The sequence below is a fragment of the Temnothorax americanus genome, unplaced genomic scaffold (genome assembly GCF_048541705.1).
Source record: "Temnothorax americanus isolate GAGA-0224 unplaced genomic scaffold, ASM4854170v1 Scaffold57, whole genome shotgun sequence".
In the NCBI taxonomy this organism is placed as follows: domain Eukaryota; kingdom Metazoa; phylum Arthropoda; class Insecta; order Hymenoptera; family Formicidae; genus Temnothorax; species Temnothorax americanus.
The window spans coordinates 576248-648336 of record NW_027509721.1 but is presented as its reverse complement, the minus strand read 5'-3'; the positions used below and the strand labels follow the sequence as shown (position 1 = coordinate 648336).

At 41.4% G+C, this 72089-nt stretch overlaps 4 protein-coding genes across 6 annotated transcripts in view; 2 read left to right on the top strand and 2 right to left on the bottom strand.

The window, feature by feature from the left end:
• Positions 1 to 23230: 23230 nt before the first annotated feature.
• On the top strand, positions 23231 to 25636 carry LOC143904740 (uncharacterized). Of its 2 annotated transcripts, none has more exons than XM_077419620.1 (6): positions 23231 to 23407; positions 23602 to 23785; positions 23978 to 24171; positions 24353 to 24670; positions 24747 to 25011; positions 25320 to 25636. In XM_077419620.1, exons 1-3 carry the CDS (start codon positions 23294 to 23296, stop codon positions 24163 to 24165), a joined length of 486 nt encoding a protein of 161 aa, XP_077275746.1. In that variant the 5' UTR covers positions 23231 to 23293; the 3' UTR covers positions 24166 to 24171; positions 24353 to 24670; positions 24747 to 25011; positions 25320 to 25636. The 2 variants fall into 2 exon arrangements, with proteins under 2 accessions (XP_077275746.1, XP_077275745.1); XM_077419619.1 differs by having other exon boundaries at positions 23233 to 23407; positions 23978 to 24161.
• Positions 25637 to 34696: 9060 nt separating this feature from the next.
• On the bottom strand, positions 34697 to 44988 carry LOC143904738 (uncharacterized). The gene is made up of 17 exons (XM_077419616.1): positions 44834 to 44988; positions 44458 to 44577; positions 44245 to 44362; positions 41510 to 41771; positions 41263 to 41424; positions 40999 to 41089; positions 40483 to 40619; positions 39968 to 40139; positions 38991 to 39230; positions 38717 to 38839; positions 38462 to 38579; positions 38128 to 38389; positions 37574 to 37744; positions 37238 to 37328; positions 37034 to 37170; positions 36842 to 36974; positions 34697 to 36711 (listed from the first exon to the last, which is right to left on the bottom strand). The coding sequence occupies exons 1-17, from the start codon at positions 44975 to 44977 to the stop codon at positions 36661 to 36663; spliced, it is 2532 nt and encodes an 843-aa protein (XP_077275742.1). The 5' UTR covers positions 44978 to 44988; the 3' UTR covers positions 34697 to 36660.
• A 6706-nt stretch (positions 44989 to 51694) lies between these two features.
• LOC143904736 (uncharacterized) lies at positions 51695 to 56899 on the bottom strand. Its single transcript, XM_077419615.1, has 4 exons — positions 56256 to 56899; positions 53482 to 55051; positions 52646 to 53438; positions 51695 to 52572 (listed from the first exon to the last, which is right to left on the bottom strand). Exons 1-4 carry the CDS (start codon positions 56897 to 56899, stop codon positions 51695 to 51697), a joined length of 3885 nt encoding a protein of 1294 aa, XP_077275741.1.
• A 14588-nt stretch (positions 56900 to 71487) lies between these two features.
• Positions 71488 to 72089, top strand: part of LOC143904724 (uncharacterized) — a 2120-nt gene continuing 1518 nt past the window's right edge. The window contains exons 1-2 of one of the 2 annotated variants that reach the window (XM_077419592.1): positions 71488 to 71556; positions 71872 to 72072. In XM_077419592.1, the coding sequence (XP_077275718.1) occupies positions 71889 to 72072 (184 nt within the window). In that variant the 5' untranslated portion in view covers positions 71488 to 71556; positions 71872 to 71888. The other variant, XM_077419591.1, reaches the window with a different exon arrangement.

The window sequence follows — 72089 nt, the reverse complement described above, 5'->3', positions numbered from 1 at the left end:
TTTATGAAATTATAAGATATATTGTTTATAAGATTAAGTTGCGTAACACTACAAAAAGGCGTGATATCCGTACAAAATTACCTTTTTAAAAAAAAGGTAAAATGAGCGCCAAGTACACGCATAATAGTGTATATGTATTATGTTGTTACCCTGTTATGTTGTTACCTCGAAAAAAACAAAGTGGTAGTATTATACCTCCAAATAGCTTTATCCTGTACATACTGTTTATACAATGCGTAATATACTACAAAAAGGCGTGATATCCGCACAAAATTACCTTTTTTTAAAAAAGGTAAAAAAAGGCGCCAAGTACACGTATGTAGTGTATATGTTGTTACCTAAAAAAAAAAGAAAGTGGTAGTATTATACCTCGAAAAAACCTAAGTAACAAGTGGTAGATCTTTATATCTCGAAAAATCTCGAAAAAATCTAAGCAGTAGTATCTTTATTTCCGAAAAATTATAACCCAAGTGATACACGTCACAAAATTATGTTACCTTATCAAAAAGAAGAGTCGCGCTTCAAGTGATCTATTACAATTACAAAAAAGAAATGATATCTCTTTAAGTTAGAGCGCCAATTACAGAGAGAACATGTATATTGCCTCAAAAAATAATTGTTGCACTACATTAAAAAATCTTTACATTGTGTCAATTAGAAAAGAATGTATAATAACAATTTTATAAGATTAAAAAATTTTATTTAAATTTAACAAGGGAATACAAGATATTTAAATACAAAGTTATTTACATGTGTATTTTTTAATGGCCACAAATAATTACAGAGGTAACAGTACAAAATAAAAATATTTTATTAAAATACATAAATTTTTCTTGTAAAGAAAACTTAGCGCTGCTAGACCTCGAAATTTTAAATAAATAAGGACAACAATAAATAAAAATAATTCAGAGAAGAATGCGATGGGAGTAATATTAAATGATTATCAGCGTGGATGTGGGAGTGAGTGATATGGGTGAGCGTGACTACGCGGACGGCGGATAATGCGGCTTATAATTAAGTATAAAATAAGTTTATTTATTTATTTAAAATTTTGAGGTCTAGCAGCGCCAAGTTTTTTTACAAGAAAAATTTATGTATTTTAATAAAATATTTTTATTTTGTACTGTTACCTCTGTAATTCTTTGTGGCCATTAAAAAATACACATGTAAATAACTTTGTATTTAAATATCTTGTATTCCCTTGTTAAATTTAAATAAAATTTTTTAATCTTATAAAATTGTTATTATACATTCTTTTCTAATTTACACAATGTAAAGATTTTTCAAAGTAATGCAACAATTATTTTTTGAGGCAATATACATGTTCTCTTTGTAATTGGCGCTCTAATTTAAAGAGATATCATTTCTTTTTTGTAATTGTAATAGATCACTTGAAGCGCGACTCTTCTTTTTGATAAGGTAACATAATTTTGTGACGTGTATTACTTGGGTTATAATTTTTCGGAAATAAAGATACTACTGCTTAGATTTTTTCGAGATTTTTCGAGATATAAAGATCTACCACTTGTTACTTAGGTTTTTTTGAGGTATAATACTACCACTTTCTTTTTTTTTAGGTAACAACATATACACTACTATACGTGTACTTGGCGCCTTTTTTTTACCTTTTTTTAAAAAAGGTAATTTTGTGCGGATCTCTGATTTTACGTCAAAATTTAGCGCTTTGTGCTTCAGATTTCTGTCCGTAAGCAGCCTTCAGGTCTTTCAGGGAAATGAGAATGTGTGGTGTCGATTGATCAGTAACGGTACAATTTCCAAATTTTGGAGGTTTTATTATGCTGTACATCGATAACAGTTTGTAGAGCTGCAAGAATGTTGGGCAGTTTGGGTGATCATTACACCCTGCAGCTTGGCGAACGATACCGAAAAATTTCTGGAACGAATCGTAAGGATGCATATACTTAATATTAAACATAAGCATGATTTTTCTGTTACAAAAGTAACTGTAAATAGCAAGAATAGTAAATTAATGCCTTTCCACTTGAAGATATGCCAGTACTGAAAATCTATAGTATATGTAACGTAAACTATAGATTTTCAGAATGCAGCCGGGAAAATATTATTAACCCCGTCTGTACCTCCAAGTTATCCTGGTTCAACTTTCCCGTTAACAGATACTAGAAATCATATTTTTCAATAAGATAACGGCACATGTCCAGTGATGATTGTAGGGTTAATCGTAATCCTTTTGAAGTCTCTTGTGTGAGATATTCATCTGGAGTTATGTCGCCTTTTTGGGCAGCTGTCTCCCACTTATTCAACCACTCCAACGAATCTTGCAATACCTGAAAATGTCGAACAAACTTAGATTAGTGACAAATCGTCACAAGCCGTATTCATATTCGAATCTTATTTCAAGACCGTCTTAAGTAATGTCTTAAGACGCTAATACGGCTCTGTAATTGGTTCATGACATCTTAAGATTGTACTTAAGACGGTATTAAATATACGATCTGACTATAAATACCGGCCATAAAATGCTGTATTATACATATTTTATTAATGTTATTTAATTATATACCTTAAAGTCCTTGCTGTCTGGAGTAAGTCCTTGATTCGGGGTTTTTCGATTCAGCGCATCGAACATATCATTGATACGTTTGCAGAATCGAATTGTTTCTTCACACCCTGTGAGACAATCCTTTATATGTGATGCGTAAAAAGCTAATCCATGTGCCACAGAATTACTGAAAATCTAATCAGGTTCAACAAGACAAAGTGTTAGTCACAAAACAGTAAATTTTGTTTAATCTAATGTCTATTATTTGCTCGTTTATTGGCCTTGACATTGTATTATTGTTTGAAATATACAAGCTAGTTTATTTTATTTAATTTCGAAAGACGTTAAATTACCTGGGTTGCAAGGCGAACACGCATTTTTGAGGGATTATCTAGCACAACATGCCTTTGTGTTAATTTGGGACAGACCCTGGCGTTTCCTGCGTGTTGAGTATCAAGATCGAACAAGATCTTCAAGTGACTCCAATAGACGTAGTTATCAGACGATTTTATCTGCAGAAACCAAAGAAGAAACATTTTTTCACGTTATTTAATATCTGTCTCATTTTTCAATCTTTCCATTTCAGGTTTCAGTGAGGTAAGTAATAATAAAGATAATGTGTTAGGGAGAATTCACACCTTAACAAAATAGCAGAAAACCAGAAGCCAATTAGAACTCGCGCTGGTAAAAGCAGAATGTACTGCTTACTATCAACGCGAGTTTTGATTAACTTCTGCTTTTCTGCTTTTCTGTCAAGGTGTGAATTATCCCTCATACTTTTATAAAAATTTTAAAGCATTTGTTCAGGTCAATTTTTAAGCGAAAGTAAATTATTTTTTATTTATGTCAGAGTTTATAAAATTACAATTAAAAGCGATAATTAGGATAATGGATAATAAGTGATGACGCTCGTATGTCTTTATATTACTTTTCTTTTTCAGGTGACTGTCCCAGAAATGAATAACTCAGGTTCTTTACTTTTACATTATTTCAAGTGTTATTAAGGTAAGTGACAAGAGGGATAATGTCAAAATAATGGAAATATCCCGAGATGCAATGTTCTGGCATGACATTCTTAATTTTTTTCACGTTTATTTTTTCAATTGTCCTGTTTCTTGTTTTATTAATTACAAGTGCTATTTGTGATCATGTTAAAACAATATAAAGTCATAAATACGAGGAACTTACCCGTAACTTTTCTTATTGTACCACCGATTCCGTATACATTTGATGAGGTGCGGTGTATCCGAAAAGACGAAGACTTTTCGTTCATCATCTTCGGGATGGGTGAACCAGTTCTTCGTGGCGTTCATTAAACCCGATACGCCCAAAACGGACCACATTTTCGCGTTCGTCGCCGCACCGTCGGCAATGATGCCGTGAATTTTTGCGCCAGTCATTTCAAGATACGCGATAGCTTTAATTACTATCTTCGCGAGTTCGTCACCCTTGACTGAGTTTTTTGAAGCAAACACTGCTATTGGTTGAGTGTACGTATCTGCAAGTGGCTGGAACATTAAGACAAGACCATGTGTTGCTTGGTCTTCGATGTTAATAGACTGCGGCCCGTCATCGCCGAGGTCAGTCAAACCAATATAAGTCAGGTTCTTCGAACAAACAGCCACAGACTTGCGTAAACTTATCTCGTCCAACAGAAGCACACCATGTCACTGCAACGAAGATTTTGTAGCAAAATGCTTTTTGAGCAGGTTTGCAAACTCTTTATCAAAACCACACTTCATGTCGATAAGAGAAAAGTAACTACGAATTGTTCTTTTACAGGGGAGTGGCAAAACATTATTTTTGCGGAGAAAGTCGTAATACCCCGGTGATCTTATATTCATTAATGCACATAACATAATCCACTCTTCACTGTAGCGCCGATTGTTATCTCTTTTTCCTGCAGCAGATATTATTTCTCGAAGTGCGGTTTTTTGTGCGGATGGAACATCTAGTGCCGAACATTTTTGGTCCAACGTTTCGGCATGAATTGAAGCAATTTCGTTGGCCTTACTTTCTAACGATAGTTTCAATAATCGGACACGGCGCACAGCCTTATTCTTTCCAACTCTTTCACGATGGCTTTTTTTCCTCAGAGCAATCAGCTTCCTTTCATCAATTGGATTCAAAGCTTTATGTACGCGTGTAAATGTTCCATTTTTTTTAAGCCTTGCTTCTTTCTTGTGTACCAAATGCGTCATTTTTGTACAGCAATCACACCTTTTTCGTGTTGAAATCATAGTGCAATTCTTGTGACGCCATTGGTCAACATAATCTTTGACTACATCATGAACCGATAGGAGGTGAATATTGACATCACCCAGACCATTGCACATATTCATATTTTGAAACGCTTCCAAAATTTTCGGTAGCAATCTTACGTCATCCAAACGTCCGTTAAGCTTATGTTTTTCAGCAGCGACAGCACGCCCGTAAACATAGTAACTAACTGTTCTGTCACTGGTAATTACTACGTTCTTTTCAGTTATCGGGACTTTCATGCCGTTTTCCAATTTCATAACTGAATATGAGAACAGAATAGTCAGTCCCTCATTATTCTTTAACTCAGCAAAACTCCACGACTTCGGAATAGTGACGAGAGACTTCTCACCCATTGCATAGATAGAGTCAAAAGCAGAGGACTCGCTGTCCATGTTTAAAGTATCTGCTGTGACAATGTCATCATTGACAATCCTCTGACTTAAGCAATCTTGTGGGATGTGTTCACCGATACAGTTAAAGGCAGAGAACTCGTTCTCCTTGTTTGAAGTATCTGCTGTGACAATGTCATCATTGACAATCCTCTGACTTAATAAGCAATCTTGTGGGATGTGTTCACCGATACAGTTAAAGGCAGAGGTCTCGTTCTCCTTGTTTGAAGTATCTGCTGTGACGATGTGATTATTGACGATCCTCTGATTTGAGCATGAATCTTGTGGTGCGTTGTCACTATCAAATATTGATGGAACAGCTGACAGGTCAAGTCGAGGGCGTTTGTATAAAACCTTACGAGCCAGCAAAATGCATTAAAATAACGTAATAAAAAATTCCAACGTTATAAGTGTTTTTTAGAACGAGATAAAATAGTATATCAAATGAGTTGCTTAATAATGTAAATGACTGACAATGAGGCAAATAAACTTACTTCAGCAATTATTCGACCATTGAAGTCCCGTTTAATCCATTTTCTAAGAATAAATCGATCTTCAAAATGTTTTTCGCACACAAACTGCGTTGGCTTTAGCTGAGCAATGCCCGGAATTGCAGCTAGCCATTCTTTTAATCTTTCAATGCTTGACGGAACTTGAAAAACTGAATACTTCTTTTTCATACTTTTATAGCCAGTTCGACATTGTGGTACAATACACCCTTTCGTCATAATAACAATTATAGATGAATAAAGATGAACACACGTGGCACAGAAACACACGTCATAAACACGTACGAAGCTCGAGAGAAACTGCCGCAACTACGCTGTGATTGGGTGCGTTCAGCCGATACTCTGCTAGCCTAGCAATCGCGAGCAGTCGCTCGTTTTCGCTCGTTTCCTCTCCTTTGATCCAATGGATTAAAAGGAGAGGAAACGAGCGAAAACGAGCGACTGCTCACGATTGCTAGGCTAGCGGAGTATCGGCTGAACGCACCCATTGGCTGATTGCGCTACATCTGTCGATTGCTGCGCCGCATAGTGGCGATGCCAAGTCCTAAAACCGGGGACAATAAGCGAAACATCCCCACCCTCGAAATTTGATCCCGTTTCAAGACCTGTATGTAAGACCGTGGTTTGGAATGCTAAAAAAATATCATTCCAGTGCTAAGAAAACCAATTACTCTATTTCCCTTCTTTTAACGGTCATGCATCTTCGCAAAGAATATTTTATTTTTATAATAATTTTAAAATACACTCATCACTCTCTTTACTTAAAACAAATAATATTTTAAATTCTAATTGTTTAAATATTCAATTAAAAATATAAAATTAAAGAAAAAATTTGATTTGCTTATTATTTTGACTTTTCTTTGATAAAATAGTATAATGTTTTTTGAAAGAGTATAAATTCTTTTTTCCAGTACATGATAAAGACTTTTTCTAAAATTTGTGATAAATACATTTTAAGATTATTATCAAGAAAATATTCTTTCTTAAAAAATCTCGTTACTTACCAAAAGAAAAAAGTAATTCCAGAATTACGATTGTGTGTACATAATAGAAATTCAAGTATTAAAATTGCGTACATAAGTAAAATTTGGGAATTACAATTATGTACATAATTTTAATTCCCGAAAATTTTTTATGTCATAACGTAAAATAAATTCAGAATTAATATTTTGTTTAGACATAATTGTAATTCTGCATTTTCAATTATAGCTTAATAATAATTCGATAAATTATAAGTATGTCTAGACATAATAATAATTTCTTTTCTTTAAGTGTCGATTTAATTTGATAGAATTTTTATGATGATATTAAATAGTAAAATGGCGTGCCGTATACACACACGTAAAAAAATATCATTCTAGTGCTAAGAAGACCAATTACTCAGTTTTCTCTTCTGTTAAGTAACGATGATCTTTACAATAAATGTTTTCTTGATAATATTACTTAAAATAAATAATATTCTACATTATTATTATTCAGTTCTTTTGCTAAGAATAAAAAAATTAAAACAAAAATTCAATTTGCTAATTATTTTGATAGGAGAAATCAAGGCTATGAGGGTCAGACGCAGATCACAGTGCGTAATATCAGAAATAACTGATTTATTCGTCGTTTTGATACATTACATCAATCCGTACGTTTCGGCTTAGCTTTGAGCCATCTTCAGCAGTAGTTACAGAAATTAAGTTACACGTTCTTTGTACAGTATGGTGAGTTTACTGATTCAAAGTATCAGAAACATAGACCAATTGATCCATATCTGTAAATTTGTTTAATTAATGTTGAGATATTAAAAAGATCTTTTAGGAAACTCACCATTCGGTCTGAAAAACATGGAATACAGAGCCATGCGTACATAATGAATATCTACTCTCTGCGAGAAGACTTGACGATCTTGTCGACACGACACACAATAATATGAAAGGTCTTGCAAGAAGAGGCATGTCGTAGGTCAACACACCGGCGAGGATTATAACAAAGCACGATTTGACACCGTCACAATATTGCATGTACCAATAGTAAAACCCCGATTTGCCAACGACCAAAGTTCATGAGCATGGATTACAATTTGCACAAAACCGTGACATATGCATGATGCAAAAAAATCCGTGTCATTTTGAGACGGTGTCAAATCGTGCTTTGTTATAATTCTCGCCGGTGTGTTGACCTACGACATGCCTCTTCTTGCAAGACCTTTCATATCATTGCTGTGCATGTGTCGTGTCGATAAAGATCGTCAAGTCTTCTCGCAGAGGGTATTCATTATGTATACATGGTTCTGTATTCCACGTTTTTCAGACCGAATAGTGAGTTTCCTAAGAGATCTTTTTAATATCTCAACATTAATTGAACAAATTTACAGATATGGATTAATTGGTCTATGTTTTTGATACTTTGAATCAGTAAACTCACCATACGGTACGGAGAACGTGTAACTTAATTTCTGTAACTACCGCTGAAGATGGCTCAAAACTGAGCCGAAACGTACGGATCGATGTAATGTATCAAATAAACGACGAATAAATCACTTATTTCTGATATTACGCACTGTGATCTGCGTCTGACAGTCATAGCCTTCTCCTATTTTAATCTAGAGGGTCCTCATATTATTTTATTTATTATTTTGATTTTTCTTTGATAAAATTTTATTATGTTCTTTGAAGAAGTATAAATTCTTCTTTCGAGTACATAATAAAGACTCTTTCTAAAATTTGTACATTTTAAGACTGTTATCAAGAAAATATTTTCGCTTAAAAACAACCGTTACTTACTAAAAAAAAAAAGGTAAATTGAGTAATCGCTTTTTTAAGCAGTAGAATTGATATTTTTCTGGTGTATGCATGCACACATATGTACATACGTACGCACAAAAAAATTTTCTATGTTGTTAGGAAATTTTATTTCTATTTAAAAAAGGCGAAAATCTATCATCGCTTATAGGACAGGGGCCCGGCGTTACTTGCCGCTCGTGCGTAATCATCGCCGCTTATTGTAGTAAACAACTGCCCGCGCGCCGACCGCGGGGCGGCCGCATCTCGCCGCGCGCTTGGATTTGGCGGAGGGCGGGCTAATACGTCGATTTTTAATCATTAATAACTCGTCAACTATTGCAAAAATTGCAAAACGGTACATGACTTTTCGACTCAGTTTGGCTCGCTCTATCTAAATATGAGAAAAGTACCAAGAATTCTGGGGCACCCTGTATATTTACGCATTTTTTTGTCAAACAATTTGTCGCTTTGGAATAAAATACGTGCTAATACGTGCGGCGCAATAAAATCTCGATCGACTTCTAGATATATTTCCATAACCAAGAAGATGTCGTAAAAATGATAACTTTCCTACATCGTTTTAATGACGTCAATAACGCCACTACAACATGATATCTAATTGGTGACATCTTTTGGACTGCAACAAAAGGCAGAAACAGCGCTACCGATAGATACCTTTTGGACAACTTTTATAAAGATACTTTTGGATAACATTAAATTGATGATTTTTCGATGCCTTAAAACAGCCATTTATCGGATAAAGTAAAATGGTGACTTTAGGATAACAGGTTTTTCTTTCCACTAAGATATCATAAAAAAGACATCATTCGGATAACAGTAAACGAGATATCAATTTAAAGGCATCCATTGGTCATCTTATGGTAAAATCATAAAGGCAACCTTAAAACGACAACTTATAGATGCCTTTTTGACATTAATGCTACCTGGGTTAATTATTATTATAATACTCATCACCTGACAAAGTTTGAAGAATTTGGCATTTTTTCTTCTAAGGGGTCATACAACCTTAACCACATCTCGTTAATTGACTTGAATTAAGATACTGACAGAAATATTGAATACCATTGTCGTTCTGGATCTGTTACAGACAGTAATTCGAAAGTCAATGTTGTTTTTTGGGATCTTTCAATCTCGAAACTCACTGATCCAACAAGGAGAATGAGAGTAATTATTAATTTTTTTATATATTTCACTGAAGAGATGGCTCAATCCGGAGCCGATTTGAATATATACTCGAGTGATGAAATCGCTTAAGTTTTTTTTTTACGCACTGACAACTGCGTCTGACTCCTATAGTTATTCCTGATCTTTATTTTATATTTCGGGAGTCCATTACTCATTATTATAATTTATTAAAGCAGAGAATAGTTGGTATACTAAAAAATATACATACCTATAATTTTATATTTTAAAAAGTATAAATACAAAGTATTCTTTGCTTTAACAATGGCAAATAAAGCATATAAACTGTTGTTTTTTATTATGGTACGGTTCCACATGGGTTTGCGACTTTCCACGCGTCTCACGTATATGCGGAACGAGGTCTATAAGAGAAGTAATTTGCTAATATGTGTGTATAGACAGTACACATGTAAACTTGTAGGAATGGACCTCGGTTCGCATGGAAAGTTGTAAACCCCAACTGGTACATACAGTAATAAACCTCGTTTCGTCTTATAAGCAGGAATGGGATAAGCTGGATTTCGTTTTGCGTAGAAAGTACAATGGTGTTCAGAGAATTATCCACGCGAAGCGAAGTCCATCCCATCCCTGCTTACAAGGCGAAACGAGGTCTATCATTGTACGGTTCGGATTATCAACTTTCCACGCGATCCGAGGTCCTCCACCTACCCCCGCCTACATGTGTACTATCTATACAGTATACACACATATCAGCAAATTACTTCTTTTAGCACTAAAACACAAACTTATATTTCTTAAACTTTTTTGCTGATAACTTTTTAATAAACAACGAGCGACGGCTAAAATCTTCTGAAGGTTACTCAAGATGGTGACCTCTGTAATATATGTCAAAATCAAGATCATTGATGGAGGCTGTGTAAAGTAAACTTTCATCAATTTTATTTCCTCAACAAAAAGAAACAATAAGGCCCGGCTGGCCCGGTTTCACCAACGTGATTTAATCTAATCGGTCGATTACTCACTCTTTGTCTCTTTCTAGGGAAACAGTTGGAAAGAGATGAAGAGTGAGTTTAATCGACCGATTAGATTAAATCACGTTGGTGAAACCGGGCCTAGTAGTCTCGTATAAGCGCGATACAATTTGTGCGGAATGTATCAAAATACAAATTGAAATTACCTCCCATACAGCACAAAAAATGTTTTTAAAATATTTTTTAAATATTTTTTAAGAAGATATTAAAATAATTCACAAAAATATTGTTAGAATGTTTCTATGTCCGCCAGATCATGTCGGAAAAATATTTTCAAAAATATTTTTATAAAATTGCAAATAAATATATTTAATAATATTTGTAAAATTTTTTAGAAATATTACTTCAAAAAATAAAATATGTTTAATCTAATAAGCAATAATTGTGTGTTTCATGTTTGAAAGTTCTTTTTAATATTTATAAAATATAGGTACATCTTGATAATTGAAAAATATACATATCTTGTGAATGTCATGATTTTGCTTCGCCAGAGACTTGCTTATATTAGCTCTCAACTGAAATTTGTTTACGAGTTAGTCTTACCATTATACGCCGCCTAGCGGCGTCGTTCCAAACTAGCACGGAAAGATGCGCTATCACGCATCTTTTAATTAAAAATATTTTATAATATTTCAAAAATATTTGAAAAAAGATTATAGAATCAATAATAGATTTAAAATATTTTTAAATATTTTGAAACAAGATATTATAAAACAAAAAATATGTGTTGATTTAAATTATTTTAAAAATATATTTCAAATATTTTTAAGAAAATATTGCCTAGGTGATAAAGAAGAACATTTTTATAAATATTTTTAAAAGATTCTCAAAATATTATTAAAAATGTTATCACAATGTTTTTAACTTTTTTAAAATATTTATAAAACTATTTTAAAATATTTCTAGCAATATTTTTATAGAAATATTCAAAAATATTTTTTGAAAACATTTTGTGCTGTGGGACATTACTTATTTCTTTGAACAAGTATATTTGATTTTATAGTGCCTTCAGCACCACCTTTGGGCTATATGACACTGTGTATATGTATGAATGTCTGTGTAACTGTGTGTTTATGTCCGCGGTGTATTGAACTCGGTAATGCCGTAGGTTTGTTAAGCCCAAGGAACTGTGCGGATCACTTCCCCCTGCGGATTCCAGACCATTTTTTTTTAAGTGGAGGAAATCTTCGAAAAACTTTCCGCCCCATTCGGGTCTGGGACGAGGGTGTGCCGGATTCTACGGGCGCATATCGCACCGGGTAAACTCGCGGGGACGTCACTCATAGCCTACCGGCTAAAACCTTCACTTAGCCCCTCTTGTACGTGCGTCCGAGTGGGGGGAAGGGCCGGAAAACGCACTGATCACATCTGGGCCCCCCCCCCCCCCCACGCCAGCCCAGTTGGGGCACCCTCCTTGGGGAGTTACACCCTCCGACACCGTTGAAGACGGTGAAAAAGCTAACTATGGCAGGTCAAAGGAGGCTAAACCTCGGCCCGTCACCCCCCTCTGGGGGTGCCGCCCCTCTTATCGGGAGAAGATAAAAACTCTCCCTTCAGGGGTCGGATGTGACGCATGGCAAACCCGAACCATGCGCCACCACTCCCAAGCGGCGGGAGGGAGAGTGACAGCCACCAATCGAGGGCGGACCATCGGGGAGCGCCAGGAGTCCCGTCCGGCACTTGCTTTCCGTAGAGGGTAGGGAGCCCGAACCCGAGATCAGAGTCCCGAGTCTCTACTCCCAGCCACCCCGCCGACCTAACGTCGGCGCGAGGGACGTTGTGGGAGCTGCTCCCAATCGAGAGCCACCGCTCCACTATCGCCCCCCAACTCCCGCGCATCTCCTCCTTTTATGCGCGCGCGAGAGAGGCGAGGAGCCCCCGAAGGTCCTCCCCCCCTATTACCCTCCGATCCTTCCTTACACACCGATCCTTACATTTTTACATCCTTACACCTCGCCCCCCCTTAATGGCCCGGATTTCAGACCAGAGATTGTAACAGGTTATGGGCCCAGCGGATAACAGGAAGAAACTAACGTTTTTGGAGAGCTTTTCATAATAAGAAAGAACGATGGCGTCAATTGGGCCGACTTCCCGTATCACGATTCTGACAGGGCCAGGTAATTATAGGCTCTGCAAGTTCCAAATTCAGAATTATCTTCAAGTAAAGAACGCTCTAAAGATCGCGATTGATCTGACGGAATGCATTGACTCGGCTGAAATGTGGATCAAGATCGCAAGGAAGTGTGACGATCAAAACGATTGGATCGTTGATCGACGCTGTTCAATGTCTCACGATGGGCGATATGTCCATGGACGAGTACGTGAAGGAAGCTAAGATCTAACTAATTATTCTTCTTTTCAGGTTCCTGCCATGGATGGATCATCGCCGCTGCTGACCGGTATCGCCGCTGCCACCGCTGACCAGGATCAACGAGGGACTTCGATGGATCGATGCCGATAGATCAGGTAAGTAGAAGGTAAGTAAAATCGATAATTCTCAAAATTATTGATGCTATGATTCAACAATTTATTCAATATTATTGATTTGTACACAGATGGTTGTTCACAAATCTTCAAATTGTACAAGTTGCTGTTCACAGGTATCGCAGAGCATAAGTGCCCTTTCGTTTCACGGCGCACAATGATTATTGGTAATTTTATACCGTTCGCTATTGTAAAAGCGAATGTTAACGCGTTTCGCGGGCGATCCCGGTTGTTTCGGATGTCGAAAAATGACAAACTACGCACTCGAATTACGTTCGCGGGACTTAGCGCGACGGCGAAAGATGTTGCGTGTTACGTGTTACCGCTCGTACGATCCCCGAGAGACTGCTTCGAGTCGCCCGTCTCTCTCCTGTTCCCCACTACCGAACTCGGCCCCCACTCCCTCACGGGACCAACTTTCTCCTTCGAGAAAGTTTGCAACTACGTAGATGATCACGCGATTTTTTCGTGCGAACGTTCTAGAACGTTCCCGTAGAAATTTCCATGGGTTTCGCGTTTGGGAGGCTTCCCTTCCTTGGTGCTGATACAACAGGTTTCACCGCTGGCAATTTTCGTTTGCCGTCGACGCCGACCTATGCGCAAGCCTTATAATACGCTTCTCTTCGCGTTTCCGGACGACTTCCTTGAGGAAGATGTCCAGGTGCATTGTAACGCCATTGACGCCGACCCTATATGACCTTTCCTGGGGACCCAGTACGCTCGATTCTGGCCCCTTTTCTCGGCGAAGATGTCTAGGAAGCGAAATCGCGGACGGTCTGCTATTTCGTTTTCTGATCGTCGGACCTCGACGCCGACCTGATCTGGCGTTGTACTAGGTACCACGCTTCGGTCAGGTACCACGCTTTGTTCCCGTGGATGACGTACCGTCCCCGATTTTCTCACCCGGTTTCGGGGCACGACGCCGACCTATCCTGACCGTATACTAGGTGACGGTGACGCGTCATAGGGGTTTTCCACTCACGTCTCGCGCTTGGTCTATTATTTTGTGGACCGGTTGTCTGATTGCGACGCTACCTTGCCCTGATCATATCTCACGTCCTAGTGACGCGTCAGGGGTGGTTTTTCCCTCGGAAAAGTACTTGGTCTGCTACTTCGTGGACCGGTGATCTGATCGCGATGCCGCCTTGCCCTGATCGTCTATCGCGTTCCGCTGACACGACGCTGAAAAGTGCTCGGTCAGCTATCTCGCGGATCGGTTGCCCGCTAGCGATGCCGACTCGCTCTGACCATTTGTCATGCCTCGGGCACGCGTCCGGGGTGCCTCAACCGCGTGCACCTTTTTTCCTGGAGAGTGTGAGTGGCTCAAGCTGACGCGGCGCTCCGCGTCGGCCCGCTCACGAGCCAAACGGAAGAAAATGAAAATAAATTACGCCTGAGGCTTGAGCCGGAAAACTGAAACTAAAAGACTGCGCAGCCTGCAAAGACTTAACTCTATTCAAGCGTTCGTTCGTCGGAACTTTTAATTCTACTATTGCGCCGGATGGGATTGTTCGCAAAACCCAATACAACGAAAATGATAGTGACAGTCAATAGACCAATGAATTATGGAAGCGAGAATTCGACCCGGATCCGTCTCCCATCCTCGGAGCGCTTCGCGTTCCATACTGTTTTCGGGTATCCTGCTCCGCTGTCGGCGATGTGGCTCTCCAGCTGCCGCCTCCGGTCCCGCCGACTGCCTCATAGTCCAGTCAAATTAGACATTTGAGCTCAGAAGTAAAGCGGTATCAATGAAACCTTTCCTAAAAAGGTTTCATTGATACCGCTTCACTTCCGAGCAAAAGCCTTCTTTTGTCTAATTTGACTGGATTATTAGTGACGCATACGGCTGCAAAGTATGCTGCAGCGCAAGTATTACGTGGCGTGCCAGAAACGTACAAACTTTACAAAGTCACGTGGGACAATAAAAAAGAAGGGATAAGAAGACACTTGAATCTCTATGGCGCGGACTTCTGAGAGCCGACGAACGAGAACAGGAAACCGGAACTAATTCAGCGTTTACTGCCAAGGGCGGTAAGGATAAACAGCAAAAGAATTCGGCGAAGACGTCTAAACTGAAAAGTCAAAAGAAGAAGGGATCGAAAGGCTGTTTTTTATGTGGTAAGACTAGACATTTTAAGGCTGAATGTCTCCAGCTCAAGAAAGAACGAAAAGGAACGGGTGGCGAGTGGCGATGCAGCCACATTCGTGTGTCAGTAAGCTTGTGTGATCGAATCGGACGGGTGGATAGCAGACAGAGGCGCGTGACCTTTCATATATAGTCAATGATCGGAGTCTATTCTGCAAGCTCGAAGAAAGCAGGGGCGGCGAATCTATCAAACTAGCGGATAACAACAAGATCGTCTCGAAGGGCATCGGCAAGGTTAAGGTCGAGGTATGGTTTAGTGGGAGATGGAAAGAAGTCACTATCGAAGAAGTTTGATGGGTGCCTAGTTTAAAAATAAGGAACCTTTTTGCTTTCAATGCCGCAATCAGACATGGGCATACAAAGTGATCACGATCAAGGACAAAATCAAGGTAATGTATAAGGGCCAAGTTAGTGCGTTAGGTACCTGGGACAGAAGTCTCTATCGAATGAAGTTTCGTTTGAAACGGTCTCAAGCTTATCATCGACAGTAATTTCGTTACAACTTTTACATGAAAGGATGGGCCATGCAAGCACAGAAATGCTGAGGAAAATGATCAAAAACAAGGCTGTAACCGACATCGAACTGAGCGACGTTAAAGAGTTCGAGTGCGAGGCTTATGAGTATACAGGAAACAAACAAGAAGATCTTTTCCATCGGCTACACTCAGAAAAGTAGAGGTCGGAGATCTTGTACATACAGATGTGAGCGGCCCACACGAGGTAACCTATAATGGAGCACGATGGTTCATGGTATTTAAAGATGACTCAAGTAAATACCAAATGGTGCATATTCTAAGAAGTAAAGAAGAGGCTGCGAGAGTAAAGTGCTCGAATATTGTGCTTACGTCAAAACGCAGCTCGGGAGGAATGTCAAGGTTGTAAAATGTGGCAATGGTCGGGAGTATGTTAACGAGAAGTTGAAGAATGCTCTGGCCAAGAACGGGACTATGTTAGAACTGACGGCGCCTTACAATCCCGAGCAAAACGGTAAAGCCGAACGCGAGATTCGTACGTTGAGACAGCTAAGTCAATGCTACATATGGACGCATTGCCAAGGATACTTTGGGGCAAAGCGGCACAAACGGCAGCGTATCTCAAAAACATGATTTGCACATCCAAAAGCGGAAGTCAGACACCTTTCGAGTTTTGGTTCAACAAGAAGCCCGACTTGTCGAAGCTGGAAGTATTCGGTTCGGATTGTTATGAAAATATTCCGAAGATCAAGTGTCGAAAATGGGATAAAAGAGCTGAGAAACGAATCTTCGTTGGATATCAAGGCAGCAATAACTATCGTATCTATGATCCCAATACGGTAACATTTAGTCACAAGGAAGGTAATTTCCGTTTTTCAAAGGTATCACGTAACACCCATAGAGATATAAGAATATAGTGCTCGAGTCATATGCTAGCACGTAGGCTGCGATATAGGAATAGAAAAAGAACGCTGCATGTGTGTAGGCCCTTTCTGTCTTTGTCTACGCGCGCATGCGAAACAAAGACAGAAAGCTTTAGAACTTTCTATTCCTATATCGCTTTTTCAGCTCGCTCGCGCACTCTATTCTTATATCTCTATGCGTAACACCGGTCGCAAAAGTGGATAAAAGCGAAGACGAACTTACGAAAAATTCTAGCGAGGCAGGCGAGGCGGAAGAAACTGCTGGACAAGACAAAACAACGGCAAAGCAGTTCTGTCCTCGGCTACACCTAGAAGAGTCACACACGAAGATCCAGTGAAGTTTTGAGATCGGAACACGCTAAAGCAACCAGAGATGAGGTATGTGCAAGCTCACGCGCTTGTATCAGTGGTTGAGCTGGCAAGTTATGCCGAAGCTATTAAGGACGTTCTCTTGTTATAATCCCTCTCAAAGTTCCGCGCGCCGGGCGAAAGAAACTGCTGTACGTAGTGCCTCTCTGGAGAGGGGAACTTTTTGCTATGGTTGTACGCGCACGCAGCGACGATCTATCTGTATACGCGCACTCTAGCTTACGTCGGAGAGAGCATGCACACTGTTGCCGTCGCCTCTGCGCCTCTCCCACTCGCGTCATATACGAACGAGAAATTGCAGACTTTGGATTAAAATTACTCACAATCAGTAACGATGAGGCTAGGCTTCCTTGATCTTTTTTAAAATATTTGTAATATTAATGTGCGCCACATACTCGTTTTTTGACGAAATCTGGTAGAAAATTCTGTCTACAATCAATGAAAACGTTACTTTTGTGAAGCCTCAGTATAGGGATTACGTGTTAAATAATAAAACTTTGGAGCTCTATTTCTCTAATTCGGTGAGGCTGTGACTTCTAACAATCCAACATGTTATAGATCTGCTGTCATCAAGCTGTACACCAAGTTTTAAGGAAATATGTAGAAACGTGAAAATCAAGAGAACGTACGTACGTCCTTAAAGGACCGGACGCCGAAAGTGGGAGCAAGCCATCACTGAAGAAATTGAAGCCCACAAGAAGAACATGACATGGAAGATCGAGGGAAGACCGGCAGATCGTAAACCCATATCCTGCAAATAGGTATTTAAGGTAAAACAGACACCAGGAGAAGAAGATCGTTACAAAGCCAGGCTGGTAGCTAGAGGCTTTACACAGCGAGCAGGTGTCGATTACGAGGAGACCTTCGCTCCGGTTGTGCGCTACGAGAACGTGCGTGCACTATTGGCGAAGGCGGCGGTCGAGAATCTTGAAATAAAGCAATTTGATGTAAAAACGGCGTTCTACACGGAAAACTAAAAGAAAATATCTGGATCAAACTACCAGAAGGTCCATGGCCGAAAGACAAGAGGATCGTGAAACTGTTGAAGAGCTTATATGGCTTGAAGCAGTCGCCGCACTGTTGAATTGAAACGTTCGATGATTTTCTCAGCAGCTACGAGTTCGAAAAATCTCCGGCGGACAATTGCATTTATATAGGCAAGAAAGATGACAAGTAGTGGATTTACTTGGCACTTTACGTAGATGACGGGTTAGTCATGAGCACCTCTCTAAAAATATTAAAGCAGTTCTTACAAAAACTAAAAGCCAAGTTTGAAGTCAAAGTAAACAAGCCGCGTACTTCGTTGGACTAGAGATAGAAAGAGACCGGGACAAGAGAACAGTGAAAATCCACCAAGCCAGTTACATCGAAAAATTAGTGGACAAGTTCAGGCTGACGGATGCGAAGATTGTCAGTGTCCCATTAAATCCAACAATCAAGTATTCCAGCGACATGTCTCCAAAACTAAAGAAGGAAGAATTGGAGATGGCGTCGAAACCGTATAATGAACTACTATAGGTTCACTGCAGTTTGCGGTTAATCTGACGCCTCCGGATATCGCTTACGCGGTAAATCTGCTGAGCTGATTCAAAGTAAATTCAGGGAAGCAACACTGGGAAGGAGCGAAGCATATTTGTTCGCTATCTAAAAGGAACAGTCAGACAAGAACTCGTCTACAGCGGATCAACCGAGGAAATCTCCAACTTCAAGGCATATTCAGACGCCAATTGAGCAGGCGCGATTAGGACGATTGCAAGTCGACGAGCAGTTACATCATGGTGATGTGCGGAGGACCTATTTTATGGGCATCAAGGAAGCAAGAGTGCAATGCGCTCTCAACACTGGAGAGCAAATACACCCAGATAGCAATGCTTGATGATCAGATTTCATCACGTCATGATCTTCTGATATTGATCGAAATGTGATGTATGTCTTGTAATCATATTGTGATGATACACATCATGAGTACAAGTTAACATGTATATGAGGAAATATATGAGCTCAGATATTGACACGTTACTTAGCCAACTCATGATAATCACATGCTGACGAGCGCTAGTACCGCACGCTGCCGCGACGCGGCTATACCACGCGTCACTTTCTTGTAATCAAAAATCATCACGCACTAGTATAACAGGCGAGCTTGTGAGAAGCCTAATTACAATGTTCTTTGCTGCAGATCAGCTTGTGACTTGTGATACCTTTGGTATGCGAAGCAATTTTTGATAAATTGTTGGATACGTCTTACTTATTTATTTACATGTTTTTAAATAATTTTATTAAGTATGAAATATTTAAAATTGTTGTCATTTCTTGAGCTTTATATGCACACAATATGCAGTATTTCATTGAACATTTATGTGTTCATTACGTGACTATTTTGTAAACTTTTATAGATTTCATAATATGTCTGCATTCTGAGCAACATATGAGCCCGCATCTGTGTCTATTCTTGCCATAATGTTTTTAATAAACGTGAGTACAATATGTACTCAGGACGAACACTTGTTGATTGCTGTAGCGGCAGCAGTACAGGAGGTGAAATGGGTACGGCGAATCGCTGAATAGTCAGGAGTGCAACGTTGAGTTGCTGGTAGACAACCAAGGGGCAATCCGTTCAGTTCATCCGTTCGACGGAATTTTATCGCCGGACCAAGCATATCCACAACAAATGGAACTTTGTGAAGGAGAAAGTCCAGGATGGTCGCATCAAACTCAACTACGTATCGTCAAAGAAGCAGTTAGCAGATCTTTTGACAAAGAGCTTAGCAAAAAGGACATTTAAGGGTCGGCAAGAGTCACGGTGGAGACCTCTGTCAGCCTATGTGCACTTTATGCACTAGTGCAGTTTAAACTGCACTTTAACTCCGTATTTTAAAAAAAATTCACGAATCTATAGATTACGGATTTGTATAATAACAAGATTTCTCATAAAATAAGTTACATAGATTCTGAATTTTTTTTTAATATACTCTTTATATAATAATGCAGTGCGCTAAAGAGCCCGATTTTGCATTTTTGCTTTTATAAATTTATAATAAATAAAATACGAAGTTAAAGTGCAGTTTAAACTGCACTATAGTGCATAAAGTGCACCTGAGTGCACCTGAGTTTGCCTGGATCTCCTGCCGACCCTTAATGTTTTAAAGAACAAGCTAAATATCTCGAACTAATTAAGTGGGAGTGTTAGGACGATGGTAATTTGGTTCGAGAAGTAGAGATGGCGGTTCGTTCACCGCAACGCGCGCGCTTACTGTAACGATAAAGTATATTAGTTCTCTCTTATGTCTTATCGAGTCGAGTCACATAAATACTTATTTCGTGTACATTACTTATTTCTTTGAGCAATTATATATTTGTGCTACCAAGAAAACAAGTCTTTATCTTTTCTTTCCTTGTTTCTTCCGAACGACTCGTGCTGAGAGCATGGATCGACGGCGACAACGCGGATTCCAAACCAGTAGAGATTGCAACATATGTTTATAATAAATAAATAATGATGTATAATTCTAATTACAGCAGTTAATATGCAAGCAGTACCCTTACAAAAAAGTATTACTAGCTGGTTAGTAATAAATACTTATTTTGTGTATTAATAATACTAAAATTAAGTATTTATTAGTACTTGAATCACTGTGATCCAAGTATTGCATAGTATTTTATTACTGGTCAGTAATTTATGAAAGTAGTATTTAATACAGGACGAGTATTGAATACTTAGTATTAAATTTCTGATGAGAAAGCATTTAATACTAGGTGAAAAATACTTGTGTAATAAATACTTGTGTTGAATTACTGATGAGTATTTCAATGTTAGTACTGAAGTACTGAACCAAGGATTCCATGTGTAATAAATCACTGGCCAGTATTTTAATATTAATACTCAAGTACTGAACTGAATATTCCATGTGAAATTAATCACTGACCAGTACTACAATTTGTATAGAAACATTATAATGGGTGTAATTCCTGATAATATTAAGGAAAAGAGATAAAAGTAAGGCACAAATACATTTTATAATATATGAAGGTCTGTACTAATTCGTCGTGATAAAAGTGTACAAGTTTTGAAATAGTACTAAAGATATCATTTTAATATCCAATTCAAAATTTTATTACTCTTTTTAAACTGAATTTGTTTCCTAAGATGATTTTTGAAAAATTATATATTTGTGCTGGTTATGACACATGTAGACTATATATAACACTTACATCAAATTAAGAAGTAGTCTACCACGTAAGGCAGTTGGCTCACGATCCAGAGGTCCCGAGTTCGATCCCACCAAGGTAAGTGTTTTTTAAATACGAGAAAATATTTATAATTATAGACTGCATCTTAAGAAACAAATTTAGTTATAAAATAGCAATAAAATTTCGAAAAAAAATAATTTTTTTTTATGCCGGATAAATATCGAAAATCGAAATATCGGTGAGTAATTCAATACTAAGCACCAGTAGTTCTGTGTAGTATTAATCACTACCTATAATATTTATTACTACCAGTATTTTCTCAGTATTTCCCAAATAAATATTGACAATATTAAATCACTGAGATTTTAAGTATTTAGTCAGTAATACTTTTTTGTAAGGGTAAATAGAAAAAATAGCAATTTAATGAAAACATATATGTATGTGTAAATGCTTAGAAAAAAAATTATTATAAATTTATCTAATGCAAAATATGTTTTGTTAATAATAAATATTTAATATTATAATGTTAATATGTTTGTATATATTTATTATATTTTAATCCAATTAATATACATAAAAGATTTTAAGAAAACTCAACATGCCACGCGCACTAAAAGAGTAAAAAATGTTTTAGAATCATAAACAAAATCTTGGTGTTTTCTGTATCACGAATATATATGGTGATATAGAAAAAAACCAGTTACATAAATGAATTTGAATATCCGATTATAATATGTATATACCTGTTAAAATTAGAAATTGAAGAAACTGTTGAAGAAGAGAAAACTGTTTAACAAAATATTGTTAAGAAGATGGCACAAAATGGAAAGAAGAGATTTCTCCTTAAAATATCCTTACTAGATCAATAATTATAATATCAAGAGACACGGTAGTGTCTCGCGCCAAGTACACGCGGAGCGAGACCGACCGTGACTCATTTACGCGACGCGCGGCGACGGGTTGCGAGTACCCGAGATGTTGAGATCTCGATAACGAGTGAACGGATCAAGTTCTAAGTAGGCTCGATCGATAGCTTGGGGTCCAATTAGGGGGGGGGGGTTTCTCTCATAATATTCCGCTACGTGCCCTACGAGCGGAGATATTGCGACGCAAAGTCCAAATGCAAAAATTTATTTTTAAGATACGTCGTCTCCGTCAACCGCTTTTCTTTATAACATACATGTAACAAACAGAGAACGTCACTTTCACTTTTTCGACACTGGCGGCTAGCGGCGTTAGTGTCGCAGTGCAGTGCAGTGCAGACAGTGCGTTCGTTTAGAGCGCTATCCTGTCAGTCAGTTCATCATCTGATCAGTTAACCTATCTCGATCGATCGAGAGACACGGTAGTACGCGCGGAGCGAGCAGGAGCGAGACCGATCGTGTGACTCTTTATAACGCGTCGCGAGGTAAGGTGCGACAACGCGCGCATACGCGCGTACGCGAAACGGCAGTAACACCGTAATCGTGCCGGCGATATACTGAATTGAATTGCTTCGTGCTTATCTAAAGATTTCGTATCCCTACATTGGGTGCGTTCAGCCGATACTTCGCTAGCCTAGCAATCGTGAGTAGTCGCTCGTTTTCGCTCGTTTCCTCTCCTTTGACCCAATGGATTAAAAGGAGAGGAAACGAGCGACTGCTCACGATTGCTAGGCTAGCGGAGTATCGGCTGAACGCACCCATCTACTATCGCTGCCGGAAAAGAAGGTTCTCTACGCTTGGCAGAAAGTGACGACTGACACGTTCGATCCCGACTTCGTTGATCGCAGAAGAGCTCTCTCGAGGTACGTTTCCGATTTGCAATTAAAAAATTTTGTGCGATGAATGATATATAGGCTACGGTCAACGTGATACAAATGCTTTGGAGCGTTCTTCTTCTCCTTCTTTCTTCATTGAAAGAAAAGAGAAGAGGAATGCTTCAAAGCATTTGTAGTGTCACGTTGACCGTAGCCAATAATATCATATTAATACATTATTTTATTTTTTAGGTCAAGGATTGCCATTTAAAGCTGGAACGTTTGATGGGGCTGTCAGTATTTCTGCGCTTGTGGTTGTGCTATGCAAGCAAAACTTTGCACAATCCTACAAGACGTTTATATCGTTTCTTATCAACGTTGTATGCATGTCTGTCAAGAAGCGCAAGAGCAGTGTTACAATTCTATCCAGAGAACGGTGAGAACAGGTTGTTGATATTATATATATCTTGATATATAGGCTACGGTCAACATGATACAAATGCTCTGGAGCGTTCTTCTTCTCCTTCTTTCTTCATTGAAAGAAAAGAGAAGAGGAATGCTTCGAAGCATTTGTAGTGTCACGTTGACCATAGCCATAATATCATATTAATACATTATTTTATTTTTTAGGTCAAGGATTGCCATTTAAAGCTGGTACGTTTGATGGGGCTATCAGTATTTCTGCGCTTGTGGTTGTGCTATGCAAGCAAAACTTTGTACAATCCTACAAGACGTTTATATCTTTTCTTATCAACGTTGTATGCATGTCTGTCAAGAAGCGCAAGAGCAGTGTTACAATTCTATCCAGAGAACGGTGAACAGGTTGTTGATATTATATATATCTTGATATATAGGCTACGGTCAACGTGATACAAATGCTCTGGAGCGTTCTTCTTCTCCTTCTTTCTTCATTGAAAGAAAAGAGAAGAGGAATGCTTCGAAGCATTTGTAATGTCACGTTGACCGTAGCCATAATATCATATTAATACATTATTTTATTTTTTAGGTCAAGGATTGCCATTTAAAGCTGGTACGTTTGATGGGGCTGTCAGTATTTCTGCGCTTGTGGTTGTGCTATGCAAGCAAAACTTTGCACAATCCTACAAGACGTTTATATCGTTTCTTATCAACGTTGTATGCATGTCTGTCAAGAAGCGCAAGAGCAGTGTTACAATTCTATCCAGAGAACGGTGAGAACAGGTTGTTGATATTATATATATCTTGATATATAGGCTACGGTCAACGTGATACAAATGCTCTGGAGCGTTCTTCTTCTCCTTCTTTCTTCATTGAAAGAAAAGAGAAGAGGAATGCTTCGAAGCATTTGTAGTGTCACGTTGACCGTAGCCATAATATCATATTAATACATTATTTTTTTTAGGTCAAGGATTGCCATTTAAAGCTGGTACGTTTGATGGGGCTGTCAGTATTTCTGCGCTTGTGGTTGTGCTATGCAAGCAAAACTTTGCACAATCCTACAAAACGTTTATATCGTTTCTTATTAACGTTGTATGCATGTCTGTCAAGAAGCGCAAGAGCAGTGTTACAATTCTATCCAGAGAACGGTGAACAGGTTGTTGATATTATATATATCTTGATATATATATGATGGCAAATACTGGCCGTATTGTCCTCGGTTAGAGGCAGGAGCCAACGAAACCACCGTTTTATACTGAGAGAAATCGCGAAAGTACAAATGGTAAGTACTGTCTTTTCAATATATATTTCACATAATTTCACATAATTACAATGTTGCTATTTTTATTTTATTTTAGATGGATATAGATGATAACGATTTTGCCGATTTCGAGCTAGAATTATCATTGGAAGAAAAATCAGCCACCGATATCGCTGCCGGTCCCGTCGCCGCCGGTTCCGCCGTCGCCGCCGGACCTGTCGCCGCCAGTTCCGTCGCCGCTGGACCTGTCGCCGCTGGTTCCGTCGTCGCCGACCATCCTGTCGCCGCCGGACCTGTCGCCGCTGATCCCGTCGTCGCCGATCGTGCCGCTGCTCGTTTCGATGCCGAAGATGATAGACAAGGTAATATTAATATTATGTATATTTAACAGAAAGTAATGACATATTTATGATATATTCCGCCAATAATTTGATTGCGATTACGAAAAATATTACCCCAGCCAGAGTTTGAACCTGGAACCTCCCGCTATCCGTGCAGGCGTCGCCTCAATTCGACCACTGAGGCATGTGGTAACATTTATCGCAATAACAAACAAACATACCATCTTAATCGAAATTAATAAATATCTTCTTGTTATATATGAAAAATTTAATTCATATTATATGTATTTAATTCATAAAATTTCTTATATAATTTTATTATTTTAGAGTTCGAAGACCAAGAGGCAGAGCCGCAGGGATACGACGGCAAGAAGAAAGGTTCATGGCCTTCTTATATAAATTGTCATCATCCAATTACCATTGAGGTAGACGAGGCAGAGGCAGAGGCAGACGTTGAGAGCAACAGGATTTAATCTTTGTCTCTATATAATCTTTATATAATGTCTCTATATAATCTCTATATATAATAATGTCTATATAATGTCTCTATATAATAATCTCTATATATAATAATGTCTCTATATAATCTATATATATATATATATATATATATATATGATACACAATAAAAATAATTGAAAAGTAATTAGAGATGAATGCATTCGTATTGTTTTATTATAAAAAATAAAATTGCGTTCAGGTATTTTATGTATATGTATAACCGTATCGTATATAATTATATTGTATAATCAGAACCGCTTGCCACCAGTGTCGAAAAAGTGAAAGTGACGTTTCTGATTATGACGTCATCATATAAGACGTCGGCGTTAGAAGTATATACGTATTCGTATCTTAAAAATAAATTTTCACATTTGGATTTTGCGTCGCAATATCTCCGCTCGTAGGGCACGCAGCGGAATATTATGAGAGAAACCCCCCCCCCCCCTAATTGGATTTCAAGCTATCGATCAAGCCTACTTAGAACTTGATCCGTTCACTCATCGTTATCGAGATCTCAACATCTCGGGTACTCGCAACCCGTCGCGTCGCGTAAAAGAGTCACGGTCTTAATAATTTATTAAAGGATACATTTTTAAATTGGGGTCCGTTATATGGAAAAACATGCCAATTTTGTGCAGGAAATCTAGTATTTAGAAATGAATTAACGTTGACGAAAGAAATAGTTATCGTTCATTTAATTTTGTTCTCGTCACAGGATAATAAATTAGTGAAAATACCACAGACATTTAATTTAATTGGCATATCAACAACTAAGATATCGATAGCAAAACAGCAGTATAAAGTAATGAATACTATATTTCATCAGGGTACATCTATTGAAGATGGTCATTATACAAGTATGTGTAGAGAAAAGACATTTTGGATTGAATTTGATGATGGAAAAATTATAGAAAATAAACGATGGCCTACAGGTGCTAAAGGTCTTTATATATTATTTTTGGAAAAAGTTGGTAAGAAATAATTTATACAAGCAACGTAATATACATGCATATTTTACATAAAAGTAATGTCCGGCAATATGTATATATATATATATTTACAACTTCAGACACATTTCTTTATAAGATGTAATTTTTTTCTGTTAAGATTAAGATGCGTAACACTACAAAAAGGCGTGATATCCGTACAAAATTACCTTTTTCAAAAAAAAAAGGTAAAAAAAGGCGCCAAGTACACGCATAGTAGTACATATGTATTATGTTGTTACCTCGAAAAAAACAAAGTGGTAGTATTATACCTCGAAATAACACCCTGTACATACTGTTTATACAATGCGTAATACTACAAAAAGGCGTGATATCCGTACAAAATTACCTTTTTTAGAAAAAGGTAAAAAAATGCGCCAAGTACACGCATAGTAATATATATGTATTATGTTGTTACCTCGAAAAAAACAAAGTGGTAGTATTATAACTCGAAATAACACCCTGTACATACTGTTTATACAATGCGTAATATTACAAAAAGGCGTGATATCTGTACAAAATTACCTTTTTTAAAAAAAAGGTAAAGAAAGGCGCCAAGTACACGCATAGTAGTGTATATGTTGTTACCTCGAAAAAAAAACAGTGGTACTATTATACCTCAAAAAAATCTAAGTAACAAGTGGTAGACGTAATCTTTGTATTCCGAAAAATCTTGAAAAAACCTAAGCAGTAGTATCTTTACCTCGAAAAAACCGAAGTAACAAGTGGTAGACGTAATCTTTGTATGTATTTCGAAAAATCTCGAAAAAACCTAAGCAGTAGTATCTTTACCTCGAAAAAACCGAAGTAACAAGTGGTAGACGTAATCTTTGTATCTCGAAAAATCTAGAAAAAACTAAACAGTAGTATTTTTATTTCCAAATATGTTGTTACCTTGAAAAAAAAAACAGTGGTAGACGTGGTAGTATTATACCTCAAAAAAATCTAAGTAACAAATGGTGGACGTAATCTTTGTATCTTGAAAAATCTCAAAAAAACCTAAACAGTAGTATTTTTATTTCCAAAAAATTATTACTCAAGTGATACACATCACAAAATTACGTTACCTTTTGAAAAATGAGTCGCGCTTCAAGTGATCTATTATTTTATTACAATTACAAAAAAGAAATAATATCTCTTTTTAAATTACAGCGCCAATTACAGAGAACATACACTGAGAAAAAAAATGTGTCAATCCCAAGAAATATTTAGTCCGATACGTTTAGCTAAACATTTTAGTTGGTTAACTAAACATTAGTTGAATTAATTAATTCTTGATTAAAAAAACGAAATAAATTGTTGAAACAATTAATATTTACTTAACTAACTAAAATGTTTAGTTGAACGTATCGAACTAAATATTTCTTGGAATTAACAATTTTTTTTCTCAGTGTATTTTTCGAGATACAAAGATTACCTCTACCACTTGTTACTTAGGTTTTTTTGAGGTACAATATTACCACTGCTTTTCTTCGATTAGAATAAAAGATTGAATCATGAAGAATTACACAGAGGTAACAGTACAAAATACAAATATTTTATTAAAATATTTAAATCCAACAAGGAAATACAAGGTATTTAAATACAAAGTTTATATATGTATTTTAAAAGATTTAATCGCATCGCAAAGAATTACAGAGGTAACAGTACAAAAAATAAAAATATTTTATTAAATAACATAAATTTGTCTTGTCAAAAAACTTGGCGCTGCTAGAGAGAGAAAGAGAGAGAGAGACCTTTTATCCTATACTTAATCATAAGCCGCATTATTCGAAAGAGAAAGAGACCTTTTACAAATGTAAATATTACTCATTCTATACTTATTCTATACTTATTCTATACTTTTTTAATTCTAATCGCTTTAAAAGTATAAACTTATCCTAACTTATCCTATACTTAATTATAAGCCGTCATTCACCGTCACACACACACACACACACACACACACACACACACACACACACCCACACCACACACACACACACACACACACACACACCACACACACACACACGCACGCCACCACCTTCTACCACTCACGCACTCCTTCGCACCACTGACCACCACACCACCACCACTCCACTCACTCACTCAGCTATCACGTACACCACTCACCACGCTATCCTTCGATCCACACGCACACTCAACACCACGACAACGCACACCACGCACGCACCACCACTCACGCACTCAGACTACACCACGCACAGACAGAACACGACATACATCCTTATTAGCACGCACTTACAGCAGACCACGCACACACGACGAGACGCAAATCACGATTACTCAGATCACGCAACTCAGCTACCGCACACGACTCACTGCAACCAACGCAGAGAGCAGACCACCTACACTTCATCGATAACACGCACCACACAAGACAAGACTTTCACACTAGTATCATACGTACCACTACTAACAGTCTACGTTAGAACTATCGACACTCAACTTCTATCTTGCATACACGCCGCAGATCACGCTCACCACACCACGCACCACCACCACTCACACGCACACACGCACGCACGCACGCACGCACGCACGCACGCACGCACGCACGCACGCACGCACGCACGCACGCACGCACGCACGCACGCACGCACGCACGCACGCACGCACGCACGCACGCACGCACGCACGCACGCACGCACGCACGCACGCACGCACGCACGCACGCACGCACGCACGCACGCACGCACGCACGCACGCACGCACGCACGCACGCACGCACGCACGCACGCACGCACGCACGCACGCACGCACGCACGCACGCACGCACGCACGCACGCACGCACGCACGCACGCACGCACGCACGCACGCACGCACGCACGCACGCACGCACGCACGCACGCACGCACGCACGCACGCACGCACGCACGCACGCACGCACGCACGCACGCACGCACGCACGCACGCACGCACGCACGCACGCACGCACGCACGCACGCACGCACGCACGCACGCACGCACGCACGCACGCACGCACGCACGCACGCACGCACGCACGCACGCACGCACGCACGCACGCACGCACGCACGCACGCACGCACGCACGCACGCACGCACGCACGCACGCACGCACGCACGCACGCACGCACGCACGCACGCACGCACGCACGCACGCACGCACGCACGCACGCACGCACGCACGCACGCACGCACGCACGCACGCACGCACGCACGCACGCACGCACGCACGCACGCACGCACGCACGCACGCACGCACGCACGCACGCACGCACGCACGCACGCACGCACGCACGCACGCACGCACGCACGCACGCACGCACGCACGCACGCACGCACGCACGCACGCACGCACGCACGCACGCACGCACGCACGCACGCACGCACGCACGCACGCACGCACGCACGCACGCACGCACGCACGCACGCACGCACGCACGCACGCACGCACGCACGCACGCACGCACGCACGCACGCACGCACGCACGCACGCACGCACGCACGCACGCACGCACGCACGCACGCACGCACGCACGCACGCACGCACGCACGCACGCACGCACGCACGCACGCACGCACGCACGCACGCACGCACGCACGCACGCACGCACGCACGCACGCACGCACGCACGCACGCACGCACGCACGCACGCACGCACGCACGCACGCACGCACGCACGCACGCACGCACGCACGCACGCACGCACGCACGCACGCACGCACGCACGCACGCACGCACGCACGCACGCACGCACGCACGCACGCACGCACGCACGCACGCACGCACGCACGCACGCACGCACGCACGCACGCACGCACGCACGCACGCACGCACGCACGCACGCACGCACGCACGCACGCACGCACGCACGCACGCACGCACGCACGCACGCACGCACGCACGCACGCACGCACGCACGCACGCACGCACGCACGCACGCACGCACGCACGCACGCACGCACGCACGCACGCACGCACGCACGCACGCACGCACGCACGCACGCACGCACGCACGCACGCACGCACGCACGCACGCACGCACGCACGCACGCACGCACGCACGCACGCACGCACGCACGCACGCACGCACGCACGCACGCACGCACGCACGCACGCACGCACGCACGCACGCACGCACGCACGCACGCACGCACGCACGCACGCACGCACGCACGCACGCACGCACGCACGCACGCACGCACGCACGCACGCACGCACGCACGCACGCACGCACGCACGCACGCACGCACGCACGCACGCACGCACGCACGCACGCACGCACGCACGCACGCACGCACGCACGCACGCACGCACGCACGCACGCACGCACGCACGCACGCACGCACGCACGCACGCACGCACGCACGCACGCACGCACGCACGCACGCACGCACGCACGCACGCACGCACGCACGCACGCACGCACGCACGCACGCACGCACGCACGCACGCACGCACGCACGCACGCACGCACGCACGCACGCACGCACGCACGCACGCACGCACGCACGCACGCACGCACGCACGCACGCACGCACGCACGCACGCACGCACGCACGCACGCACGCACGCACGCACGCACGCACGCACGCACGCACGCACGCACGCACGCACGCACGCACGCACGCACGCACGCACGCACGCACGCACGCACGCACGCACGCACGCACGCACGCACGCACGCACGCACGCACGCACGCACGCACGCACGCACGCACGCACGCACGCACGCACGCACGCACGCACGCACGCACGCACGCACGCACGCACGCACGCACGCACGCACGCACGCACGCACGCACGCACGCACGCACGCACGCACGCACGCACGCACGCACGCACGCACGCACGCACGCACGCACGCACGCACGCACGCACGCACGCACGCACGCACGCACGCACGCACGCACGCACGCACGCACGCACGCACGCACGCACGCACGCACGCACGCACGCACGCACGCACGCACGCACGCACGCACGCACGCACGCACGCACGCACGCACGCACGCACGCACGCACGCACGCACGCACGCACGCACGCACGCACGCACGCACGCACGCACGCACGCACGCACGCACGCACGCACGCACGCACGCACGCACGCACGCACGCACGCACGCACGCACGCACGCACGCACGCACGCACGCACGCACGCACGCACGCACGCACGCACGCACGCACGCACGCACGCACGCACGCACGCACGCACGCACGCACGCACGCACGCACGCACGCACGCACGCACGCACGCACGCACGCACGCACGCACGCACGCACGCACGCACGCACGCACGCACGCACGCACGCACGCACGCACGCACGCACGCACGCACGCACGCACGCACGCACGCACGCACGCACGCACGCACGCACGCACGCACGCACGCACGCACGCACGCACGCACGCACGCACGCACGCACGCACGCACGCACGCACGCACGCACGCACGCACGCACGCACGCACGCACGCACGCACGCACGCACGCACGCACGCACGCACGCACGCACGCACGCACGCACGCACGCACGCACGCACGCACGCACGCACGCACGCACGCACGCACGCACGCACGCACGCACGCACGCACGCACGCACGCACGCACGCACGCACGCACGCACGCACGCACGCACGCACGCACGCACGCACGCACGCACGCACGCACGCACGCACGCACGCACGCACGCACGCACGCACGCACGCACGCACGCACGCACGCACGCACGCACGCACGCACGCACGCACGCACGCACGCACGCACGCACGCACGCACGCACGCACGCACGCACGCACGCACGCACGCACGCACGCACGCACGCACGCACGCACGCACGCACGCACGCACGCACGCACGCACGCACGCACGCACGCACGCACGCACGCACGCACGCACGCACGCACGCACGCACGCACGCACGCACGCACGCACGCACGCACGCACGCACGCACGCACGCACGCACGCACGCACGCACGCACGCACGCACGCACGCACGCACGCACGCACGCACGCACGCACGCACGCACGCACGCACGCACGCACGCACGCACGCACGCACGCACGCACGCACGCACGCACGCACGCACGCACGCACGCACGCACGCACGCACGCACGCACGCACGCACGCACGCACGCACGCACGCACGCACGCACGCACGCACGCACGCACGCACGCACGCACGCACGCACGCACGCACGCACGCACGCACGCACGCACGCACGCACGCACGCACGCACGCACGCACGCACGCACGCACGCACGCACGCACGCACGCACGCACGCACGCACGCACGCACGCACGCACGCACGCACGCACGCACGCACGCACGCACGCACGCACGCACGCACGCACGCACGCACGCACGCACGCACGCACGCACGCACGCACGCACGCACGCACGCACGCACGCACGCACGCACGCACGCACGCACGCACGCACGCACGCACGCACGCACGCACGCACGCACGCACGCACGCACGCACGCACGCACGCACGCACGCACGCACGCACGCACGCACGCACGCACGCACGCACGCACGCACGCACGCACGCACGCACGCACGCACGCACGCACGCACGCACGCACGCACGCACGCACGCACGCACGCACGCACGCACGCACGCACGCACGCACGCACGCACGCACGCACGCACGCACGCACGCACACACACACACACACACACACACACACACACACACACACACACACACACACACACACACACACACACACACACACACACACACACACACACACACACACACACACACACACACACACACACACACACACACACACACACACGCTCGCACATACACACCAGGCTGACCTAATTTTGAGGTCTAGCTAGCAGCGCCAAGTTTTTTGACAAGAAAAATTTATGTTATTTAATAAAATATTTTTATTTTTTGTACTGTTACCTCTGTAATTCTTTGCGATGCGATTAAATCTTTTAAAATACATATATAAACTTTGTATTTAAATACCTTGTATTTCCTTGTTGGATTTAAATATTTTAATAAAATATTTGTATTTTGTACTGTTACCTCTGTGTAATTCTTCATGATTCAATCTTTTATTCTAATCGAAGAAAAGCAGTGGCAATATTGTACCTCAAAAAAACCTAAGTAACAAGTGGTAGAGGTAATCTTTGTATCTCGAAAAATACACTGAGAAAAAAATTGTTAATTCCAAGAAATATTTAGTTCGATACGTTCAACTAAACATTTTAGTTAGTTAAGTAAATATTAATTGTTTCAACAATTTATTTCGTTTTTTAAATCAAGAATTAATTAATTCAACTAATGTTTAGTTAACTAACTAAAATGTTTAGCTAAACGTATCGGACTAAATATTTCTTGGGATTGACACATTTTTTTTCTCAGTGTATGTTCTCTGTAATTGGCGCTGTAATTTAAAAAGAGATATCATTTCTTTTTTGTAATTGTAATAAAATAATAGATCACTTGAAGCGCGACTCATTTTTCATAAGGTAACGTAATTTTGTGATGTGTATCACTTGAGTAATAATTTTTTGGAAATAAAAATACTACTGTTTAGGTTTTTTCGAGATTTTTCAAGATACAAAGATTACGTCTACCACTTGTTACTTAGATTTTTTTGAGGTATAATACTACCACGTCTACCACTGTTTTTTTTAAGGTAACAACATATTTGGAAATAAAAATACTACTGTTTAGTTTTTTCGAGATTTTTCGAGATACAAAGATTACGTCTACCACTTGTTACTTCGGTTTTTTCGAGGTAAAGATACTACTGCTTAGGTTTTTTCGAGATTTTTCGAAATACATACAAAGATTACGTCTACCACTTGTTACTTCGGTTTTTTCGAGGTAAAGATACTACTGCTTAGGTTTTTTCAAGATTTTTCGAAATACAAAGATTACGTCTACCACTTGTTACTTAGATTTTTTTGAGGTATAATAGTACCACTGTTTTTTTTTCGAGGTCGTATTTACTTGATTGTTCAAAAAATAAAAAAATGCTAAATCCGTTAGATTGTCTTTTTTTTATGACGGATATTATTTTATGTATCGTTTATTGTACGAATATTTATATAAAATCTATACCTACACATAAAAACTTTGCCAGACAAAAAAATTCTAAAAAAACAAACTTAGAAGAAATTAAAGCTTGCTAGCTGAATAAAGTCAATAAATATCAAAATCTTGAATTAGAAGATTTATGGGATCAAAATAAATTAGGCATCAAGTTAATTAAAAAACGGCGATACGAGTCAAGCGCGGTACGTGGTGCGCAAATAGAGAATTAATAGTTACAGAAGTAACGAATTACAATGTATATAAGTATATATACATATATTCCAACCTAATAAACTGCGCGCCGATTGTTTGTCGGACTTGAAACACAGTTATCGTTGGAACATTAATACCCTTCCCTCCCCGGAATTAAATCTATACGATTTAATTATTTAAAAAACTGTAAAGAAATTATTGCGAAAAATATTACCTCAGCCAGGATTCGAACCTGGAACCTCCCTCATTCCGTGAAGGGCGTCGTACCAATTCGACTACCGAGGCATGTGGTAATATTCATCGCAATAACAGCGTTGATAAGTTTAACAAGCGCATGTTTCAGCCTGCGTAGATTCAAATATATCATTAGACTCGTGAAAATGTCAACAAATTAATTAAAAGACAGCGATACGAGTCTGAAACATGCGCTCGTTAAACTTATCAACGCTGTTATTGTGATGAATATTACGACATGCCTCGGTAGTCGAATTGGTACGACGCCCTTCACGGAATGAGGGAGGTTCCAGGTTCGAATCCTGGCTGTGGTAATATTTTGGGACTGTTGTTGCTGTGCCCGTTTGATTATTATTATATTGGTAATTTTCTTATAATTCTATTATGTTCTTTAATCTTTTCTACCCCTATTTTATATATATCTTTAAAATTTGGTTGATTAGTTCTTGAGTTACATAAAAGCGATAAAAATGTGCAAATTTCTAATTTGAAACACTTTTTTTTATTATATATTGGCAATTTTTTTTCTAATTCTATTATATTCTTCAGTCTTTTTTATCCCTATTTCATACATAAATGCTTTAAAATTTGGTTAATTAGTTCTTGAGTTACATATGTTAGAATTTGCTAGGAATACGTACATACATAGAAGTCTAATAAAGCTGAGTTTAATCAACCAAATCTTAAAGCATTGTATATGAAATAGGGGTAGAAAAGGTTGAAGAATATAATGAAATTAGAAAAGTTGCCAGTAATTAATATTAAATTGCCAAAATTGAAAGATGTTGAAACCTGAGCATAATTATTTGCTTATATAACATTGTTTGGCTTCCTCATTTAGGAAGCTTTTTGAAACTTTCAAGAAGAAAGGGATATGTGGGGCTTGCACCCACTAAAAACCCACCCCTCTGGCAACCAGCCTCTGGTGTACCAGGGGCCTGGAACATCGCTCGGTACTCTTCAGACCCCCAGGCTCACCGTGTATCAAAAGGACACTCTTTCTTCCGTAACACGCCCGACCGCTTTTGCGGAAGAAGTGCTCCCGCACGGAAGAACATGCGCAGCTGGTCGGCCAAAGATTGACCGACTGTCTCTGGCGTGCTATATGCCATGCCATTCAGGGGATATGCCATAGGCAACACCATCATTGACAGCGCCACGATGCCCCTCGCGGTTTTTGTTGCATATCTGGTGCTCCCAATGTTACCTTCTACTTACTGTCGACAAAGACGTAGTTCTACGTCAATAAATTGTCCATACAATTTATTCATAGATTGTGTAATTTTGTGATAATTGAGATAATCCAATTATTCCAATATGGTATTATTTCCTCTCTCCGGTATTAATTGGCCCGCACGTTGAAATCAATAACGCACTGCGTATGTATTCCTGTATATTTAATTGAAATTTTTAAATGCTAATTATCTCTATTTTACAATTCAATTTTCCATTCTGAGCTCTCTTAATTATTCTTTATTTCATCAACATTTACGTAAGAATTATGAAGAAAACTACGGTAAAAACGGTAATTATATCTAACAAATATATTAAGTATCAATACATTTCCATAACTGCAGTATAAGCATTAAATAATTAGGTATTTGATTAACGAATCATAGTTTTATTTATTAATTTTATAAAGGTGCATAAGACGTTAGTTATCGATTTCAATGCAAAGAAAATGCAAATACTTATCGAAAAGATGCCAACACTGTGAAATAGGACATTGACGTCTGCACTATCTAAAAAAATAAGAGATATTATAAAACTTACAATACTTAATTAAATATAACATTATATATACATATAAATAAGATATTAATTAATTAATTAATTGATTAATTGATTAAATTTTTGTTTTATTATTTGTACCGTACAAAAGTTCTCCAGCGACATTACAAATAGTTTTCCAGCCATTATCTTGCACGGTATACGGCTTCTTATCAAGATCAGTACAATGTCCTTCTGTATCTGGACAGGCATATTATACCAGAAGCATGAATACCTGCAAATCTGGCGCTTTTAATATCCGATGCGTCCGCAACAATTGCGCTGGTCACTCACGTTGATCCGTGAACGTTCGAACTTTGGTCCAGTAGATATTGCGCCATTAAGCTAAGAAAAAACAAGTGAGTCAGTTGGCCACATATGAACATAACGCACATCGCCATCCCATCCCATTGGAATAGCCTGCTCACTAACTAAAAAAGAAAAGAAAGAAAAGTGAGGTGTCCGATTGCTGTAATTTCCATCTTCATTCAGACTTACTTGAACTGCAGAGATACTTATGATGATTAGGTTTAAGCCTAATACAACGAGGAAACACCACGTATAAATGCAGTGCAATAGTTGCACACAACTGATTAACAAAGAGATTGTTTAAGATATATTTAAGAAATCTAAAGCAACGTATCAAAAATATATTTTATACAATATTATATTATTTTAATTCCATCGAGATTATGATTGTACGTATACAGTGTTTCTTATTAAATGTGTATTTTACTTTAGCTCGAATCTTTAATCAATTTTTTTCTCTCTACAGAAAGGAGATACGTTTAGCAAGGAACGTCCTGTATATGAATATACATATATTTTACCAACTGTATTGCTCTTTGATGATTAATGACGCATTCTCTCACGACAGCAGCTTGCTCTTTTAATCTTAGTTGTCGATCTTCATATTTTATGTAGCATTCAACATTATAATTATGATTCTCGAGAGATTGCATGGTGTGCTTTTTTATCGAATCGGCAACGTGCTCCAATTTGTGTCTACAGGTCAAACGATTATTTCATCTTTCATGCGTGAATATATATTCTACAGGGTGTCTGGTAATTACCGTTAGATGAGCTTATTATTTTCTTAAATAACGTTTGTTTTCTTTACAATTGCTCAAAACGTTGATCAAATTTTTTATCTGGTAAAAGAAGCTTATGTTTTTTATTGAAACCAAATTTTAATTTTTAATTTTTAATTATTTTAATTTTTTTAAATTATTTTAAGAAAACAATTTAATATCTTCATTGAGCTATAGCTCTCTCAGATCATTGCGAATTGTCGGTTGTATAGTAAAATGCAGAATCTATAGCCGTTTTCACTTACAATTAGTTGCAAACGAACAGAGTTACTTATATCTTACATCTCTGACGCTTACCTTACTATCGCAAACAGGCAGCAACTGTGAACGGTAAGCGTAACGTACATCAGATCGGCGCCAATGATATTTAATATAGTCGCCGTTGACGTCGTACTACTGTGCAGCCACAACCATAGCCAGTGAGTCTGAACGTCAATCCCGTAATCGAGGTCGTAGGCCAAGCTTCTCGCGCGCGTGCTGTTGTGGGGTAAGATGACGTCCAGTATCGGCGAGATCACCGGTGTCATAATAAAGCACATAAGTCCGTTACACAACATAGCTGAAAGAGCAGATATAACAATATACATATACACGCTCGCTACGCCCGGTGCGACGCGACAATCCTTCATACTTGAGTAAACGATGCACAACGTTCTCCCCTTCGACGTATAATTCACTAAAATCTCATACTCCTTCGCCGTCGGATTTATTTTCCAGTTCATTTCGATCTGGCGCAGTAACTCTTTCACCTGAAAACGGCATTTCGTGAAGAGACGCGTGGCTTTAATCGGAAATAATGTATTTGCGTGAATTTCATTCACGCTTCGCGCCACGATCGAACGATTTTAAAGATAACGTGCAAAATGATAACGTCGTAATTAGTAACCTGTGATTCACATCGTACGCTGGTCACTACTTTAGTCATGCTCACTAAAATAGTCACGATAGGAGGTATACACATGCACACGGCGTCTATGTCCTTCCCCCACACGTCGTACAATCTCTTCACCTATACATAAAAAATACGAACGATAAATTCGAGTATTTTTTTATTCCAGAAATTGACACTGTCTACTACCGTGAAATTAACTTGCGCGGAATTTCGGGGACCTTTCTCAGTATGCATTAAAATACTTTTCAATACGAAATGCTTCCTTTACCTGAGGCGGAAAAAATGTGAACATTACGAACATGCTGACTGATTGGATGATCTTTTTTCTAAGTTGCGACTGATATGGCCATATACCGACCATCGACGCAAACAGTTTAGTTATATTATAATAGCGCGTGTCGAACAACGCATTCATGTTAATCCGCCAACGTACTGGAAATTTGTGGGGGGAAGATTTGTACGAAGGGGGACGATGCTTCGACGAGAGGGAAGAACGGAGCTTAGTTGCACAGACGAATCATCAGTAGACAATACGTATTTGTCCCCGTCGCGTCACGTTGACAAGCTGTACTTACCGAAATTACATGATCCGAAATATGAATTTTTCATGCTCTAACAAGGTAGTAAAATAAAAAAAAGAGAAAGGAGAAGCAGATAAAAAATATATAGCCAAAGTAGACATGTCTAATATGTAGCTAGAAGAATAAAATTAATTCAGAGAAATTTAAGGAAGAAATGTTAATTCTGGGGAGGCCGCGCGCAGTTCAGTTTTCGATACAAGAGAGCAGATTACGCAATATGCGGCGGATAAAGTGTATTAAAAGTCTATTAATCACTTCTATTATCATTTATGTCAATTTCTTTCATATTTTAAAAGATTAAAAGCTAGATATTACGCGCATTAGAATTTCTTGCAAGATTTTTAACGAATAATATGTCTCACGTAAAAATGTATCGAATGGCTCGGTCTTCAATGATTCAATGTCTCAGTTTTATGGATTAAATAAAATATATTTTTCAAACTGCACTACGTACATATATAGAAATTTCAATATTTGGGAATTTATTTATTTTTAGAACGAAACTATAAAAGATGTTTAATTATAGAGAACTCGTTATTTCAGAGAGGAGAACGTCATGAAGTAAGACATAGCGGTCTGCACCACCTTAAACAAAAACATCATTCTTTCAGTGCAATACAGCTTGCACAAGCAAACGCATTTTACATATACGCGTCATTTATAAAGGCAAATCATATAGTTTGTAATGCACAATGGTGCTTACCGCACTATAATTGGCCATCGACATTACGTATATTTTACCAGCAGTCAACGTGCACGGCACGATACTTCGGTAAAGTAATATTTGCAACAATTTCTTGGTTTTTAACGAGAACGCGTACCAGTGTGACCTACAACTGAAACATTTCCTTTTTGACCGAAAATCAATTTAATTAATTAATTACTAATATATATATTTTAATAATAGTGTTATCTCAATATTAATGCATAATATTTTGAGAATTAACTCAAAATGCGGAAATTACTGTATATCGCGCGCGGGAAATCATGCGCGATCTAACAGACATTGCGGCATCTATAATGACTATCATAAGTGTCATAATGTAATATATATGTAATATATACGTAATACATTGCCTATTAAATAATATAGTAATTATTACATCAAAATATCCAGCACAGTTTCCCGGCAATATTTTTCTAATATTTTATCTATCAAATGTTATATAATATTTTTACGCGCTATTAAACACATTTAAGCTGTGGTCTATCAATCTCTGCCCTGGCAAGGTCATGCACAGAAGATGGAAAAACGCCGCTATGCATAAGCTAGCGTATCTTATGAAATCTTCGGTACTGTCGAGATTACTAATTACCTAGATAAATAGAATTACCGAAGATAAATGCTATCAACGCCAATTTGCTAATCTGTAAATTTTGCTTTAATATACAAAGTGTCCTAAAATGACCGGACATCGTTTCACTAATAGATTCTGTGGAACATTCTAAGACGAAGATTCTTATGCGAAAATGTCGAGGCTATAATAATTTTTAAATGGGAAGCACTTATAGTTGACCAATCCGTTGCAAAAATTTCGCGCGCTCAGGCATGGCATAGCAAGTGAAGGTGCTCTTATACATTGACTGAGTTTTTAGATATTGACATATAATTCTGCATACGACACAAGAAAATACTTTGAAGCTTTGAACGGTGTCTAGTCATTTTGGGGGACCCTGTATACTCGTAATACTTACTTGAATTCCTATAAGGCTTATACCAACAACGTTACACAACAATTGGATACCCGTCGACACCGTGAAGGAAGATTCTAACAAACGAACATACCTGATGGCGACGTAAAAAATAATTCGTAAGTTTAGTAATAGTTGATGTAACATGACAATAGATATTATAAACAGCGAATCGATCTCTTAACTAGGCAATTTCCGAATAAGTTAATATCCAGTTTTTAATCAGCGCAACGACGAACGTCAACAGAACATGCAGGAAGTACCAACTGTATTGCAAGCTGATGTTTTCGCAAACACGTGACAAATTCGTGAAAAATCGCCTTTTCTTTGAAGCAAATATCTTCGACTTCTACGTCTCGCCGCGTTCTCTCTTTAGCAAAGTGGCTCGTCTCATTGATGTGTCCTTTCGAAATATGCTCTAATCGATGCCTGGAGAAATATTAATGTCTAACAATAGATCTAAGATCCGAGAATCTACACTATACTGCAGTGAGTATTAAAAAGTTGCGTTTACCCAATGGCTGCGAATAAACTGCAACCATGTTGCACGTACGCTATGTATGTAGTGTCGACGCACACCATAATCGATATGATCGCTGTAATCGCCACATAAGAATGAAGTAAAATGGGATAGTAGTATTTCTCTCGGTCTACACGATACTCGACCTCGAGCAGGAACTTTCGTGGACGACTGTCATTGAGAGGCATTACAATGTCCATGATCTGCGGCGACACTGGTATTATCAAGTACAGTGACATCGACATGTAAATGTAAGCTGCGAACAACGACATTGCTATTGCTTGACGTTTTTAATTAATACAGTCAGTGTAACAATAGTAGCATGTTATTTATGAGATAAATTAATGAATCTATGATTCGTTATATTTAACCCTCAAACACCGCACTTCCTGTGCCACCCGTTAATACCGCACACGGGTTAATGTAACCCAGTGTTTTCTTTTGTTTATATCTTCGGATTTAATACACCAATTTTAAAGCCTTTTTTTAATTGATACGCCAAACAGTAAGGAAAAAGAATATATAGATTAGAATATCATGAAACTTCTGATACTCGAGATATATTTTGAAAAGAATTAAAGAAGAGAATTAAACGTCTTGAAAATCCGAAAAAATTGGGTTTTTTTAAACCACAGTTTTTTTTAAGATACGAGAGTTTAATTTACAGAAATAGATAGGTAATGAGTTGTACTTTAAGGAAAAAAACATAATAACAATTTGTTCCAAAAAGTATAATTAATCGGCGAGATAAAGATGGGTGATTTTTGTATTTTTACCAAACAAATGTTCTATGTATTTATGTGAATAATTATATTTTTCGTTGAAAATAATAAAATAAACTGCCTTGTGGCGTTAATTGTGGAATAATGGGAGAACGATCATATAAAACAGGTTTAGACACTCCTATACGGAGAGAAGAGGAAGGAGAGAAGAGGGTGAAGAAGAACGGAAAAGAAAAACGAGAAGAAAAGGACAGGGGAAGAATGAGGAAGGAGGAAGAGATGGTATATTAGGAGAGGAAGGAGGAAAGCGAGAATTGGTGAGAAGGAAAGGGGGAAGGGTAAAGGGGAACAATAGGAGAATAGTGATAGATGAAGTAGTGTAGTTTTTTGGGACGGGGAGAAGAAACAAAGGGTGGTACAGGGGGATAGAAGATAATTAGAGGTGTAAGAAAGAGACGATTAGGGTATAAGGAGGGGGAATGAATAAAGCAAAGAAGGAGGTGGTAAGGAAGGAGGGCAGAATGGAGAGAATAAGGAGGAGAGGATGGCAAAGAAAAGGGTAGACGTAAAGAGGAGAAATATAAAGAATCTACGCAGATATATTTGAGAGGAGAAATGGGAGAAAGGAGTCGGTGAAGAAGAGAGAGGAAACAGAGACAAGGAAAGGAAGAGAAGCTAAAGATGGAGAAGCGGAGAAGGTGTAAGAAAGAGTTCGACTAGGGGTAGTAGAAAGAGGAGAAAAACAGGAGAGAGGCCGGGGAGAAAGATATGTAGGAAGGAGGAGAGAAGAGGTTTTAGATTGTTAGATTTATGTACAGAGTGTTGCATCAATATACAGGTCAGTATGACGGATTGCCCATTCATGCAGGCGCGCATGGTCGTTCACAGCTGCTGCATAGGCTTCGGCGCATTATATGTGAGTGATTATAATGCGCTGAAGCCTACGCAACTGTGAACGACTATGCGCGCCTACACGAATGGGCAACCCGTCATGGTGACCTGTATGTTGGTGCAACACAACCAGTGTACATTTAAATAAATAAAATTATTAACTCTTACCTTTCTTTATTCATCAATTCTAGCTAGATACAATATTCGTCTCTTTATATTTGCTATGATTTGTCATACAGAACCTGTCATCAAGTGTATCTAATAAATTTTTCTGGAATAATTTCATACATTACGAATGTCTTGTGATTTCAACGACGATTCTTTATACAGATGATTTAGTTTTATACACTTAAAAAGGGCCCAAACCAAGGGCTGAAACGTCGTAATTTTGTACTGAATTGTGGCCAGTTAAGTCGATACAATTGAAATACATTCGTTAATCATCACTGGCAAGTTACGAAATTGTTTATTTCTAACTAATAAACTCTATAGTGCCGAAGTGTCCAGACCTGTTTATATATGATCGTGATTAGGAGTAATTATATTTTATAATGATATGATATTAAAGCTAAAATAGAGAAAATGTGCATGTTTTTGTTTAAAAATCAGGTATAAAAATGTCAAATAATACGATAAAGTTATTGCAGAATATTTTTTTACTTTCTTATATAATTAGGATAAATATAAAATTCCCTAAAAATACATAAAAGAAATAAATATTTATTTTATAACAAATATTTGTTTATTATGATTTGAACATATTATCATATATTATAGCAATAAAATTAAATAAGTATTTATTTATTCTTACTTTAAAAAATCTGCTTTAGAAAGTCATTGAGACAAACCGGCACTGCGCCACGCTTTTGATTTTCTATAAAACATAAACAAAAATTATTAAAATATTTTGCATTTTATTTTTTACAAATAACTTTCAAAATAAAAGCTCACATGTCTTTCTAAAAACAACACTCGCACTTGAACTTGCACCTCTAAACAGTATTTGCTTTCGGAGAATCGCGACCTTTTTAACGCTACTACCGCACTAGGTTACGCTAACCCAGTGCGGTGTTTGAGGGTTAATTATAGTCAAGCGATGAAATCGAGGTTTCTTACTTGCGTAAAATATTACCACTTTTCTACCGAATGTAACGTAATCTTGCATGATCTCGACGTCCGTGGAATTGGTAAATACGTGCCAATGATATTCAATTAGGGAAAACATGTGCCGCATCTAAAGATTTTATAGTAGAAAGATTAAGTTGCAGCGCGTAGAATGACAGTGATATGTGTGAACACATTTATATTTTGTAAGGAATTCAATCATACCTCCTTGATCTTAAAGATAAGGTTGAATAATTTCGTAAAACAGCCGACTACAATTATTATCGAAATCATGCATTCGACTGCGATATCAACGTCACCCCAAGTATCGAGCATACGTATTATCTGAGAGAGTGAAGCATCGCTATAAGAGATGTCAAAAAGGCCGTGATATTGGGATAATTGTGACGCCGCAATATTTTGTTATTGTGACGAATAGCTATCACTATTTAAGAGCCAAACATTAGCCAGAGAATCGGTAAATCGAAGATCTAAATTAGACACAATTAATTCTAGAAACGCCTTATATTTTTTTAAAATAAATGCTGATCAAATCTAAAAACGTACGCGCTCTCATTTAGCTGCGAGATCGAATACTTACCTCCGCTATAATACAGCTGACGTCTATTAACACTATCATACTCGGTATTAATATCCTCATGGTTCTGCTTTGATAGGGCCAGACGCCAATTTGAGACATGAAGGTCTTATTAACGCGATAGTAACGCAGTACGATCGATTGCATGGTGAACTTGTCGCTACGCTAGGAGACCGGCTACCGGTAAATAAACTCGAAGATGCGTCGTACACATACACAGGATGTATATCCTGTACACATGTACAGGATATGGTAATCAAGTTTGACGCGTCCGATATTCATAATGATATATTGTCAGTTATTCGTTCAGACACCTGCTTGTTTAGAGTATAGCCGCCTCGAGCCACGAAGCCTCGCGGCGTTATCGATTTCAGCGTACGAATGATTAGCGCTTTTCGATGTGACAGTCCAATTCGAGACTTCGACAAGAGAGCTAAGTTATTCCGTATTATCTTTTTTTTAAACAAAATTAAAAAAATTTTAAGAATTTAAAAAGTGGACTGTGCATACACAATTTATTTCTCCAAAGTAGTAGCTACCAAGACCGCGAAAGCAGCAAAAAAATAATTTTCTGATCCTAATATAAAACTGGGGGAGAAGTAGAATTTTGCTTTAAGGGCACGTAGTAGAACTCTGTACGCGCGTACGTGTATATTTATATATATCTTGTTATATATACACACCTCTGATGAAAAAAGTTTCAGAATATTTTTCATATATTATATTAATCAGATATTCTATAAAAATTTTCAAACTTCCCCAAAAATGCTTAGAATTTTTTAGATTTGTTTATACAAATTGGAATGTTTTTCAAAAAAGCTTAGACAAACTAACAATCGAGATAACAATAAAATATTTTAGACTTTTCCCGCTAACATATCTACAAATTTGAATAAATATGAGAAAATCTGTACAATTTATCAGAAATTTTCATACATACGGATACTAAAATATTTCGAAAATTTTCATCCAATTATTTCTAAAAGTATCTGAGAAGATTTATATATTTTTTCAAAATTTTTCATAAGTCTCAATTCTTACAAAATTTCTGAAAAAATATTAGAAATTTTCTTGTCCTAAGATGTAAGAAATAATGTCTTCAAAAAATAAATATACATTGTGTGTGTGTGTGTGTGTGTGTGTGTGTGTGTGTGTGTGTGTGTGTGTGTGTGTGTGTGTGTGTGTGTGTGTGTGTGTCCTAAGATATAAGAAATAATAACGTTACAAGAAAAATGGACATAATAATTATTATTTCTTTGCTATAGGAAGATACACTGAATTATAAAATCAAGAATAAAGCTCTCGAAAACAATAATAGATAAAGTCATAAAGGCAAATGAGAGTCGTTTCGCTCGATGGACGGGCGACAATAACAATAAAATTATAAAATTATTAAATATAATATAACGCACAGTTATGCGTTATATTATATTTAATAATTTTATAATTTTGTTGTTATTGTCGCCCGTCCATCGAGCGAAACGGCTCTCATTTGCCTTTATGACTTTATCTATTACTGAATTATAAAAATTTACTTAATAAACATTTGAAATATAAAAGAAAAAACAAAAAACAGACATTTTTACCAAAAAAATTTATAATATAAACTAACGTTAAATAAATTGTACACAAAATAAATGAAAAATTTTGTTTAAAAAAAAAAGTCAATACATATTGAATTCGTAATATATTCTTCTTCTTGTGTAATGTCACATAAGAAAGGTGAATAATTACTCATTATCAGTGTCTGTTTCATCTCTCTTTTGTTTGCGTAAGTCGTGATGCGTGTCCGCGATATTCGCAACATTGCTGTCCATTGATTTTAAATTGATTGTTCTATATCAAGAGACACGGTAGTGTCTCGCGCCAAGTTCCGCTCATCGTTGTTTTAAAGTTTCTAGTAAAAGCTGTTCAAAGAATAACAATAAACATATCAATAGATCGAAAATCGATTCTCTATTAAAAGAATCGATTCATGCTAAAATCGAAAAGAAAAGAATCAATTTAAAAAACTCGATTTTGGGAGGAAAAAGATCGATTTCCTGAAAATCGAATCGAGATTGCCCATCACTAGTATATATATAATAAATATTGAGTCAACGGAAAAGTAGGTTCTCTATGCTTGGCAGAAAGTGCCGCTAGGGAATTTTTAAGTCGATTCTTATGAATCAAGCTTGAATTTGATGTCTATGTATCCCAGGTTGCCGTTGACAAGGTCCAGATAGTGCGCTTTATAGTTTTCGGTGTCCAGGTGTAATAATACGTTGAATTCGATGTCTACGTGTCTCAGGTTGCCGATGACGAGGTCCACATAGTGCGCTCCGTAGTTTTTGGTGTCTACGTGTATTAATATCTTGAATTCGATGTCCACGTGTCCCAGGTTGCCGATGACGGGATCCAGATAATGCGCTTCATAGATATCGGTGTCCAGGTGTAATAATACGTTGAATTCGATGTCTAGGTGTCCCAGGTTGCCGATGACAAGGTCCACATAGTGCGCTCCGTAGTTTTTGGTGTCTACGTGTATTAATATCTTGAATTCGATGTCCACGTGTTCCAGGTTGCCGATGACGGGATCCAGATAATGCGCTTCATAGTTTTCGGTGTCCAGGTGTAATCGTACGTTGAATTCGATGTCTAGGTGTCCCAGGTTGCCGATGACGAGGTCCACATAGTGCGCTCCGTAGTTTTCGGTGTCTACGTGTATTAATACCTTGAATTCGATGTCCACGTGTCCCAGGTTGCCGATGACGAGGTCCACACAGTGCGCTTCGTAGTTTTCGGTGTCCAGGTGTAATAATACGTTGAATGCGATGTCTACGTGTCCCAGGTTGCCGATGACGAGGTCCACACAGTGCGCTCCGTAGTTTTCGGTGTCCACGTGTCCCAGGTTGCCGATGACGAGGTCCAGATATCGCGTTCCGTAGTTTTCGGTGTCTAGGTGTAATAATACCTCGAATTTGATGTTCACGTGTCCCAGGTTGCCGATGACGAGATCCAGATAGTGCGCTTCATAGTTTTCGGTGTCCAGGTGTAATTGTACGTTGAATTCGATGTCTAGGTGTCCCAGGTTGCCGATGACAAGATCCACATAGTGCGCTCCGTAGTTTTCGGTGTCTACGTGTATTAATATTTTGAATTCGATGTCCACGTATCCCAGGTTGCCAATGACGGGATCCAGATAGTGCGCTTCATAGTTTCTGGTGTCCAGGTGTAATCGTACGTTGAATGCGATGTCTAGGTGTCCCAGGTTGCCGATGACAAGGTCCACATAGTGCGCTCCGTAGTTTTCGGTGTCTACGTGTATTAATACCTTGAATTCAATGTCCACGTGTCTCAGGTTGCCGATGACGGGATCCAGATAATGCGCTTCATAGATTTCGGTGTCCAGGTGTAATCGTACGTTGAATTCGATGTCTAGGTGTCCCAGGTTGCCGATGACGAGGTCCACATAGTGCGCTCCGTAGTTTTCGGTGTCTACGTGTATTAATACCTTGAATTCGATGTCCACGTGTCCCAGGTTGCCGATGACGAGGTCCACACAGTGCGCTTCGTAGTTTTCGGTGTCCAGGTGTAATAATACGTTGAATGCGATGTCTACGTGTCCCAGGTTGCTGATGACGAGGTCCACACAGTGCGCTTCATAGTTTTCGGTGTCCACGTGTCCCAGGTTGCCGATGACGAGGTCCAGATATCGCGTTCCGTAGTTTTCGGTGTCTAGGTGTAATAATACCTCGAATTTGATGTTCACGTGTCCCAGGTTGCCGATGACGAGATCCAGATAGTGCGCTTCATAGTTTTCGGTGTCCAGGTGTAATTGTACGTTGAATTCGATGTCTAGGTGTCCCAGGTTGCCGATGACAAGATCCACATAGTGCGCTCCGTAGTTTTCGGTGTCTACGTGTATTAATATTTTGAATTCGATGTCCACGTATCCCAGGTTGCCAATGACGGGATCCAGATAGTGCGCTTCATAGTTTCTGGTGTCCAGGTGTAATCGTACGTTGAATGCGATGTCTAGGTGTCCCAGGTTGCCGATGACAAGGTCCACATAGTGCGCTCCGTAGTTTTCGGTGTCTACGTGTATTAATACCTTGAATTCAATGTCCACGTGTCTCAGGTTGCCGATGACGGGATCCAGATAATGCGCTTCATAGATTTCGGTGTCCAGGTGTAATAATACGTTGAATTCGATGTCTACGTGTCCCAGGTTGCCGATGACGAGGTCCACATAGTGCGCTCTGTAGTTTTTGGTGTCTACGTGTATTAATATCTTGAATTCGATGTCCACGAGTCCCAGGTTGCCGATGACGGAATCCAGATAATGCGCTTCATAGTTTTCGGTGTCCAGGTGTAATCGTACGTTGAATTCGATGTCTAGGTATCCCAGGTTGCCGATGACAAGGTCCACATAGTGCGCTCCGTAGTTTTCGATGTCCACGTGTCCCAGGTTGCCGATGACGAGGTCCAGGTATCGCGCTCCGTAGTTTTCGGTGTCTAGGTGTAATAATACCTCGAATTTGATGTTCACGTGTCCCAGGTTGCCGATGACGAAATCCAGATAGTGCGCTTCATAGTTTTCGGTGTCCAGGTGTAATTGTACGTTGAATTCGATGTCTAGGTGTCCCAGGTTGCCGATGACAAGATCCACATAGTGCGCTCCGTAGTTTTCGGTGTCTACGTGTATTAATATTTTGAATTCGATGTCCACGTATTCCAGGTTGCCGATGACGGGATCCAGATAGTGCACTTCATAGTTTCCGGTGTCCAGGTGTAATCGTACGTTGAATTTGATGTCTACGTGTCCCAGGTTGCCGATGACGAGGTCCACATAGTGCGTTTCGTAGTTTTTGGTGTCCAGGTGTAATAATATGTTGAATTCAATGTTTAGGTGTCCCAGGTTGCCGATGACAAGGTCCACATATTGCGCTCCGTAGTTTTCGGTGTCTTAACAAGGGAATACAAGATATTTAAATACAAAGTTATTTACATGTGTATTTTTTAATGGCCACAAAGAATTACAGAAGTAACAGTACAAAATAAAAATATTTTATTAAAATACATAAATTTTTCTTGTAAAAAAACTTGGCGCTGCTAGACCTTGAAATTTTAAATAAATAAATAAACTTATTCTATATTTAATTATAAGCCGCATTATCCGCCGTCCGCGTAGTCACGCACACCCATATCACTCACTCCCACATCTACGCTGATAATCATTTAATATTACTCCCATTGTATTCTTCTCTGAATTATTTTTATTTGTTGTTGTTTTTATTTATTTAAAAGGTCTAGCAGCGCCAAGTTTTTTTACAAGAAAAATTTATGTATTTTAATAAAATATTTTTATTTTGTACTGTTACCTCTGTAATTCTTTGTGGCCATTAAAAAATACACATGTAAATAACTTTGTATTTAAATATCTTGTATTCCCTTATTAAATTTAAATAAAATTTTTTAATCTTATAAAATTGTTATTATACATTCTTTTCTAATTGACACAATGTAAAGATTTTTCAAAGTAATGCAACAATTATTTTTTGAGGCAATATACATGTTCTCTCTGTAATTGGCGCTCTAATTTAAAGAGATATCATTTTTTTTTTGTAATTGTAATAGATCACTTGAAGCGCGACTCTTCTTTTTGATAAGGTAACATAATTTTGTGACGTGTATCACTTGGGTTATAATTTTTCGGAAATAAAGATACTACTGCTTAGATTTCTTCGAGATTTTTTGAGATATAAAGATCTACCATTTGTTACTTAGGTCTTTCGAGGTATAATGTGTTCGGAAGCGGACTGAGCGCGCGAGCGAGGACACGAACCGCGTAGGAAGAGACAGGCAAAGAGCAGAATTGACGGACAAGCACAGTTTATTTTCTATATACACTATTTACAAACTGTATCGCAGTTATAACGATGGTAGATATCGCGTCGCGAAAGCGCAAGCAAGCGCCGATGCAGTGCGAATTAAGCAAGCAAACGAGCGAGCAACTCTATCTATTAAGCGTACGCGAAAACAGGAGCAAGCAACTCGATATTGACAGCGGCAACTCGGGAAACTGAGAGCGACTGTTGCCGTCGCCAAGAGCGCGTGTCTCTTTAAGCTCTCGGGGGTTTCTCGCAAATTCGAGGCTTTTCGATACACGCTTAACCGAGAGAAGTCGCCAAGAGATGAGCGATCGATAATTATAAACAGAGGAAACAAAGCGAACAAGGAATGCTTTGTCTCCACTGTTTACTCATTTAAACGTCCCGTCGAAAGTCACGGCGATATTGCTCAAGTCTCGTTGCTCGCAATTGCCGTGCTGAATATTTTCGACTTCGCTATCGTTAAACGTTTAAGCAATCTTAAACATACCGCCCGCCTCGTCAGAGCGGCTGACGAAATGAGTGCGACACTCAATGTTCATCGGCAAGAGCGCGTTCCGTACTAGCGGGTCGTTGACCCGGTCTCGCGCGCGCTGGTGTTTACCTCGCGGTCACAACATTCGGCGTGCGAGGATTTAACGTTCTCAGAATTTAACGGTATTAAATCCCGAGAAGTCAATATGCTTGAGCGATGGAGATGTTAGAGCATAAGTAGTGCTTCTTTAAGAAGCTGCGGTCGCAAGAGAACGCATTTTTATTTTATTTACAGCCGCGACTAGGATGGGTTGTCAATCGTCGGATTTTAATTGAGTACAAAAAAATTCGCATAACTTCCTTATTACTAAATTGTACAGAGAATATCTCGTGGTACAATTCTTTCTTTATACGGAAAGTACCGAAACAAATTGGATTTCGCGATGAATAAGAAAGGCGATGCTGGGAGGCCTCGATCCCCAGCAGTCGTTCGTACGAGAGGTGCTACGTCACCCTTTTAGGCTTCCTCTGGTGGATCCCCGTCGCTCGCAGGCAGGAGGACGAGCTTGACGATCGGCCTCGTAAGCTCGCCTGTCGCGGTGCGGACGGTAACCACGCGCACCCGGCCGTCCTCTCCGGGATGGACCTTGACTACTCGAGCCAACGGCCACCTAGTCGGCGGGGTGGTCTCGTTCCGCAGGAGGCAGAGGCGTCCGAGCTGGACGTCTGGTTCTCTGTTCTGCCACTTGGGGCGGTGTACCAGCGAATGCACGTACTCCTGGGACCAGCGTTTCCAAAAGTAATCCCGCATCTGCTGCAGCAGCTGCCAGCGGGTGAGGCGATTCACTGGCACGTCCAGCAGCGAAGGCTCAGGCACGGCAATCAGGGCGGACCCCACCAAGAAGTGCCCCGGAGTGAGCACGGCCAAGTCGTCGGGATTGTCGGAAAATGCCTGCAATGGACGAGAGTTAAGACAAGCTTCGATTTCAGCGAGGAGAGTGCTCATCTCTTCGTAAGTCAGCGTCGTCTCGCCCAGCACCCGCCGAAGGTGGTGCTTGAGTGATTTTACGGCGGCCTCCCAGAGGCCACCAAAGTGAGGAGCGGATGGCGGGTTGAATCGCCATTTGATTCCGTCGCTGGCTAGCTGGCCAGCGATCTGTCGTCCTTCAGGGTTGCTGGCTGTGAAGAGGGCGCGCAACTGTTTGTCGGCTCCTACGAAGTTCGTCCCGCAATCATTGTGGAGGCTGCTGCATAGTCCGCGACGGGACGTGAATCGGCGCAGCGCCGCCAGGAAGGCGACCGCGGTGTAGTCGGATACGACCTCCAAATGCACAGCACGCGTGACGAGGCAAACAAATACCGAGATAAAGGCCTTGTAGGCTCGTTGTCCTCGACCTTTTGAAGTCCTCAGCATAATTGGCCCGGCGTAGTCGACGCCGGTGTGCAGAAAGGGCCTGGCAGGGCTTACTCTCTCGCGGGGAAGACTGCCCATTAGCTGTTGCGAAGTTGCCGCCCGCCAACGCGCGCAAGTAACGCAGCGGAGGATCAGACGTTTCACCAGGGCTCGGCCTCGCGGGATCCAGTAGCGCTGCCGACTCATGCTCAACGTCATTTGGACTCCTCCGTGCATTGTGCCTTCGGTGGCAAGCCTCTACTATCAGCTGAGTAAAGTGTGAGGCGCCCGGCAGGACAACCGGGTGACGTTCATCGTAGGGAAGGACGGCGTGTTTTATCCTGCCGCCCACGCGCAGGAGACCTCGAGCGTCTAAAAAAGGATTGAGTTTTACAAGGCAGTTAGACAACGATCGCGAGCAGCCCTGACGAAGCGTGGTTAAGTCGCGGGAGAAGTGGTTCGCCTGCGTAAGCCTGATCAAGGAAAGACGAGCCTCCTCCATTTCCTCGGACGTCAGCTCGGTACCGTAAGGGAACGTCGTGCGGTCTGGTACGACCCCCGGGCCGCCCCTTCCCCACAGCCAACGGCGGCACCACGCTGTCACGCGTAACAGGCGTTGAAGCGAGGAGAATCGGCGCAGTTCCTCGGGCTCCTCGATTGGTGACTCGACAGGCACCCCTGCGTGGACTCGCACCCGCTCTTCGGGCAGCTCCTCCGTCTCCGACACGGCTCCGGTAGCGGGCCACGCTGAAGAGTCCTCCTTGAGCCAAGGCGGCCCGTACCACCAGAGAGGATGATTTCCTAACTCGCCGGGAGAGATACCTCGAGAGGCACAGTCCGCTGGATTGTCCCGGCCAGGCACATGATGCTACAGCGCCTCCGGGACCGCCGTTTGAATTGCTGATAGATACCCTATTGGCCACATAGGTCTTCCATCGAGTAGGGTGCCCTCGGATCCAGCCCAGGGCCACCATGGCGTCCGACCAGAGATGAAGAGGCGCCTCGGGCAGTTCGAGCGTGACCTTCGTGTGAGCAGCAAGCCGCGCGAGCAGCGCAGCAGCATCGAGCTCAAGTCGAGGCAGAGCTACGGTTTTGAGAGGGGCGACCTTGGTCTTTGCCGCGAGCAAGGTGACCAGCCATGATCCGTCCTGCGCCTGTGCTCGCAAGTAAACCACGGCAGCATAGGCTTTCTCGGAGGCATCGGCAAAACCATGAAGTTCGACGTCGAGTCCTCTGGCGCTTGGATAGATTCTCCGAGGGACTCGAATTTGCTCCAGCAACGGGAGCTCCGCCTGGTACGTCTTCCACTGCAGAGCGTCAGTCTCGCTCAAGGGGTCATCCCAGTCCAGTCCTCTTAGCCAGGTAGCCTGGAACAAGATCTTCGCACTCACTACCACCGGCGCCAGCCAACCGAGCGGATCGAAAAGCCGGGCAGTGAGGGACAGCACCGCCCTCTTCGTGAAAGACGTCACCAGACTCGTCTTCGTAGCAAAAGAGAAGCTGTCGAGGCAGGGATGCCATTGAAGGCCGAGAGTGGCATGCGACTCTTGCGGTCGCCAAGAGCGGAGCTCGCGCTGCATCCTGTGCTCCGCTGGAACGTCCGTCAGCAAGGACTCCTCGTTGGCCGACCATTTGCGGAGCGGGAAGCCGCCCGCCATGCAGAGCTCCGAGAGTTGACGCCGGAGAGCCTGAGCCTCTTCCAGTGTATCCGCGCCCGAGAGTACATCGTTCATGTACCTGTCAATCAATAGGGCGATCGCTGCCAGGGGGAAGAGTTTCTTTTCGTCCTCGGCAAGTTGTTGAACAGAGCGCATCGCCAGGAACGGTGCACACGTCAGCCCGTAAGTGACCGTGTTGAGAAGATACTCCTGTATCTCGTCTGTAATCTTATACCGCCAGAAAATTCGCTGCAGATCGCAATCATCGGGATGGAATAGGATCTGGCGGTACATCTTTTCCATATCCGTAGCCAGGACGTAGCGCCAGCGACGCCACCGCAGCAGTACATCGGCTAGATTCGGCAGGAGGTTTGGTCCCACCCGCAGACACTTGTTGAGCGAGTCACCAGAGGGTAATGACGTCGAGCCGTTGAACACGACGCGCAGCTTCGTCGAGGTGCTCGCCTCGCGCATCACGCCGTGGTGTGGAAGGTAGCTCACACGTCTCTTCGTTTTGTCCTCCGGAGCCACCGGCGTCATGTGTCCAACCTTCTCGTATTGCCGCATGAACTCGACGTACAGCTGCTTCAATTTGTCATCTCGGGCGAATCGTCTCTCCATGTGCGCCAGGGCTCGTAAGGCCGCGCTGCGCGTTCCCTTGAGATCGGGCAACGGGTCCACGACTGGGAGTCTTACCATGTAACGACCGTCCGCGGTCCGGGAATGTGTGAGGGAGAAGAAGTTCTCGCACTCACGGTCTTCGGGCGTAAGCGCGAGTACGCCGCCCGGTAGCTCCTCCTGCTGCCAGAATCTCTTCACGATGCTGGAAAGATTTTCAGTGATGTGGCATTGCAGAGTCGTCGATCTCTGAGCGCAAGTCGCCTGACCGGCGGCGCCCGAGATAATTCATCCCAGCGTCGTTCTTTGTGCGACCGGCTCGAACGGTTCGCCCTTTAGCAAGCCCGGCTGGAGAATCGCGGCGAATACATCAGCTCCAAGCAGAATTTCCACCGGGTCCGAGGCTGCAAAGTCGGGGTCGGCAAGCTCTAGCCCGCGGAGATGCGGCCACATCGCACGATCCGCAGAGACCCCGCCGCCGTAGAGAGTGAGCCGAGGTAGGATTAAGGTCGACACCGAGATGGCTGGCCCGCCGTCTCGAGGCGAGATATCCAAGGCCACGAGGCCTCGAGCGCGACCTGTACGCTTCCCGCCGACGCCGAACACCGCGACCGAGGTAGGCGCGCGGGACAGTTTCAATCGCTGTACCAGCGATTCCAAGACGAGAGATGATTCGGAGCCTTGATCGACGAGCGCTCGCGCGGTGTGCTCTTTCCCGAAACGATCGCGCACGCGGATTCGAGCGGTAACGAGAAGTACCGCCACCGGCTTCCCGAGGATTTTCTGCGCGAGATGCGAAATCTTAGCCACCTCCCCGCCTGAGTACGCGTCGTGGAGGCTCGTATGATGTCGGCCATCGCATACAGAGCAGGTCCGCGTCGACGCGCATTCGCTCAGTTTATGCTTCCCGAGGCAATTGAAGCATAAATTACTCGCCTCAATATGCTGCTTTCGCTCCGCGGCAGTCTTTCCTTTATACGCGGCACAAAACATTATGAAATGTCCCTTTTGGCACATTGAACAGCGGCCGAGTTTGTTCTCCTGTTTTTTAGCATGCAGGGCTCGCGTTTGTTGAGCGGAGTTCCCCCCCCGCCTTCGCGGAAGAGGCGCCTTCCGTCTTGACCGGTTGCAGCGATTCGAGCGTATGTAATTGTCTGTCGAGAAACTGCTGTAAATCGGAATACGACGGCGGTTCCGAAGTCTCGCTAATAGCGTTTTCCCACTCGCGACGCGAACGCGGATCGAGAAGGTCCACAATTAAATGTACGAATAAGTCTTCACTCCTCGAGATCGGTCGGCCAATGCTATCGAGAGCGCCGGCGGTGCTCATTACGCAATGATATAACTTGCGTAAATCAGAAACGGACTCACCCTTCAATTTCTAAAGCGAGGTAAACTGCGAGATATACGAACGCACCAGGAGACGTTTGTTCTCGTAGTAGTCGGCGAGGGTCTTCCAAGCGCGGTCGAAGTTCTCGTCCGTTGTGGGCAGACTCCGCACCAGCAGCTCAGCTTCATCCTTTAAGCACGACTTCAAGTAGTGCAGCTTCTCGACGGAGGTCGTGGCGCCGTCCTTCCCGATGATGGAATGAAAGAGGTCGCGAAAGGCTGGCCATGCTTCATATTTGCCCGTAAATTCAGGCAACTGGATGCGCGGCAAGGTCGTACGCGACGGTTGGCTCGCCGGGGCAGCGCTAGGAGCCTCGCTAGCAAGTTTGCTCTTAAGCTTGCAAAGTGTTTCTAGAAACATCCCCTTTTGCACTAGATAGGCCTCTTCCACAGTCGCGGGCACGTTCCTTTTCTCGTAGTCGTGCTCCGTCAGACTTTCCCAGAAAGAAGCATAGAGCTTATCGTGCTGAGCTTCGAATTTCGCCCAGTTAGCCTCGAGGGCTTGTAGGCGGGCCTCCACCAACCCGATCGTGATGTTAGTAAAGCCCATTTTCTTTAAATTATCGTACGAGCGAGCAATGCGCCCGTGAAGATCATGCTGACTGCGGATGATTCCTTCCATCTCTCTAATGACCGTCTCCTTCGTCGTAGCTTCCTTGCTCATTGCGTCGGTATTTCGACGAAGTGCGGATTCGATCACTTTTCACTCACCGACCGCGCCGGATCCCGGTATCCGGCTCGAAGGACCAAAAAATGTTCGGAAGCGGACTGAGCGCGCGAGCGAGGACACGAACCGCGTAGGAAGAGACAGGCAAAGAGCAGAATTGACGGACAAGCACAGTTTATTTTCTATATACACTATTTACAAACTGTATCGCAGTTATAACGATGGTAGATATCGCGTAGCGAAAGCGCAAGCAAGCGCCGATGCAGTGCGAATTAAGCAAGCGAACAAGCGAGCAACTCTATCTATTAAGCGTACGCGAAAACAGGAGCAAGCAACTCGATATTGACAGCGGCAACTCGGGAAGCTGAGAGCGACTGTTGCCGTCGCCAAGAACGCGTGTCTCTTTAAGCTCTCGGGGGCTTCTCGCAAATTCGAGGCTTTTCGATACACGCTTAACCGAGAGAAGTCGCCGAGAGATGAGCGATCGATAATTATAAACAGAGGAAACAAAGCGAACAAGGAATGCTTTGTCTCCACTGTTTACTCATTTAAACGTCCCGTCGAAAGTCACGGCGATATTGCTCAAGTCTCGTTGCTCGCAATTGCCGTGCTGAATATTTTCGACTTCGCTATCGTTAAACGTTTAAGCAATCTTAAACATAATGCTACCACTTTTTTTTTTTAGGTAACAACATATACACTACTATACGTGTACTTAGCGCCTTTTTTTACCTTTTTTTAAAAAAGGTAATTTTGTGCGGATATCACGCCTTTTTGTAGTATATTACGCATTGTATAAACAGTATGTACAGGAAAAGCTATTTGGAGGTATAATACTCTACCACTTTGTTTTTTTCGAGGTAACAACATAACAGGGTAACAACATAATACATATACACTATTATGCGTGTACTTGGCGCTCTTTTTTACCTTTTTTTTAAAAAAAGTAATTTTGTACGAATATCACGCCTTTTTGTAGTGTTACACATCTTAATCTTATAAACAATATATCTTATAATCTTATAAACCGTATATAATACAAGGTATAAAGCTAAAAGTGTTACAGACTATTATTTCTAAAGAAAACAACAATTTAATATTTTGCTTAGTTTTTTTTAAATAATAATTTGTAACCCTTTTAGTTGTACACCTTGTATATATTTTTCAATTTCAACATAAAGCATAATCGCAATAAAGCATGATTAATGTTAATAAGTCGTTAACTGTAAAACACTTTATTTATTTTTATTTGCGTGTCTTACTGAATGTTGTTCGCAACTGTATATGTACCGATATCTTCAGGTATCGATATTTTTGATAATTATTTTTACGTCAGACATAATTTTAATTCATCCAATTTTTATTATGTCTAGACATAATTTTTGTCCAATTTTTATTATGTCTAGACATAATTTTAATTCAGCGATTTTTATTATGTCATGACATAATTTTAATTCTGCCGCTAGGGAAATTTTAAGTCGATTGTTATGAATCAAGCTTGAATTCAATGTTTAGGTGTCCCAGGTTGCCGATGACGAGGTCCACATAGCGCGCTCTATAGTTTTCGGTGTCCAGGTGTATTAATACCTTGAATTCGATGGCCACGTGTTCCATGTTGCCGATGACGAGGTTCACATAGTACGCTTCGTAGTTTTCGGTGTCTACATGTATTAATACCTCGAATTCAATATCTACGTGTCCTACATTGGGTGCGTTCAGCCGATACTTTGCTAGCCTAGCAATCGTGAGCAGTCGCTCGTTTTTGCTTGTTTCCTCTCTTTTGACCAACTGGATTAAAAAGAGAGGAAACGAGCAAAAACGAACAACTGCTCACGATTGCTAGGCTAGCGGAGTATCGGCTGAACGCACCCATTCAGATTTAAAGTTATTAATACACCTAGACACCAAAAACTATGAAGCGCACTATGTGGACCTCGTAATCAGCAACCTGGGACACCTAGACATCAATTTCAAGGTATTAATACACGTAGACACCGAAAACTACGGAGCGCAATATGTGGACCTCGTCATCGGCAACCTGGGACACCTAAACACTGAATTCAACATATTATTACACCTGGACACCGAAAACTACGAAGCGCACTATTTGGACCTCGTCATCGGCAACCTGGGACACCTAGACATCAAATTCAACGTACGATTACGCCTGGACACCGGAAACTATGAAGCGCACTATCTGGATCCCGTCATCGGCAACCTGGGATACGTGGACATCGAATTCGAGGTATTATTACACCTAGACACCGAAAACTACGGAGCGCGATATCTGGACCTCGTCATCGGCAACCTGGGACACGTGGACATCGAATCCAAGGCATTAATACACGTGGACACCGAAAACTACGGAGCGCGATATCTGGACCTCGTCATCGGCAACCTGGGACACGTGGACATCGAATCCAAGACATTAATACACGTGGACACCGAAAACTACGGAGCGCACTATGTGGACCTTGTCATCGGCAACCTGGGACACCTAGACATCGAATTCAACGTACAATTACACCTGGACACCGAAAACTATGAAGCGCACTATCTGGATCTCGTCATCGTCAACCTGGGACACGTGAACATCGAATTCGAGGTATTATTACACCTAGACACCGAAAACTACGGAGCGCGATATTTGGACCTCGTCATCGGCAACCTGGGACACGTGAACATCGAATTCGAGGTATTATTACACCTAGACACCGAAAACTATAAAGCGCACTATCTGGACCTCGTCATCGGCAACCTGGGATACATAGACATCAAATTCAAGCTTGATTCATAAGAATCGACTTAAAAATTCCCTAGCGGCACTTTCTGCCAAGCGTAGAGAACCGTCTTTTCCGTTGATTCAATATTTATTATATATATACCTAATTTACCTAAATAGAAATCTTCCTCCTGACCGATAAGTCTATCGACCTAATTTCGAAATACGCGCGCGATATCGAAACTGGCGATACCTGCGCCGCCAGTGTCGAAAAAGTGAAAGTGACGTTCTCTGTTTGTTACATGTATGATGTATGTTATAAAGAGCGGTCGACGTAGACGACGACGACGTATCTTAAAAATAAATTTTCGCATTTGGACTTTGCGTCGCAATATCTCCGCTCGTAGGGCACGTAGCGGAATATTATGAGAGAAACCCCCCCCCCCCTAATTGGACCCCAAGCTATCGATCAAGCCTACTTAGAACTTGATTCGTTCACTCGTTATCGAGATCTCAACATCTCGGGTACTCGCAACCCGTCGCGTCGCGTAAAAGAGTCACGGTCGGTCTCGCTCCGCGTGTACTTGGCGCGAGACACTACCGTGTCTCTTGATTTCACATAATGAGCGGACAAATCGTATCGGGAAACCAGGGCCGTGATGTTCATGCCCGCAAGACCCCCTTCGCGAACAAAGCTCTCAAGCGAGCCCCGCAATCTCGGTCTGGATACGCGCGACCACGCGGTAACGCCAATCCGCCCCCGTCTTAATCCCCCGATTCCGAACGCACGGCGATTCTTATGCGCACGACATGAACGATTCTTATCCACCCGATATGACAATTCTCACCGACTCGACATCAACGATTCGCATACGCACGACACAATATACGCAACGCCACGCAATGGCGCACTCGCGAGATTCTTCCTCGAGCCGGCGCGACGCAAAATATCCGCGAGGCTCGCGATGCACCACAAGGTGCCTGTTGCGGTTTCTCCCGACACGCACACGGGACTTCCGAACACGACACGCAACAATATACCCGAGTACGCGACTCTAACCACAATATGCACCGGAGTGTACCGCCCGCGGCACGCCTCCGTCCACGATTCACAAAACAAGCACGGCGATAACCGCGAATTGACTGCCGATCGTACGCGAGCTTTCGAGTAGGGCTTTCAGATAGGCTTCTGGCTACGATCTCGGCCGGCCACGGGCCCGCGATCCCGACAAACAGCCGCGATAATTTTCCCGGCACCCACGACGGCGGGAGCCGGTAGCTAAATACGACACGTAATCAGGCCGATTCACACGGTAATCTATTCGATATACACGTTTACTTGCGCCGGGTCGCGACCGAGATCGAGCCCACAATTACTTGGTAGCACCGGAGTGGAGATCTTACAAGTTTGGCTTGCAGACGATTTTCCGCCATTTTCCCGCGGCCCGTTTGATTTGGCTGCTGGTTGCGCGCGGGCCCCTCGCGGTTTCCCGCCCGGCTGGCCAGGCCGTGACGACGCCGCTCGGCCCTCGGAACGCCGTCAGGTGAAGTGTGCGGGTCGCCCACCCGCGCTGCAGTCGCGGTGGTGCACCCACTGCACCCGTGTTTATGCTGCGGCGGGGGCGTGTTGCGCTGTGCGAGACATTCCTGACGCTTCTCCAGCGGCAGGCCCCAGTAGCCCGCCCGTCGGTCCGACTCCTCCGCCGTACGTCCTCCGAGCGCCCGTTCTTTCCTCGTCGCGACTAACGTCGGTACATTAGGTCGTGATCCCACGCTCCGGCACCACCTGCCATCCCTACGGAAATTAGCCTAAAAGGGTTAGTTAACGCGAGTGGCCCTTCCTCGACTCGAGTCGAGGCGCCACCCCGAACCTTCCCCTTGGCCGAGCTACCGTCTGGGCGGAGGACGCGACAAATGTCACGTCACAGGATATATATAGGATATTGGTGCTATTGGGGTCGTGTTATTCATAGGAAAATATCTCTTTTCCTATTGTTCGGGCGTCGCTTTCCGACGGTCGCCCTGAATCTGGATTCCGCTCAGAGTTGAGCGAGAAGCGTGGATAACGCGAGTCGTAAATTCGCGGGAGGAATGAGGATTAAAGCACTCGGAACACAGATTGCACAAAGAAATATATAGTCTTTATTTCAAGAACGGAAAAGACGCGAGGGGGAACAACGGATCGTGCGCCGCGGATTCGGAAATCTTCTGAGTCGTTCGTACTTTTCTGCCAGGTATCGCGAACGGAAATCTTGTCTCAGCTTCTCGCATCGAACCGTCTCGCGGAGCGGAGATCTTGTACGCGTCGAACGGAAATCTTGAGCGCGCGGCAGAAGAACGATCGCGAGCGGAGCACGACCGGAAGTTTTCGGACCCCTCGCTAAGTAGCACAATTAATGAAAAAATATAAGTAACTTTGATCCGCACTTTAAGACGAAACGAGCGAGTAGCGATTCAAGCAGCGATTTAAGAGGGAGAGAGCCGTGCTGTCTTTAGACGAGGATTGATACGCGACGACTTTCGGCTATGAGTTCTGGCCCACGACTTGAGGCTAGGAATCCTCAGCAACGACTGACTGTCCGGCGAGCGAGTTCGCCGTTTACTCAAGAGGGTTGTTTTTCAGGAACGAACGAGCGATGAGAGCTGAATCGCTATTCGTCCGTATGGTCACATCACGCGTCACAACAGCCGTTTCCGTGCTTCGACAAATAAGGGAGCACTCTCGTAACGCGTGATCGCGATCGATGGGCTTCGTGGGCGCGGGGATCGCGGGGAACGTATGTTTCGAACAAGTTCGACAAAGCTCGAACCACATAAACATCGGTATTTCTCGATGTTAAATATAATAATGTTTTCGAGCCGATGTTTCGCGTAGGAAAGTTTGACGGATCTCGAACACCTATAATATTAGACCAATGTTAAAATCACCTAATTTTGAAATTAATATCTTGAGAACGGGACGGTGAATTATCTTCTTTCTGGGCTTAATCGATTCAGGAGAGTTCCTTCTTTCGATATAAAAAATAAAACCTATCATTTTTGGCAAAAGTCGTTCATCATCGAACTACCTTAAGGTGCTTTTTCATGCTGATGCTTGACGCTCGATTTGGGCGTTAAAATTGATCACGTGATAGGTCACGTGATAGTCTTTTTAATTCCAGCGTTAAGGTGGTTCATGCATTTAGATCAAATGTAGTTAGCTCGGAAAATGTGATATGAAATGAAAGATTAACGTTCCTAGAGTGTGTCTGTAAAATTTCGGATTTTTTAACCATTTGGTTCCGGAGATATATATCCGTAAACTTTGCCAATTTAACGCGGGAAGGTAGCCCCTCTTGCGAAAAACGAGGCTAAAGCGCTTATGCTGCAAAAATTACAATACTTCAAAAATAGATGAACAAACCAAAAACTGACGAAACGATGCAATAAACATTTTGCAAAATACTGGACGAAGCCCGAGTTCATTGACCGTACTATATAATAATAAAACGTAATTTTTGATTGACTAAATCGACAACACGGAACTGACAGCTGGACTCGAGCTGCATTAGCGGCAGCTTGGCAACGTATGTGTCAGCTGATGAGTATAGCGCATATCTCAAAACATTCAATATGTTTACCATGTTCTGGACGCTGAATAAAGCAAAGAGTGAAACAAAAATATTTGTCTATTTATAAAAAAAATTAAAATTAAGTTTGATCAAGATCTGCAATACTGAATAAACAAGTTTTAATACAATGAGGTTATAAAATATCCAAATAATTTTAACACGCATTGTTTATTCTATTTATCATAACGTTGCCGCGCTGCTGTTGTACATATATTCACACGGCTCACAACTCTAGTAAAAGATGTGACTTTCGTCTCAATATTTTAATTACGTAGAGGTCGTATAACATTAAATATGTCATAAATAATAAATCTAATTATATGCTGATTTTTACGGACAAAACTCACACTTATTTATCACTAATAAGAATAGTTGCCTATTTGACTTGCAAGTACTGCATGAACCACCTTAAATGGCAAAAGCTCAACTGTGTTCAGCTTTGACGTTTGACGCTCGTTTCAGTCAATTGCTTGTCAATTGCAAATTGTTGACTGTAAATAAAATGTGTATATCGTTAAAAAATAATTAGACTTGTTTTGACGCTCGCATATTTGATGCTATTTCGCCTTCTATTGATGAAGTTGGTCACGTGACCAGTTTTGACGCCTAAATCAAGCGTCGAGCGTCAGCATGAAAAAGCCCTTCTAGCGAAAAAAAATTGATTTTCTTGAAATTATTTTCCGTTTTCCATTTTTCTACTAAAAAACAATGAATAAAGTGTATTCTATTATTTTTTATAATCAAAATTATGTATCTTTATTTAAAATCCAGTCCGAGAATAAAGACTCCGCCCCGGGAATTTTGACTTTTCGATTTTTGCACCTTTGTCGTTTTTACTCTATACCGGTTGAACAAAGCGACGTAGACCAAAAATGCCTATATAAATTTTGTAGTCAAGGGTTCATTCTTTACAATAGTATAACTATATTTCACTAAAATGACTTATTTTGTTGTTAAAAATCGGCACCGAAGAAAAAGGGCCGATTTTGTCCCGGTCTCCCCTACTATTTAATATATATTGCAGTCATATAAATTATTTTTGTGCACATAAGAAGTTGATATTTTAATAGTAAGATGTTACATTGTCTGTATGATATAAGCGAATAATTACTCGTGAAATGTGGCTGTTTTTTTTCTTGTTTGTTCAGATAATTGAACAGGCAAACCAGATAATTCTTGAGTTTGACATTCTATAATGAGAAACTTATTTTCATCTTCCACTGACTTTAAAATGCTTTCTACAACTCTGCATTAATAAAATATGACACAATTGAAAATAAAAACGGAATAGTATATTATGCACCAAGGGGAGAAAGCAGCGTTTTTTAGACGAGTGTGAAGTTTGCCGCCCGAGCCTTTTCGGCTCGGGTGGCAAATCACACGAGTCTGAAAAAGTTTTTGACCCGAGGTGCACACAATATTTTTTACAACACGTTTACGGAAATGTTCGACTTCCATGCCTAGAGAGAGGTGAGAGTGGCCAATTTCACACGTCAGGGCTTACTTTCCTCCCTAGGAAAAAAAATTGATACTTTCCACCCGACATAGCGGGCGGAAAAACAACTTTCCGCCCTAGAGCGAAAGTATCAAAATTTTCTTTTCTAGGAAGGAAAGTAAGCCCTGGCGTGAAATTGGCCACTTTTGCCTCTCTCTACAGGCATGGAAAGTCGAACTTTCCGTGGAGGTGTTGTAAAAAATAATTATTTAATGTATTGTAGTTATATAAGTTATTTTTGTGCACACATAAGAAGTTAATATTTTAATAGTAAGATGTTATATACTATATATGCATGATATAAGCGAGTAATTACCTACTCATGAAATGCGGCTGTTTCTTTTCTCGGTTGTTCAAATACTTAAACGGGCAAACCAGATGATTCTTGAGTTAGACATTCTATATAATGGGAGACTTATTTTTATCTTCCACTGACTTTAAAATGCTTTCTACAACTCTGCATTAGAATATGACATAATTAAAAATAGAAACGGAAAAATTTAACTAATGAGATATCATAACATTGCATGATATAAACAAAACGAATAATTACTCATAAATTACGGCTGTTTCTTTTTTCTTTTGTACTGCTGACAGAACAGGCAATCCAGTAGGTAATTTTTTACTTTGACGTTCTGCAGAGAAATCCATGTCATAACTCGTTACATTTGAAGAGCTTGATATGCATTAAAATGTGATGTATAAATAAAGATATATAAAAATAATCATTTTTCAATATTACGCAATAAACAGAATTGTACGCGTTACTTGATGCCATTATGTAATTATATATGGTGATTCGAAATGGAGTGAAGATATGAGTGAAAGGGTTAGGGGGAGAGAGAAAGAGAAAGAGAAAGAGAGAGAGAGAGAGAGAGAGAGAGAGAGAGAGAGAGAATATTTTATATCTAGAAGTTCTATATTGACAATCAGGGAGAGAAAGACGAGATATATAGGACACCTGATGCGAGGAGAAAGATACGAACTCATGCGACTGATCATCCAAGGCAAGATTCAAGGGAAGAGATCCATCGGCAGGCGCCAAAATTCCTGGCTGAAAGACATCAGAAGATGGTTTGGCTGTACTTCAGTGGACATCTTTTGCATGGCCGTATCTAAGACTATGTTGGCCATTTGGATCGCCAACCTTCAAAATAGCCAATTGCATACACGAGAAATTTCTCACTATATTGCCCACTCGAGTGGACAATATAGTGAAAAATTTCTCGTGTATGCAATTGGCTATTTCGCGCATAGATGGCGCGCACGGAATGAGCCACTTTTCACGCACGTGTGATATAAAATCAGTTATTGTTGTTATATATGCAAAAACTAAAAGTAACAAATAAAGTATCAATATCACTATAAAGACATTTGCAAAGATCAACGGTGTATATATGCAATTGCTCTATACAAACATTAAGGGTATTCAAATAAGTTAGAGTTTAACGGTTTGACAGGTTATGTCGAGTTAAAGTTGGGTAAAAAGTTAATTTTTACACTTTTAACCCAAAGATTAATGTGATAGGTTAATGAGTCACTTATGTATTTTGCATAACTTTAAAGAGTAGCGCGCCCAAAGTTAATTAATTAACTTTTTACTCGACTTTAACCCGACATAACCTTGTCAAACCGTTAAACTTTAACTTATTTGAATACCCCTATTGATTTGTCGGCTAATAAAAATTCTTAATAATTATTTAATATATAAATAATAACTATTGACAGGTTTGAGTAATAGATTTTATTAAATAAGCCTATTTAATTTGAATATCAATAAGAACTAAACATTTTTCATATTTGACTCGAATTTTTGCATTACTAACATCAAACGAATAAATACCTAATCTAAATTACTGAATACGTCTATGATAAATAATAAAACATGAATATAATCGATTAAATTTTTTTTTAAATTATATAAAAAAATCATTTTTTGTGAAATTATATATAGGAGTTGTTATAGAGAAATATTAGCAATAAGGATACCGAGTAAAGTAACATGCAAAGATTTGCGCACACTGATTCTAAATTAATTCCAGTGAACTCCCCAACAGGGTGCATGGAGTAAGCGAGCCCGGAAATCAAATGCGCGATTCCTTGTTCTTCCGGATAACTAAGCGAGCATATTGAAAAGCGAAATAAAATTTGGGTGAGAAATTTTTTGAACATTCTGTCTCTTTCTTTTCCTTTATACGAACTAGAGAAACGTGCGGGAGTGTTCTACCTTATCAGGTGTTACGATTGGAAAGGCACATTTATGATCGAAATTGTAAATAATTATTATATGAATACTCCCTGAGATAAAAGACTTTCGCTCAATTTTCTTTAGCTGTTGATTGTTTGATTATTACATTTTTTTTATAACCTTCAATATTAATATTAAAATTTTAATAAATTGTTGAATGTGTACTTATTCATGTTGACTCTGGTTCATCAAGTCAGGATGTATTTTTAAATGTTTTAAATTTCAATAATTTTTTACATAAGACATTATTCTACCACATTTATTACATTTTGCCTTATATTTTAGTAAGTCCGAGTAATATTGTCGTAGATTGTCAGGTATTGTGTTTTTTATCGGGAAATATTTGATGCTTACTTAAGTGTACTTTTAAATTTGTTGTAACATTTTGTTTCCGGGATGACCGAATTTCTTCTCCACAAATCATGCACTTTACGAGCAATCGTTCTAATTCTTTGAAATAATTCCACAACTTATTGCTGTGTATTGGTCTCCCTTTCAGTGCCATTATAACCGTCCTGTATTACAGGTTGTCCGATACTAAATGTGGTACAAAAATCTCATCAACAAGCGTTTGCAAAACGCTTACAAAGGTTGAAAAGAGAGTGGTATGGTTTATTTATCGGGATGTATGTAAATATGGATATATGATTTGAATTTTCCTAACTACCAATTTTACAGCTCTATTTTCTTTTATTCCATCCATCACTAATTCTAAAACTTATGCTAAAACACTCGTAACGCTTACACAAGCTTAGACCGTCGTGAGACAGGTTAGTTTTACCCTACTGATGACCAGTCATTGCGATAGTAATCCTGCTCAGTACGAGAGGAACCGCAGGTTCGGACATTTGGTTCACGCACTCGGTCGAGCGGCCGGTGGTGCGAAGCTACCATCCGTGGGATTATGCCTGAACGCCTCTAAGACCGTATCCTCTCTAGTCAAAGGTGGCAATGATATCTCTAGGAGTCTCGTGAGTCGAAAGGCTCAAAACAATGTGACACACTACTAGGCGGCCGGTCCTCGCGGGCCGGTCGTCGCACGAGCCCGGTTTGCCGTACGGCGCCTCTGCCCGTCGCGGTCTCGTCGGGATCTCACCGCTTACGACGGCACGGCGTCTAACGGTCGAACATGAGTTTCGCGAGTTCGATGTCGAGACTCGGAATCGTCTGTAGACGACTTAGGCTGGATTCGGGGAGCGCGCTATTAGCGCTATTTGCTTATTCTATCCTTGTTTTATACCTGATGAGCGACAAAGATAGAATGATGCAATATCGCTAATAGCGCGCTCCCCAAACGCAGCCTTAATGCTTGCACCTTGGCTTGCACGCTGACAATTTAAAATAGCAAAGTCAGGACAGTAGAAATTAAAATCAGTTTAATTTATAAACCGCTCTTCTATAAAATTATATTTTTTGACTTATATGTGTTCCTATCTCTTTAAGAAAATATTTGTACAAAAAATATATATAAAGAATAAAGAATACATATAAGCAGCTAGAGACTGGATCGCGGTGCTGTTTTCCTCACTCCAAGCGGCCCAGCGCCGTGAGCAAAGGGGACACCGTCGCATAGAGTTATACAAAAAAAATTATAATTATATACGCGACGGTGGTCTTTTTGCTACGTTACACTGCTAAACCAGCACAGCGTAGAGGGTATACTGCTTCTCACGGTGTTAACACGCGCATGAAGTGGGGAAAACAGCACCGCGATCTCTGCATATAAATAAAAAAGTTTTAAAGTATTGAATAAATTTGAGAAACATTTTTAGAAATACTTTATTAAAGATATGTCAGATAGCTCTATGTGTAGTATAATTTTGTTTTCTTGATTAAACAGTGTAGAGCTAATCTCAGAAATTATTTATAAACAACATGCATGGTATCATTGGGACAAAAAAAGCGTAAAAATCGCAATTTTGTCCTATTTTTGTACTTAATATTGTTTAAATAAATCATTAAAAAATTGAAAAAAAATATAACCAGAAAATCTTAAAAAACCGTAATTGCAATTTTCGATGTCATAGAAGTGTACGTAAAATTTCATTCATTTTTACCGTACATGAGCAGAGATACATATTATGATATTTACATGGGAAGTATATCTATATATATACAATTTCTGTAACTTTTAAAGCAAATATCTCAGAAACGGGTCGGACAATCGATCGCAAATTTAACACAGGTTTTTGGGATATATACTTAAGTGCACAATCTCTGTAAATTTCAGCTTTATCCTGTTATTTTGACATAAGTGACATACATCTTTAAGAATGTGGATATATTGTGATTTAGTCGTCAAATTTAAAAAAAAAATTATTTATTATTAAAAGATTCGACAATTTAAATAGAAAAATATAAGACAGTTTGAGGAGGAAAAAGAACATAAGATTATTATTGCAGTGCTTATTTTGCCAGGAACAATACGTGCATCCACCAAATGAAGACTGGATTATGTGCAATGTTTGCAAATTATGGGCACATAAAAATTGTTGCGGAAATGAAAGCACTTCTAAAGGCTATATGTTTGCGATTTTTGTCAAAAGCAGTCTTAGTTTATTGTTTCCCCGCATGTTCGTAATTACTTCAGCTATTAGTTATATAGTTATGCTTGAAATTACTAATAATTAGTAGAAAATTCATTGTCCTAAGATATAAGAAATGATAATATTGCAAGAAAAATGGACATAGTCATCATTATATTATTTCTTTGCTAGGATGACGCACAGAGTTATAAAAATTTGCATAATAAACACTAATAGAAATATAAAAGCAAAAGACAAAAAGTATATACTTAAAAAAAATTATAATATAAACTATAATAATCTATATAAACTACGTTATATATAAATTGTACACAAAATAAACGAGAAACTTTGTTTAAAAAGTGAATACATATTGAATTCGTAATATATTTTTCCTTTTGTGTTGTCACATATGCAAGGTGAATTATTACTCGTCATTAGTGTCTGTTTCATCTCTTTTCGTTTCATCTCTCTTTCGATTGCGTAAATCAGGACGCGTGCTCGTTGACAAATTTCTATTGAAATTCACGACAATGCTGTCCATTGATATTAAATTGGTCTTTCTGCATTTATATGCACAATGATCTAACAAGAAAAAATTAATCGTTATTTGAGAGGTTACAGTTACGCATATACTACAAAACTATATATGGACAAATTATCATTTTTAGATGTAAAAAATAGACATCAAACGTCAATGCATTATTTGTATTCCATATTTATTATAGTAATTAATTTACGGTTTATGTACATTAAAGTAATTTCTCAAATTTATTATTATTGTTGAGAATAAAATGTGTAAAATAAATCGCATAATGTTAAAAGCAAGTCGAGTAATTACTCATCAATGTATGCTTTTTTACTCGTTAAGCGATGCTTGCAGTTCCTCGAGTAGAAGAAATGTCTAATTCTGATGTTGTTTTAAATCCACATCATGTGAGACCAATGATTCTGAAGTATGATACTCGGATATATACTCGGAACATTTCTGTAAATTTACATACGACATGATTATACATATGTAAAACTTGCGATAGACGTTTTAATTATATCATTTAAAATGTTATAGGTACTCGTGTACGTTACTAAATTGTTGAACAAAAGTATTATTTCTTGGTGTGATTAAAAAGTAAATAGCTACAGTAATTATTTAAAATATTGCAGTTATAAGTTATTTTTATACAAGAAGTTGATATTTTATCCCTTAACTGTTAAGTGAAAAAAATACTTGTATATAGGCCAAAAATGTTTTTGACAAAAGAGTTAATAAATTTATAAAAAAAAATACTTTCAGGGGTTCTTTTAAGTCGCTAAATCTAAATCTGAAGTCAAAAATTTTTAATTTAAAATAAAGGAAAAATTCTTATAAATTTGTTTTTATGCAAACCTAACAATATTTTAAATTTTTTAGCCATTATATTAAATCTGTCATTTTAAATTAATCAAAGTTCAAAAATATACATTTTATGCGATATCTCTATATATAAATTCAGTTCTTAATTATTTATAATAAACTTCTTTGTATTTGTAGAATTGTATTCATAGAATATTAGATAGTTGATCAAGTTGGCTACTTGAAAAACTGTACAAAGTTATTAAATAGAATTTGATAAAATTATGACTTTTTTGTCCTTCATATAATTTGTGATATTTGTCAACTTTTGTAGCTTGCATTATATTATATCTAATGATAACTGTTAGGTTTTATATTTAGGCAGAACGGCAGGCGATAATTAAAGCAGTTTAAAAGAACATTTAGCGGAATTGAACGAAAAAGCACTCCATACATTCATTTGTACATAGAAGACAAAGAAGTAACATGTTTATCATAGGCTGCATTCCGATATTCACTGTCAGCAACTTTCAGTACTGAAAATCTATAGTATACGTGACGTAAAATATAGATTTGCAGTACTGACAGTGAATATCGGAATGCAGCCATAGTAACGTTGTTCAATGCAGCCTACTTCTCATTAATAAATGCTCACACGGTGTGTTAAGCGTCGTCTACAATGGCAGCAGGAGTGGTGGATTAAGACTGTACGACGTCAGAGTAAGCTGGTTTTATGGTGTAATAGGGCGTAGAGTAAGGCCGTAAGCGAAATGGTTGAATTCCATTTCCTACAGTCTGCTCCCTTACTGTCCCTTACTCTCAGCCAATGAGAGTTCGACAGTAACAAAAGCGCACGTGACAGGGAGCCGGTCAAGCCGGTGTAGTTTGAATTGTCTTCTTCTTTGCCTCTTTACATTAGCGTATGTCATATCCATCGCGTCGCATCACGCGACAAATATGATATACGCTAACGTCAATAATTGTGCGTTGACTTCCGACTTATGACTAAACGGTCACGACAATCCTCGTGCGTAGGCTCTTAACCTGCAAGTATGTCGGACATGGAATTGACAGAATACCTTTCGGAAGATGAGCTCAGCAGTGATAAAGAGCTAATTGCCGTGGTCCGAGTTAATAGATTTTTGTACGACAAGACCGAAAAATTATATGCCAATGTAAATGTGAAGACTGCAGCATGGATACAGGTCGGCGCGAGCCTCACTCATCCACTAGAAGGTAAGTCTATTTTGATT

Coding starts and splice junctions, on each gene's coding strand:
- LOC143904740 (XM_077419619.1), top strand. CDS start 23,294: ATGCAAGCAAAACTTTGCACAATCCTACAAGACGTTTATATCGTTTCT. Junction 23,408..23,601: donor ACAATTCTATCCAGAGAACG/GTGAGAACAGGT, acceptor TTTATTTTTTAG/GTCAAGGATTGCCATTTAAA. Junction 23,786..23,977: donor ACAATTCTATCCAGAGAACG/GTGAACAGGTTG, acceptor TTTATTTTTTAG/GTCAAGGATTGCCATTTAAA.
- LOC143904738 (XM_077419616.1), bottom strand. CDS start 44,977: ATGCAATCGATCGTACTGCGTTACTATCGCGTTAATAAGACCTTCATG. Junction 44,578..44,833: donor TCAGCTGTATTATAGCGGAG/GTAAGTATTCGA, acceptor TCACTCTCTCAG/ATAATACGTATGCTCGATAC. Junction 40,140..40,482: donor TTAAATGTGTTTAATAGCGC/GTAAAAATATTA, acceptor GAAATGTTTCAG/TTGTAGGTCACACTGGTACG.
- LOC143904736 (XM_077419615.1), bottom strand. CDS start 56,899: ATGAGCAAGGAAGCTACGACGAAGGAGACGGTCATTAGAGAGATGGAA. Junction 55,052..56,255: donor AAACGTCTCCTGGTGCGTTC/GTATATCTCGCA, acceptor AAATCTTTCCAG/CATCGTGAAGAGATTCTGGC. Junction 52,573..52,645: donor GCAGTCTTCCCCGCGAGAGA/GTAAGCCCTGCC, acceptor GGACTTCAAAAG/GTCGAGGACAACGAGCCTAC.